The sequence below is a fragment of the Manacus vitellinus genome, unplaced genomic scaffold, assembly GCF_001715985.3.
Source record: "Manacus vitellinus isolate BGI_N305 unplaced genomic scaffold, ASM171598v3 scaffold_5_pilon, whole genome shotgun sequence".
NCBI lineage: Eukaryota > Metazoa > Chordata > Aves > Passeriformes > Pipridae > Manacus > Manacus vitellinus.
The window spans coordinates 20,205,055-20,277,143 of NW_021940682.1; the positions used below are offsets into that span (position 1 = coordinate 20,205,055).

Here is a 72,089-nt window from a genome sequence, read left to right on the forward strand (position 1 = left end):
CAAGTGACACATGCACCTGTAAGTCTGGTGGCTTTTTAAATTTCAGGAGCTCAATATTTCAACAAAAATGATAATATTATTTCAGGATTTTCTTTAATATGTTTTGTAAGAACAGGATTATGGAGCCAAATGCATAAGGAATTTCCTGCAATACAGAGACACTTTCACTTTTTACTCTGTTACTATTGGTTTCTGTTCTGCAATTGTCATAGTTCCTTGAAACTGCTGCCTGTTTGTCATCTTCAACAAAGCAGGTATTAGTGACAGGATTACAATCTATTGAAAGAAGGAATAGTGGAAAGAATTACCCTGTTACCTCAATTTACTTTAATTTTTAATGATTGTATTTCTCTTTATGTTTGAACAAAGACAAATCTAATATGTACTTCGAAGAACAAGTAGAAGATTAGAACTTGTTCCTTCAGTTACAGAGAAGTACTTTCATTTTATGCCACGAATCACAGACCAGTTGAGGTTGGAAGGGCTCTCTAGAGGTCTTGTCCAGCTCCCCCCAAAATCATCATTGATTTTGCAATGTTTGCCATGAAGATTGCTGCAATATCAGTTAATCACATGTTAGCAATTTGCAGCTTTTTTAAATATCTAGATACTGTATTTGCAAATTTAAAAGCATTGTGTCATTTAGTAGTGCAGTTTCCATTTAGCAGCTCACAGTGCTTTTAGATGAACTGATAATGGTCTCTGGTGTTGTGAAGGAGCCTTATCATTCTACATTTGTTAGCCAGGAAAAATTTTGCATAGGTATGAGTCTTTAGGATCTGAGAACAAGAAGAGGAAGACAACCCAAACTGCATTTTGAAACAGTTTTGATATCTAAATTACTTTTTATCTTTATAAAGGGTTTTACTTATTGCTATGTTACATCTTAAAAACAGTGAAGGTAATAAAGCTTGTTTTACTCAACTTGTAACAAACTTATGTCAGGATCTGGTGATGAGTTTTTTGCTTTCTCAACCTTTTAAAATTTTTTAAAATGTCCTCTATCTTTGACATGCACTGCTCTTTTCCGAGGCTGTGGTAGAAAATGAGAAGGAGGGAAGGGGTAGGAATAAAATACATGTTTTTTTGTTGCTCTTCGGATTACATGGTGCATGCTGTGGAATATGAAACTAAATGTAGCTGCTAAACTGTAGAGATGAGTTTGTCATTAGGAGGCTTGAATTTTCGTCAGCTCCATATTGTGTTAGGTGAGGTTTTGGTGAATGCGGATGATGGAGTGTCTTTGTTTCGTAATATATGTGCCCTAAAATGAAACACGTGTCTGGATAATGGCATCATCCTTTACAAAGGTAGGAAAGACACACTGTGCCTAAGAAAAGTCTTCTCTGTAGCGTTGGGATCATTACTCTGTGAAGAGTTCCCAGTGAACTGAAACTTGTGTTGAATCTTCATGTATGCTGTTACATATTTTCAATGGGTGAGAGATTTCAGCACCTTTTCTTGCAAGTTTTTCTGTTATGATGATATCATCTGTTATGCTGATAGCAGATATCCTTCGGCATTCCTTCTTTTTTCCTCAGTTAGACTTTGTGGACAACTGTATGAAACAATGGTGTTAAAGATTTCCAATAGGAATCTAGATTGCCCTACACAGGCTCACTGTGGTGTTACTATTATACTGTCTGTGGTTATAAGGGGATTATCTCTATGTTAGGGCTTTGAATCTTGAGTTGTGTGTATCCAGGATATAGACAGAGATCAGATGTTATTAGTACAGACTTGTATAAGGATATTTCCAAGTGTTTTTTGGTTTTGACTTTTAGTATCACTGAAATTTACTCTCTAGTTAATGAGCAGTCTGACTCTTCTGTGTATCTGCATTATCCATGTTGTCCATGCCTTTCTGTGAAAAACAGTTTTGTTTATCAAAATATGTCTAAGAACCATGGAGTTCAGCTTACAAACTTTGCCTCTATGTTAAATAGCCTCACTGAATATGACATTCTTCATCTCAATTAGATATTAACTCTTAAGTTTATCGATGATAGCACATAGTTCAACTTAAAATTACATTCTTTCTTTGTGTCTTATTTGCTATTTTCACAAAGAAAACAGTAAGACCTTTAAAACTCTTTGGTATGGCAGAAACCGAAATTGTTTTCAGTTGTGTCATTAGTTAATGTTCCGTGTGAACTTAGGCCTTTGCTTTTGCTCACCTGAAGCAAAGGATGTGAGCATACTAAGATTTCAATAGAAAAAAATTGCATGATTTTGTGACAATTGTTTTCACTTCATAGTCGGGAAATCATTGTAAAGCTCATATGAATGTTGGGTTTACAAAGAATAGCATACTAATTATGTGGATATCTGGATCATCTGATCCTGATATAAGCAGTGATATCCTACACGATTTGGTACAGCTCCACTGATACATGTCTTACCTAAATATTTGCCCTGCATATTTCCCTGCTTTTATACCAGTAAGACATGCCTGATTGGTGAGGGATGTTGCCATCTCAAGAGATCTGAGGTGACTCCTTTTAGAATATACCGGTGTAACACCTTTATTTGGCTAGAATGTAGAATGTATTTGGCTAGAATTCCTTCCTGGGAGTAAATTACCAAAATTGTTTGAATGAACTTTGAAGCTTCTGCTAGTAGCAAAATAAGAGGGTTTTTTGCTTATTTTCAGTTTTGTGTATTCTACCTCTATGTCACTTTAGTTTTGTGGAAGTTATCTACTTCGTTTAGCAGCCAAAGCACACAAAATGTGTACTTTGCCGCTTCTCTCTTTGCTTGTAGTGATTTTACAGAGTGTATTCTACGTGACTGACTTTACTGGCTTGTGTAGCATGTGGGAAAATTGCAGAACACAATGTAGGCATAACAACCTATGTTGTCCTGAATGAATCTGTATTGAGTCTGAATGCTTAGGGAGAGTGTTAGCATTAAACAAGTGCTGCGCTTAATGAAAGAACAAGCCTGAAAAACAACAGGTGGCAAAGCAGAACTGCTTGAGACAGCAGAAGAGAACGAGGAGGAAGAGCAATTTAAAGTTTCATTATTATCCTGTATCTCTTAAATTTCCATATGTTTGAAATTCAATGCTATTAGTATTTAAGTGGAGATTTCATACCAACAGTTTTGTCTGTGTGAATGTGTTGGTAATGTTTTGATGAGCGTAAAGGAATCAGTAAATGTTTTTTGGTTTTTTTTCAAGAGAAATAGAAAACTTTCACTTTGTTCTGTTTTTGTTGGTAGCTTCATGCATCATATTGCGTTTTGAACTTCTGTGACAGAATATCTTCCATAATCTAAACTGAAATTGCCATGGTGCTTTATGAAATTATGAAGGTATTTTGGAGATAAACAGGCAATAATGTATTTTCTGGTAGAATTCTTAATCATTACATTTATTAAGAGTTGATACTGAATCTTTTGTTACATCTCAGATAGATCTCAAGCTTTCAGTATTTGACAGAATTTGACTTCTACCTTTCAGTTTGTTTTAGATTATTTTTGCAAATGTATTATAAATCTGGATGCTGAGTCTACAGACATTGTACAACTAAAGTTCTGCTGAAGCTTTGTTGAAGTTGGACAACTCCTGTGTACACATAATACAAATTAGTGCATTTGCACAATCAGCAGCATTTTACATGTCTGTAATAATTTTTTTAAACAATTCTCAGAATAGTTTTAGTGGGAAATAAGTTTCACATCAAAAATAATGTTGAAGATCACTGTATTCAAGTAGCTGACATGGTAGTATGAAGCATTCTCAGGGGAAAAAAAAGATATTTGAATAAGCCTGTGAAGGAATAAAATTGTCTCTTAAGTTCAAGTGATTATTGAGTATGTAAGAATCAAAGCAAAGGCCACAGTTACATTTTTTTGAAATGTGTTATTTCTCCTGCCAAAGCCTTGGTGTGTTTGTCTTTTGGTTTGTTTTTTTTTTAATATCAAAGGAAGATAAAATTATGTACTAAACTTCCAGAGTGAGATGTGCTTGTTAAAGTGTCTTGTTTTATTTTTTGCTTTTTTTTTTTCCTACAAGCAGGTTGGATAGAGGAGATTAGATAATTTCTGGTGAAACATTAATGGAATTATAAAGGCCTACACAAAGTGATTTACTTCACAGATTTTTTGCAAATCATGAGAATAACTGCTAACAAGTAACTGCTTAACATATCTCAGGTTTGGCTTCTTGCGAGGCAACCCAGGTTTCTCAGTCCAGGAACTTATGTGGGAGTTCTGTATACCTTTGTGGAGCTGGTGCTAACCAGGATTCAGATCTTTTCATTGTCCCTTTTTTTCATGAGAAAAAACAGGAGAGGAAAGAGCTCCAGCTCAGGCTGTGGCTTTTGGTACTTCCAGCCTCCCCTGGGTGGATGTATGAGCCTTGCTGTAGGAAGCATGTCCCCAGCATGGATTTCATGGCAGGTCTGCCATGCAGCTTTACCATATAGCTTGAGATTACCGGAGCTTTTTTTTCCTCAGAGTTGTTTGCTGCTTCTGTTAAGAAGCAACCTTGGGATACAGCTACTCAGGAATGTGAAAGTTATGTGGTTGCTTACTTCTAGGGCAGTTTTCATGTTGTAGTTTCTCCCACTGCTGGAGATCTGGAAACCTGAGAAAAATAATAATTTGTAGCTAAGTGTCTGTAATTCACTTTAGTGATAAATCTCTTAAATGCTGTTCAAGTATCCCAGCAAACTGCCTACCAAGGGCACTGTCCAAATGCTTGGATTTTATTGCACCCAGAAGTGTTGGAATTAATTATATTTAGGCTGAGACATCTCTTCAAAGTGAAGACAGTTAACAGAAAACTTTTTTTTTTTGAGAAACATATTTGCTAAAATTTCATAACCTGCAAAATCAGAATGTCAGATGTGTGCAGGTTTTTGTAGCGCCACCCCAAATACAAAACCAAATCCAGAAGTCCCTGTAAGATGAGGTTTCTTAGTGTGAATTTTGAATAGCTGAGGTTGAGACACTGTGAATAGGAACAAATAATATGGGATGAGAAATCTTAGGATAGGCAAAACAAAACTGAAAAGTTGCATCCCATTTAAAAATAAAATAAAACCCTCTTATGCTGCATCTCTGGGCTATCTTCCTTCTCATCTTCCAAATATACTTACTGAAAATATATCTCTGAAACCACTTGGTTATATTATATAGCTCTTTTCTACATAGTTACAATTTTCTCCATAAGCTATTCATTCAATGGGGCTGCAGTATTGCAGTATCAAACAGCAAGGGATATTCTTATGGGAATTTAGTATTTTACATAGGTCTGTTTCCTTTTGAGTTCTGTAATATCATGATGTGTAACAAAGTGTTGTAACTGTAGTTATCTTCAGCTAAAACTCTCTTACATTATTGTATCACTCCTTTTTCCCTTTGAACTTGATCCCTTGTGTGTTCCCTGTGTCCCATTCCCTGCAGCGATCCCAGCTGGCTCTGGTGGAGATTGGTTTGCTGTGAATATCCTTACTACCAAAATGAGTACCAGAAGCTTCTCAGAAGCCATGGCAACTGACCACTTACTTTCACCAGGAGTAGGGGCCTTATGTCTGAATACCTTGCCCTCAGGTAACTTCCCCTCTCCCACCTTTGTAGAGTAAATGTAAGAGGTGGTATGCATTTATATAAATTTGGGAGTGAAATGAGCTCTGTAAAATATTACTTGGATTTTCTCTTCTTTTTGTAACTTACACTTCTGCAAAAAGTAATTGTTTGCCATGCAGCTATGTATTCTGATTTCTTTGGGGTTTTTATAAGTCCTAAACTAAATTTGCAAAACTGATTTATGAAGTAAATCAGCCATCCCATTATAAAAATATCTTAATGTGTATTTTCTAATGTGTAATCTAGGTGTTTCTCAGTATCTTTAGGCTATTTGACATTTGCTGTTTATCATTTGTATCTACTTAATTCCTTTTCATAACTCAATGTTTATTACCTCTGTAATGATATATTTGAAGGATCGGTCAGCTTTTTACCTAGTTTACAAAAGAAAACAGCTGATTTTATTTCATTTTTTAAAATTAAAATAGTTCTTATAGCTATTGTCTTATCAAAAGATCTTATTTTTGTGTGAGATCTGATCAGTTAGCATTAAAAAAGATACCTCCTAATGTCACATAAATAAAGGATGCAGTTTCCAAAAGGCAGATGTTGTCATGCTTTTACTCTGTATCATTATTTCTTGATTTTAAATTTCTAAAATTATTTTTTATCAAATGGCTTTTCTTTGCATTAGGTACAGAATGTTGTATTTTAAGTGGAATTTAATAGTTTTCAAGTATTAGCAAATTCTCAAAATGTGTTTTTTTTCCTGCCTGCAGTGTGCAAGTTGCATATACGTTGCCACATGCGGTTTAATATATTAAGGATTTTATGTTTTCTTGTCCTCAGCATATCATTAAGGCCTGACACGTGTAGGATTGACACATTTGAAAAAAGTTCTTTGGGTTTGGTCATATTGACCATTTCTACGCTGGATGTGAAAAGACTCATGGAATACAAAAGCTCATACTAGTCTGTGTGAGGATATATCATAAATGAAAGATAAATTGCTTGAGCAATATTTTGCTTGCAAGATGATTATCATTCATGCAGTGCAAGCTCTTCATTTATGCACAGGGCTTGGCCGCGTCTGTGCAGATCTGCTGCATGACACATAATTAGATAATAATCATTGATGACAGCAGCTGTCTCAGTTCTGCCTGTACCCAAAAGGCAAGCAATACAGTTTTTCCAAATAGGAAGAAAATAATTTCCTATATGTGTTATTACAAGATTAACTAGGGGAAGCTTTATATACTGTCAAGAGACTTGGTAGGGATGTCAGTATTTGAGAAAGTAGGAGTGTATAAAGATGCCTTTAGGAAGTCACCTGGAGTAGAAGCCCATGCTGAAGTCCTTCTGTGTTGTGATGAAATGGAAGCAATTACTTGGAAAGTGTCAGCAAACAGATGTACTATGCAGTGCTCCACCTCCTAGGATGGGAGAGATAAGGAGGGGTGTGTGTGAAACTGCACCAGAGGTGTTACACAAGTATGGGTTGGTTGTTGAGCCAGGGTCCTAATAAGTAATTTTCCTGGAAAGGAAGATCTATCTTTAGACGATGATAACTCAAAAAGCCTGATGAGTGTTAGATGGTTTAGGTCCTGTATAGTAGCCTTAAAAGTCCCACCTGAATCTGTAGGGATGTAGGTAGTGTTTTGTACTTGTTTGTTGTGCAATAACTCGTGGCCAGATGAGAGTAGTAGGTCCAGGCTGGGTGTGTGAACAGGGGAATGCCCTGTCCTGCTACAGAGGGTTGGGCTGTGAGCACCTTCACAAGATGCTTTGTAGCAAATGATGCAGATCCTCTCCATGCTGGGCATCCAACAGGCCAAGGAGGGTTCTCCATCTTGCCCTCAGCCACCAAATACACACCTGACAGTGCTGCAGAAGTTCAAGGTGTGATTAAACAGAGCATACATGCATTTGTGTGCATTTGGGTAAAGGGGTGATACCCTTCTCTTGTACAAACTGATGTTGGAGGTTATAAGAGGGTGCCAGTTGGGTATCATAGATGGTGAGGGGTGTACCTGAAAGGTCTGGTGGAGGTGCGGTTTCCGCAGTTGGTATTGTCACTTAGGAGTCCCCTGCGACTCCCTATAGCTTGCAGAATGAGGGAAGGGTAGTCCTTGCAGTTCATCTTCTGACAGGGGCTTCTTGGGAGAAAATGGCATGGTGTTTGGGAATCCATGCAGGACACAACATGGCTGATACACACGACTTCTGGATACGGACTGGAGGATGGCCTCTCACACCACTCTTGCCTTGCGTACTGCTCACTCACTGGCTCACACTGTGGTGAGATTTTACAGTGCTGCTGTGGCAGTGCTCTCTTCCTGGTGCAGAAAGTGAGAGTGCCACTGTTTGTGGGAGGACTTTTTGTCCAAAAATAATAAAATTTATCCTCACAAGTGTTTATTTTCAACTTAATGTAAATAAAGAACTTAAGCGTTTATGTGTCAGAGTGTGTCTAATTAATCCTACTATATTGTAAACATAAAAGGTGATGCCTCTCCCCACAAACCCTACCACAAGTGCCTTAAGTTTTGATTTTTTTTAAAATTCTTTTGAGCTTTTGATTTTGGTACTGTATTCTGTCCTGATGTTTTCATGGGCATTACAATGTTCTGCAATTAGTTTCTTTTTGCTTGCGTTCAAAGTGTTCTCATTAGTTTCATGTGTTCTTATATTAAAGTAAATGAGCATCCAATTAACTCTTTGTGCTAAAAAAACCCCATCAATTGCTAATTTTTATAGTAAAAATTGTAATTTTTATTTCTAAATATTAATATTTTAAGAAACAGAAATAGTGTCCAAGATGAGGATGTGCCATCATATTTTGTGGTGATATTTAGTACTACTTACCATTCAGTTTTTTATACATAGAAGTACTCAGATACTTTATGTATCTCAGGCAGTTTTTCATCAATTGTCTCTTGTCTTCCAGCTTTATTGCCTAAAAATGTACCTTTCACTTGCAACCCAGTAGTTTCCATGAATTATATCTTCAGATGTTCAGTATCTTGCATCAGCGATGAGTCAACTGTTGCTGCAAAGCCATTTGCTGCTCTCTGTGTTCCTCAGAAGGACAGTTTTCTGGGGACTTGATGAATGTAACTTTTATGCTACCTGTCAACTTTTACACATTTTAACTCAGCCTGTGGAGCTAAAAGTTTTTTATTCCAAAACTTATATACAGCACAGCTAATGGTTTTTTGCTGGGGGAAATACTACTTTAATGCACTTCATAAAAATTAGAACATCCCTAGGACAGCCAGGATTCACTCAAAGGTTTCTGGTACTTCACCAGCTTTTTCTAGGGCATTACTAAATATATTCAGAGCCTTTGGCTTTCTGCATATCCTTTGGACTATGAGGTGTGAGATAATGTTGCTCTTGCAGTCTTCGGACACATACTAACGTTAAGCCTTTACTGTTTTGTTATTTTTTATAGCATCTTTTATGATGCTTTTTGGTTGAAGTTTTTTGAAATACCAAGAGAAAATATCAGTTGCCTGATTCTAATCTTATTTCTTCTGTCTTAAGAATTAAAATAGACATCTTTTACAGAAGTTTGGTTTTTTAAATTTGCGGGTTTTTTTTCCCCTGGTCTATCATGTCCTTGAAAAATTTTCATTAGTGCCTTACGTTTTAAATACAGGTCAAGCATATGTTGCATCTGTAAAGACTGTCTAGCTAGTCTGCCATTTATTTAGTGGCAGCCAAATCTTTAATCCTGCATGACTGTAGTGGATCTCGCCCTTTCTGTCCTGTCATACTTGGATCAAGAAGGGATGCTACCAAGAACTCTTCTGAATGTCATTGTATGTAATGTTACTGGTACATAGAGTTGTATTTTAATCTGGGGAGTCTGTCTTTTTCTCATATAAAACTTGCTGCCTTCTAAATAGGTCTAAGGATCTTGGTACTTGGGACTTGAATGATGAAGTGCTACCATGGGAAAAAGTATAGCAATACTCCTGAACTCACAATGTGCAGGTGGTATTTTTTTCCCTGAGACACTGATATTTCTTTTGGCTGCAGGAGAGAAACTATGAGAGAGGAGATTGTTATGTTGCCTGCAGCATGCTATTTGCTGTAACTTTTCTTTTTCTTACTTAAAGGTGGGAGGGATTTAGATTTATTGAAAATCAGCTTTGGTTTGTGGTGTTACACTGGATGAGAGGAACTTGCTTATAACAGTACACACTGTTGGTCCCAATGCTTTGTTTCTGTGGCAAATTTGACAAAGACTTAGTTTTGTTCCTCTTCTACTTAAACTTGAAATCTTAAAATTTGAAGTGGTGCAGCGAGCAGAGTGATCGTAGGCCTCCTTCTCTCTGTTACCTGGAGTCATGGGAAGCAAATATCTTCCTGAGAAACTAGGTTGAAAAAGACCATTTTTCTTGCTTCAGAAATCATATACTGTTCCTTAGTGATCTAATAGCATGATTCATCCAGGTGAGACAGTAAAATAAATGAAGCCAGTTTTCTTTGTGTGTTCCATTTCTGTTGTTTTGTTATTGATACAGTTGCCAGTGCTTGGTAGGTCATGTTTCCCTTTTTCAGAGCCTGTTGTTTTCAATCATACATTTTTTAAGCAGTTTGATTTGTAACAAGGAGATGAGCAAAACATGTGGCATATTATGATTTAATAGTCTGTCATGATTAGAGCACACATGTAGGATCATATAGTTGAGGGAATTTTATTTAAAAAGCAGGGGAGGCACATGGTAGAGCTGGGGTAAGCAATTGCATGTTCGGGAGATTTGCAAAATAGCTGAGATTCCTGTGTCCAAATGTGATCCAAACTTGTCTTATTTTTCTATTAAATCCAGAGGTTGGAGTTTCTGTTGTTAAACTTGACAAGGCATCTGGTATTCACTCCATACCTTTATGGAGCGCTGCTGTAAGCTTCATGTGGTCTGTGGCTGCCATTATACAACCCATAAGCTTGTGACTTCAGGGAATTGTTTCCCCCTGTCTTCTCTACTCATTCTTCATTGATTTTTGTTTCTGTTTTCACTTCTTGGCTGTCTTCTCTGCAGGCATGGTGGAGTGCTCTGTTCAGAGCTCTAAGCCTGTAGTGTCACAAACAAGTCTTTAGAAAATAAATACTTCAGGCAAAAAAATGAATCCACTATGTAGATTTTTAGTTATTTTAGAAGGAAAAGAATTAAAAGAACTGTTGTGGTCTTGACAAAATATAATGATTGTAACGTTTTGCTCTATGATTCTTAATACTCTGCTCTTACTGTGCAGTCTTTTACACTTTTCACTAAACTCTTAGTCTGTACTTTGTAAATTGAAGTTGAACCATCTATCTATAACTGCATAGCAATAATTAGTGCATGTGTGTGTATGTACTCAAGGGAGCTATGTCAGGCTGCTGGTTATATTTGTAACTTCCTATTTCTGGGTTGTTGCATTTAGAGTAAAATATCTGCAGCACTATTCTACTTACAGAATGCAGTATGAAAACGGTATTTGAAGTTCATGCTATCCCACAGTAATTCAAACCTCAAATATGTTTTGAGAAAGGAAGGGTGGTTTGTGAAATTGAAACTCTATTTATGAAAACAGTTTTGCTAAGGATATTTTGTGGTGTTAGCAAACCAAGTGGGTATTGCCTCAGTAACAGCTTACTGACACAGCAAAACAGAGTGACAGAAAGCTTTGGTGAACTCAACCATGACCTTTATTTCCTTTTCTCTTCCCCTTGCCTTTTACTTTTCTCCGTTCTACTTTATTCACTTTTTGTACTGAGTAGTGGATATTAACACTTAGTCTGTTCCCTAGAAAAGAAGCATCAGTGACAAGTTCATGGGATGTTGTGCAGGGAAATAAATGGCTGTGTTGTCAAGGCCTCTGCTCCCAGCTTGACCCAGTTTTTGAGGAGTAATTAACTCATTCTAAGGAATGAACACTAGGGTAAAAAACAAATGGCAAGCTGTGTGGAAGCTGTTTGGTTGTGCCTGGTCAGAGAGAAGAGTGTGTGCATGTCATGAAGTTGGTGACATTTTTAGTTCTGAGTAGTTACATGAAAAGCTTGTAAAAATTTTTTAAATGGTTTTGCCCAATCAAGGACTTCTAATTGTGAAACATCATGACACAACCAAAGATTTCTAATTACTTCATATTCAGAATTACATGATTCTACACTAACTTTGTGGGAATCACCTCTCTGCTTTACATAAAAATTGTATGGTAAATATGATAGCCTAATAAGTTCTCTAAGTTTAAGCAGTTAAGCATTGTAGGTTACAGTAGTTCTTTAGATACAGAGATAGCTTGCCAACCTCCAAAGCCTCCTCCTTAGATTTTGCTTAGTAATAAATATTAGAAAAAGTCTCCAACACCATAATATTTAGAATAATATTAAAATTTAATTTAATAAAAAAATTAGGAGTTAATAGTATTAAAATATTAAATTGCAGATTTTATCTGAGTAACAATTTCAATGGGTAACAGTGATGATTATTCCAGCTCATGGCAAGTTCATTGGAACTTGCAGTTGACACCCAGCAGTGTGTCTGTGGTACATCTCCCTGAGTCTGTTAGCTGAATGTGAAGCACACCAGAAGAAAAAGTCAAAGCACATTGGCTCAGTGGGGCATGTCCTGATCTGGTGTACCATGGGATCCTGGAGCAATACCATTTGAAGACTAGTGGTTGCCCTAAGGACTTTTTAAATTTTTAATTCAAAACACTGTTGTACTTGTCATCTGGCTGTGCTTTCAATTTTGTGCACAAAGATCAGAATTCTTACAAAGTCTAACAGGTATGGTTGCCTTGTGTTTGCAACAGACCAACTTCTGTTTTGTTTGGGTTTTTTTTCTGTCAAAGGCCACTGTATAAAAGTAAAAGGTTTTCCTACTATATCAAGCAGTATGAAACAATTCTAAAGAGCTGAAATTATCCAACAGACAAACAAGAGTATATTCTGTGGAACAGATGAATTTAGAAGGAGCAGAGAATTGGCACAGATGAGTAAAGTGTTGGCATCCTCAGTGGAAAATTGGCTCTGGACAAAGCAGATGGATAAAGCAGATGTGGTTGTCATGTATTATGAAGTTACTATGGGTTTTGGGGAAACACCACAGTCTCCTCAGCATCCGCTCATCAGTAGCATTCCAGCTGTGGAAGTGGAATGAAGAGACCTACTAGAGGTGCCTGTGCCTGAAATGGCTTCTCACAGCTCACCTGTCGAGAGTTTGTTTCTGCGACTCTTGACATGAAGGGTACAGTCTTCATAGGTGGAGATCCTCTTATGTCCGTCTGTTCTGAATGAAGCAGCACTTTGAGCATTTTTACTTTTGCTGACTGCAGGAGACAAAATAAATTCAAAGCAACCCTCTTGGAAGAATTTTTTAAAAAATATATATAGAAAAGCGTTGGTCCTTTTTGAAATTTCTTTCCCTGTTCTTCTGTTCCCTGTTGGGAGAGACTGGCTCATATTTTGTCTGATTGAAGGATATTGGAAGTAGCTCAGAACTGGCTTTGCACTTTCTTCCTTAATGGTATTTTGATGTCTTTCTTGCTGTGAAGTTTGAAAACCTGTTCCTGTAGATCCTCTGTGTTTCACTGTGCTGTGTCTGCAGTTGGGACCAAGGTAACGCTTAGATCTCTCTCCATGTTGAGTGGCATTTCTGATATGGCAGAGCAGCAGGGAACTCTGAGGGGGACTTCTTTCACAGAACATGAGTCTTAGCAGACTTGTATGTATATGTGTGTATGTAATGGCAGAATGTTTTGGCATTTGCTCTATAAATGTGACTATAAAATAACACCAATTTGTAATTCTTATGTTGACTCTCATCTAGAAAGTCAAGAATGAGAGATACTATCATGCAACTGTGAACACACAATGGCTACTTTTTTCTTCTAGAAATTTGAATGAGCTGAGTCATATGAGACTTCTCAATGATTTCTGAGATAGGAAGCTTTATATTTTGTGGTTACTAATGGGACATTCTAATGTCTCTGACTGCAGAATGGCAGCACCAGAAGATTTTGGTGGGAAAAGTCACAAAGCATAATGCCAATCATAGTATTTTCTGTTACCTGATCTTGTAAAATTAGACTCAATTCGTGAGCAGAAACAATTTTTCATGGCAGATTAAAAGTGTGGTTAGGTATATCCTGTTCTTACCCTGTGGTAGATAAAATGCTGCAGCTGTTGGTTTTAGGGTAGAGTACCCATGGATTCTGTCACATGGTCTCACAAAGATGTGAACCATTTGAAACAGTCACATAGATTGTTCTATTGTATCAGCAAATCATACTGCCTTTGAGGTATAATGAAATTTTTTTGCATATGTACTCCTTTAAATAGTTACATTTTTCAGCCCATGGATATCATTGAACTTTCAGGTTTTCACCCAATATTTTATATACCTCATGCTGCTATGTATGTGTATGTGTACTTCTAATTTATGTCATTAAAATCTATGAGTAAACTTAATATTGTAAATAAAACTTTTCATTTCAAGATTTTAACTAAATGTATGTAGAAAGGTACTGTTTATGACAGTGAGTTGCAGAGGTTTTGGATTTTTTTCTCCTTTTGAAAAATGAAAGAAGACTGAAATAGATGCAATTTTACCTTATATAGCTTAAAATAAGTAGTTCAATAATTTGAATCAAGGATTTGTTATTGTGGATGATGCAAAAATTAGAAGATATCTCGTAATATATTTTTGCTTATGTATTTGTAAATTGAGGTAATGAGATGAAAAAATTTAGAGGAACAAATCATTTCCATCATACCATTTTCTTTTTAGGATGAAATTGTATATATGAACACTTGCATCTAAGATGATTTCCTCAACCCCAGACCACTGCTTTAAGTTGTCACTGACAGATAGGACAGCTTTGATTGCTTTATATGTGTTTACTTAAGGTGTGTGTTTGTTTTTAGGTTCACCAAAAATCTGTCCCCTGACAAGATCAACTTGAGCACATTAAAGGGGGAAGGTCAGCTGACCAATTTAGAGCTGGATCAAGAGGTACTTCAGAATATGCTGGATCTTCCAACATGGCTGGCTATAAACAAGGTGTTTTGCAATAAAGCATCCATTAGGGTGAGTATTTTATTTTGCTGGAATGGTATTTCACCAAATGTTTCTTTTCCTTCTGCCTCTGTAAACTTTCAAGCAACTTTGTATTAATAGAAAATTGTGAGAAGTGCTTGATAAAATTTTAAAGACAAAGATGTTACCAGCAATAATTTGGTACTACTTTTTGTTTCTCACGTGATGACATGAAATACATATGGAAATGATGAAAATAAGCAGCATTTTTTTAATTATTATTTTTTCTTTCTGAGTAGAATTTATTCTTGCATGTTCTGAAAACCAGGTAGAGGTAAAAGCTTGTATTTGTCCTTGGTAATTAATGTATCATATTTACTGCTCTCTTTTTTCTGTGTTCTTTCTTTGCTCCTCTCCGTTTATTGCTTTCTTTCCCTTGTGTTGTGTTCTCATTTCCAAAAATACCTTTCTGAGGGATTCTGGTCTTTGGGAAATGTGGAAACACTCTAAAGCTAGTAGACGTTGCTTTTTGGTCGGTGTGGCTGCTAATAATTGAAACAATGTATATCATCCCTCCCACATTACACTGATGTGGGAGTAAGAAACTAAGCGGTGGCTTGTTCTTGACAGAAGTTACAGTGTGGTCAAACATTGGCACCTCCTCAGTCTTTTGGAGAAGTTTGTTTGTGGCTTTTTTGTAGTGTGGGGGTTTTTTTGTGTGTTTTGTTTTAGTTGGGTTTGTTTTGTTGTTATTGTGGGGTTTTTTTGTTTACCCCTGGTGGGACATTGTCCTGATTTCTCTCAAGGTAGTGAACTTGGTACCTTGTTGCAGGCACCCAATCAGCTGAAGGTCAATAAAGGGAATGTGGAATTTCTTTCCTTTGAAAGAACAGAATGAGTAACAAAGTGCTGCTTTTTATGATACTTGACAACCAGTATTAAAGAGACAGATTCTGTTTTGTTCCTCTGTTTTTCTGATCAGTGATAAGTAGATTTGGAAGTTCTGGGTTTTTTAAGACCTAGCAAATGTGTAGAGTTACTATATGGTATTTTCAGATAAACTTGATATTTTGAAAGTAATATTATTCCAAGTTCAAAAGTTAGAAATATAATTTTTATACATAAAATGCATTCTAAACAAATGCTTAATTTTACTGTATTTTAAATATTTACTTTGCTTTAGAATACTGTTTTCTCTTGCAGATACCATGGACAAAATTGAAAACACATCCCATCTCTTTGGTGAGTTCTGAAATAACTCCTAAATATATCGTGTGTAGCAGAATCTTAAATATTTATATAGTTCTCTTGACTTGATGCTAGAAATAATTAAAACATCAGTAGGCCTTTACTTAATGTCCTCTGGGTAGCAGCAGATCAAGACAAAATGCCTTTATGTTTTCTTGGTATGTTTGTTTTCTTAATCTGTGGCTTGGATGCCATCACTATAATATTTGACTCTTAGCTGCTTCTGTCAAGTTTTCAGTCATTACATATTAATTTGGGTTCACCTGAAGGGTAGTTATTTGTCCAATTAAGCCCTTTTAAAAGTTCCTGCCTATCTATTGGAGCTATCTTTTCTAAGGACTTCTCTATTCTACATCTCTACCTGATGTTCTCAACCTCAGCAGGTTTGATACAGATAGCATTTACAGGGCTTCTGTAACACCTTAGGATTCAGCCTGGATATAAATAGGATGAAAATGTGTAAATAGAACTCAACAACAATTATAAGTAATGGTAATTATTGCATTTGTTTAATTTTGTTCTTTATTTTTAAGTACACTTAAAAATTGTAGCACAGTAATGCTACAATTTTGTAGCATTTGAAGTACTTTACTTGATGATGACTAAACTTCCTTAGCTGTATTTGCTTAAGAGTGAATATTCCCCTAACTGTCATGCTTCCCAGTCTTGCAGTGGATTTCTGAATGTGCTTGTAATTCCTTAGTTCTGAATCAGATTTAGAAAAGACATGTTGCTTTAAATATTTGCGGCATTTGCTGGTGACCCAGTTGTAATGTACTAGTGTCTGTACTGCTTCTTCTTGACACCCAGAACTTAATCTGGTAATGCCAGGGTGGGATGATTCAACCTCTTGGCTCTATGATGCAACTGCCAAATTAGGAAATCGGTTTAAGCTGTGCTATTCTTAAAGATTACACACTTTGATCTGTGGTAGCAAGGCATCGTTTCCTTTGTTCCTGTTGAATTTAAATTAGAAATCTTGGAGGCTAACATAATTTTCAAGGTAACCTTTTTTACATAAAGGTTTCCTTGAACAAGTTCATTAATTTGGTAACAAAAGTTCATTTCATTCTTCAGTGGTAGAATATACAACACCTCTTTTGATTTCTAAAGGAAAGTGAATTCAGTGGCCTAAGTGTCAAACTTCAGCCCTTCATTACATCACTGAACATCCACTAATTTGTGGGGCCATGGGGGCATATTTTTGCTACTGGGAGTTTAATTAAGTTGGAATAGCATCCTCTGTTTGCATAGCTTAGGAGGTGACTAGAACCCACGTGTTTAGCCAAAGGTCCTTTCATTCAGCTGAGTTGCCCTTTGTGAGAATCTGTCTGTTAACATAGTGGCACATACTGTTATCTTTGTAATAATCAATTTCTGGTTTTATATGATGAACAAGATACTTTTGAGGAGTGATCTGGGCTCTGAGGATGCTATGCAGAAGTTTTTGCTCTATCAAAGTACAGTAGTTACCAGTGAGAAAAGACATATATCTGCATCTTCGTTACCTCTTATTTATTGTATGCGAACTCCTTGAATCACTGTCCTTCCTACTGCTCTTTACACTAGTCATGTAGTGAAGAAAATTCTTAAAACCTTAAAAAGAATGGTCAAACACCCAACAATGTTAGGATAACAGGAGAAATCTTGGTTTCCCCCCCATCCTCAAACTATGGGATTAGGTTTTTCTTGTTTTTTCCTCTGTTATTGTTTTGTGAGGCAAGATAATCATTGAGACAGCTGAGAAAATAATTTTAAAATGTCCACATTTACTGTTAACAGCTAATGCTTCCCTTTAACCATCAAAATATAGTGAAGTATAAATAAATCCAGATCAGACAGTTTAGGATTTTTAATTGTAGTTAGGTTTTCATGGATAAGAATAGTACAGGAAAATGTTTGTGAAGCAAGCAGTTTATGAAGACAGGCACAATTAACCCAATATAATAATAAAGTCTAGTAGCTAGGGCAGATTGAATTATGAAAAATCTAAAACTGAGGACAAAGGTTTTTATTATGTTTTGTCTGACCTAAGAGCATAAATGCAAGAATTCAGAAGGGGTAGTAGAAAGTAGAATTAGACAGGGACATAATCTTAACTGCTGTGTTTTGAATGGGCATCCAATGGGACAAAATTTCAGGACTATAAGCTTTAACCTAAGAGCCTTCCCAGGTTGTAATGATAAATTTAGGTCACAAATATTGCAATATAAGTTTGGAGATTCTTGTATTAATTCAATTGCTAGGAATATGGTTTTGCATTTGGTTTGTTCCCATTCTGTTCAACCTCTGTTAATATGCACGTTATGGTTCTACTACTTAAATAGGGCCTTTAGTTGAAGCAGGATTTAGATGTCTCATTCCCTTAATTGTCAGCTCCATTTGTAACAGCTACTCTTCAAGTACAAAGAATGCAAAAATATAATACAATTTTACTACAATATAATGTGTTGCAAATTATACTACAATATATCTGTTTAGAAATTACTTGTTTTACTAGATGTACTGAAGATTCATATATATATATATACGTGAGTGTGTATTCTATTCAGGTTTTATTTCAGAGATGCAGCACAAAACTTTGTGGACTATCATGAATTTCAGTGGACTAGTTTCAAATATTTTCCATTAAAATTCTCTGAACTTACTGAACCATTCAGGAAACTCAGGAAGTATAAGTATCTCACTATAAACACAGCCATATAGAAAGAAAACTCAGATGACTACATTAAAGTCCATTTTGAAATGCAAATTTTTGAAAATGAGTGTGATGGATAAATAATACTCAGGGATCAAGAATTTTGTGATACACTATTTGTCTGGGGATGTCTGCTAGAACTCACAAAATTAAAAAACATGAAAAAAGTTTAAAAAGATAATTCTGGTACATTACAAAAGTTTATGGAAAAAACAACATGGTAAGAAATGTTTTATGTATATTTCAGAAAAAATTCTCAAGTTTTTTTTTTTCGTTTCAATTTCTATTCTTCATATGTTGTCTATTTACTTTGTTACCTCTTAGATGTCCAATTTGTTTTGTTTTGTTTTGTTTTTCAAGTCCTTGGATAAAGTTGTAATGGAAATGAGCACATGTGAAGAGCCACGTGCCCCTAATGGACCCTCTCCTATAGCAACTGCATCTGGACAGAGGTCAGTGATGATACTTACATGTGATCGGTCAAAAAAAAATGGATTACTATAAAACAGTTTGATCAACTGCAAATTTGCAGAAGTATATAGGGTTCCAGCTTGCCATGTCCATCTCTGCAAAATTTTATTTTATTGCTTGTGCATGAAGTGGTTTAGTGATAATGGAACTATCCAGACCCAAGCCTAGAGAATGTGTGAACTAGGTATGGAGCTTCCTAGACATGTTTCATGTGGGGGCAACTGCTATATCAGATATTTATCAACTGTAATTGTTAAGTTTTTTTAAAATTAACGATATCTTGCCTTCAGCCTTTTTAGAAAACATATATAATGTTGATGTGGCTTTTAAAATTTTTTATTTTTTATTTATTTTATCTAAAAAGCAGTTTTAAGGGTTATTTGTTAGTGTGGTGTTTTCAAGTTCTCTTTCCTTTATTGTATTGGCCAAATCTTACTGACAGATTTCATGCACACTGTATATCCCAAAACTCAAGTAATTTGCTAGGACAATATAGCATTACATCAGTGATTTCCATCTCACCACACCCCCAGTCATTTCCTTTATATGGACACAAAACATTTTTCAGTGGTCACAGTGACCCATATACAGGGAAATGAATGTGGTGATACAATTGCTTTTCTTGTTTTAACTTCTGTGTAATGTGTAGAAGTAGTCCATGGACCTCTGTGTCTCCTGGGGTATAGCTTGAAAACCATTGCCGTAGAGATTCTGTGTAGAATACAAGTTATGAAAAGGAGAAGGAATGACAAACCACACAAACTGTACTTTTAAAACAAGCGGAAAAGAACCCAAAACAACAAAAGGCGAAAAATTTTAGATGTTAAAATAATATTTAAAATATAATTTTCCATTCACTAATCTAAAACACTCAGAACATATAAGATTTTCTTTAAAAAAGTAATTGCAACTGTAGATTTGCCGTAGAAGCGTAACCACTACTGTTTTATAGAATGAAACAAAGCAAATGCTTTATACTATTTTGAATATATGAAAGGTATTATTTTTAATGGATGGAATAACTTGACTTATAGAGATAAATACTAACCAGACTGGAATTGTCAAGTAATTAATTTGCTGTCAGTTACTCCTTATGTATACATAAAGAGTAAAATTTCTACATAATGCTGTAGACTGCTGTTCTTATATATGTATTATATATATTTTTATACATTTATATGTATGTATAAAACATTTAACATAGAAGGATCGCATTAACTGTTATACTTCATGTGGATTGATCTTAGTCAAATATATGTTCTTTAATCACTATGTAGAGATTAGGATCATAGGGTGGAAATTATTATAAACTAGATCAAGTATATTGAGTAAAAATTGCTCACTGGAGAATACACTAGGAACTTAATTTATTTTAACACCTGTTTCATTATTTATTTCACATGTTTAATATGCTTAATTTTGGTCCCTTTCCCTGGGTATGTATTTAATATGTTGGCATTTCACTTTTTAGTGAATATGGCTTTGCTGAAAAAGTGGTAGAAGGCATTTCAGTTTCTGTGAACTCCATTATAATAAGGATTGGTGCAAAAGCCTTTAATGCCTCATTTGAACTTTCCCAGCTGAGAATATATAGTGTAAATGCAAACTGGGAACATGCTGACCTCAGATTTACCAGAATACAAGAAACTCAGCGCGGAGAGGTAAAGAACACCTTTTACTAACTTTTTTCCCTTGTTTTTGTCATAAAGGAGTAAGTTGAATTGCAGCCTTATGCAGTATAGGAAACATGCCATTACTAGAAATGGAGGCATTCTGTGCTCAGTAGTTTCAGCTGTCCTCTAGGAAGCCAAAGATGTAAAAATGGTGGATGTGAGTCAGATCAAATGTCATGTTTCTAGCAGTGGCTGAAGTGGATGCTTAGGGAAGAACAAAGGCCGAGGAAAGCAGGTGTAATGTTGTTTCGCTCTTACGTTCCCCAGGTTTGTGACTATTTTAAAATTCAAACTGGGCCAGACTTGAAAAGTACTGAAAGAAAAAAGAATACTATATTAAATGTGGAGGGATAAGGCGTTGTGCTGGGTTTTATTATTATTATTATTATTATTGGTATTGGTATTATTTTATTACTATTTTTAAAAACTCAACTGGTTATTTGCTTGTGAAGGTTTGCCTGGTGAGGATTTTGTTTCCTAAAGCAGTTTTAAATGAATTTTGGTAAGTTCTTGTGCAAGAATTAAATAATTTTGTTGGAATAGCTAAATCATATGTGTGCAAAAAAGTAATAGCAGTAAAGTGCATACATTTCTACTGTCTGGGAGAATTTCATGTGGAAGTCTGAGAGTGATGTACACCATTGGTTACCTGGCTTTCTCCCAGGTAACCAAAGTAAAATATATGCTGAGTGCAAGGTTGATTCTAAATACTGTGTTTAGAGAGACTTATTTTAGCATCATACATCTGGCCTTGGATAAAAGGGTGTTTTAAGTTTTGCCCATGATTGCCTATTTAGAGATGATTATTCCAGAAGAAATAGAGTTTACTTAGAGTCAAGAAATCTGGTAGTTGCTTTTATATAGCAAAAGAAAGCCCAAGAGAATATCAGTTAAAAATATCACAAAAATAAGAAGTTGAAAACTGTTTTTCTAACAGTTTACCTTTCCTGTAGCTCAACTGTATGTGTTAATGAAGTCTAAAGAGGAAGAATTAAAGTTTGACCAGATGGAATTTTGAATTGGCATATTTCTTACTTTTTAGGAAGAATTTGGTTCCGAACAGTTGCCTCATACACAACAGAATTTTCCCTGGGGAATGTTCCTTTTAGGGCAATGAATTCTGTAAACATAAATTCTTAGAAATTACAGTGAATGATTTGTTAGCAGTAAATTACATGAGAAGGTGAAAAAACAAATGAAGTGCTGTACTATGAAGATAACTTGTGCTGTAGCTTTGCACTGTAGCTATACTCTTATTGTGAAAAGGAATTTCCTTAGAATTTTTCTAGAAGCTTTCAATCACACTGCATCTCCTGTATGAGAAGGGTAGGTACTCTGCTTTTCTTCAAATACTGTTTCAGTATTTGAAGTATTTGCACTGGGCCTTTCCATCTTGCTCACTTGATTGTGTGTGTCTCCTTCCCAGACATATTGGGAATGTTTTACTTAAGTCTCTGCTTATATTCTCAGGATGTATGCCATAAGATTTTCAAATTAACAAGAAAAGAATGGCTGATGAAAAATAAGATGCATACCAAACAAACTCTTCCTTCTTGTGCTTTTCTTATGGCTGATCTTTTTTTCTTCAGAGAGTTATCACAGAATCACTAAGGTTGGAAAAGACCGCCAAGACTGAGTCAAACTTTTGACCAAACACCCCCATGCCCACTAGACCATAGTATTAAATGCCATGTCCAGTCATTTCTTGAACTTCTCCAGGGATGGTGACTCCACCACTTCCCTGGGCAGCCTATTCCAATGCTTAACCACCCTTTTAGTGAAAAAATTCTTCCTGATGTCCAACCTGAACATCCCCTGGTGCAGCTGGAAGCTCTGTCCTCTCGTCCTGTCACTAGGTGCCTGGGAGAAGAGGCTGATTCCCACCTTGATACAACCTCCTTTCAGGTAGTTGTAAAGAGTGATAAGGTCTCCCCGAGCCTCCTTTTCTTCAGGTTAAACACTCTCAGCTCCCTCAGCTGCTCCTCATAAGACTTGTGCTCCAGACCCTTCACCAGCTCTGTTGCCCTTCTCTGGACCTGCTCCAGCACCTCAATGTCTGACTCGAAGTGAGGGGCCCCGAACTGGACAGTCACTCTTCCCCCAGCCTGTAGCGCTGCCTGGGTTGTTGTGACCCAAGTGCAGGACTGGCACTTGGCCTTTTTGAGCCTCATAAAGTTTTCCTTGGCCCATCAATCCAGCCTGTCCAAAACCCTCTTCAGAGCCTTCCTACCCTCCAGCAAATCAATACTCCGTACCAGCTTTGTGTTGTCTGTGAACTTACTGAGGGTAACCTCGATCCCCTCATCCAAACCATGTAGGAAGGACTAGAATTAGTTTCCTCCTATTGATGTCCTCCTGTTCATTTGATGTTCTCCGTCATGTTGCTGCTGGACAGTCACTGTTTTTTCCCTGTTTGATTTTCAGTGTCCAGCTGTACTTGCTGCTCTTGTATCATTATTCTTACATTTGTTTGCTGTGTCTTCTAGAAATCCATGTAGTAGATCCAAAGCTTGTGGGATCTACATGGCATGCAGTGTGCTCAATGTTTAAGTTTCTCTTTTAATTGAAATAAAACACTCCAAAAAACCCTCTCCCATCCTGTAGCTTTGCTTCCCTCCCTACTCTTTTTCTATATACTATGATTTAACATTTTGAAACTAAACTACACAATCTTTTCTTTCCTCTCCCAAAGGCAGCCTAGTATGCAATAGTTGTGACCTTTATTTTCTTCTGAATATTTTAAATGCTGCTTGTTACCTTGGCCTGCTTGGAAGTAGCTAAACATTTCTGTGACATTTTGGAGGTAGGCAAGAAGGGTCAGGGCTTTGCTTCCCAACACCTGTAAGTGGAATAACAAGTGACTTGTATTTATTCTGTTCATATAGCTCATGTGAGTTTGTGTGTATATATATACAGATATATACATACACATGGTTAGGTGCAAGTAAACCATCATATTGCATGAAGTTTGTTTCTTTCTCTTTTTCTCTCTCTAAAGGTTTTGACTTTTAAAGAAATCAACTGGCAGATGATCAGAATAGAAGCAGATGCAATCCAGAGTTCTAAGCATGAAATCATGAGTGCTCCAGTTCGACTCATTACTAACCAATCCAAAATTAGGGTCACGCTTAAAAGAAGGGTAAACTTGAAAAGTTTGAAATCTTTTATTATTTTATTAATTAATTTGTAACCAATGCCCTTAATGCATACACACACATTGTAAAGGTTTTAAATTTAGACTGTATAAAATGTAGAATTCCCTGAACTAAATTTTTAATAACATATGATTGGTAAGACTGTAGAGTTTATGAGAAATACTGCAGGCAGATTTTGAAAATGAAGACCTTGTACAGGTCCTACTAATGAAACTGTTTGCTCTGCAGAACTTTGTTTATGATGATACCTGTTGTTTTACCTCTCTAGATTCAGGTAATATTTACATTGCTTATATTTAGACAAATGCAGCAGTTTAATATCCAGTGCATGCCAAACACATAAAGTGAGGCATAAATATACTGTGTCTTGGGTAATTCTTAGTTAATGAGAGCAATACAATTTAAATTAAAAAATGTTATTGCTTTTTGCATTCTGCTTTTTTCCCCCCCATGTATATAAGAAACTTAAGTACTTACTGAGCCCATTCAACTTTAAATTTTTTTTCTACAGTTAAAAGATTGTAATGTAGTGGCATCCAAACTGGTTCTGATTCTGGATGATTTGCTGTGGGTTTTGACTGATTCCCAATTGAAAGCCATGGTGCAGTATGCCAAATCTCTTAGTGAAGCTATAGAGAAATCAACGGAACAGAGGAAAAGCTTGGCTTCTGAAACAGCCCAGGTATGAGAATTGAGCGTCTCACTATATCATTATCAAGTGGTAATTTATTTTAGAGAATGTTCAGTTACTAATTTTCATTCAGCTATACATCTTGAATTACCCTGGGAATGAATCGTAGTATAAAATAGACTTTATTTTACAGGATTTTGCATATTGATGTTAGTTGCAGAAAATAAAAAAATATTTTCTTTCTTTATTCATGTACAGAGTATTTAGATTTCTGTATTTACTTAACCCTTGATTAACTAATTAGTAAATTTGTTCTCTCAATATTTTCTGGTTATGAATTTAAATAATTAAGACACACTAAGGTAACCTTAATGTGTGGGTAGATATGCTTACTATAATGATTTAAATTTCTTGTCCAGTTTGTTCTCATGGTACTGAAAAATTAGCTTTTAGTAAGAGCTTACTCTCATGCAGCTCTCGTTGGAACATATAGCGAAAAATGATTCTACTTTAAACATATTTCTGCTGGCATATCCGTGCTACTGATGCTGCATATAAACCTTGGTGGTCTTCAGCAAATGCAGCAGACTAGACCAACTGGGCTTTGTGAGTGTTGAGGGGAGGCACTTCTTGTCTGGGAAGAAGCCGGACAAATACACTGGTAAAAGACACTGCTATAAAAATAAAACATGATTTATTACTAAGACTGATTACTGTCAGTTATGTACTGTAATGGAGAGTTCAGTTCTTGTGGTGGTCCTGATGCCTTACAATGTGGTTTGATGGTTTAGCCACAGCAATCTAATGGTTGGCTGTTCTTGAGCAGGGAGGTTCCAATGCTTCAGTGCCCTGTACTTGCCAGTTCTCTGGTACTGGCACCAACTTATGTTTGATCCTATTGTGATTTAGTTTGAGGAGCTTAAGTAGCAGAAGGGAGCCCACTCTTGGTTTAGTTCCCTGAACAGCTTGCAACAAAAGTTAGAAAAATACCAGTACTGCAAGTGACAGGCGTGTAAGGAAGTAGGGAGGACAGGGAGAATGGGGATGCACTGGCACTTCCTCTTTATGATGCACACCCATTAGTTCAACTTAGCTTTATTCTAAAACAGTACACTTAAACCTTAGTAATGATCCAAGGTGAATGTACATCCTGCAGATTTTTCCTTATTTCAAAGACTTGTTTTGTATAAGTAACTGGATACTTATGCTTGAAAGAAATTATAAGCATCATAAATTGATACAACTAAATATTTTTTCAGAGCTCTGCCCCTGCACCCAGCTCTCAGCAGGTGAAAATGCACCAGACAACAGCAGCGTCTGATCAAAACGATGCAATAGTAAAATTATTTAATGATTTTGATGTTAAGGAAACTTCTCATCACTTAGTAATTTCCCATTTGGACCTACATATATGTGATGATATCCATTCTAAAGAAAAAGGTAATTTTTTTTTTTAAGTAACATATCTGTGACTTATAATCATCTTTAGAAGACATTTTGAGGAATACAGTAATGTTAATCAAGAGTCTTTATTTTAGTGGAATAGTCAGAATTGTCTCCAGTGTCTGTGGACACGTGTAAAATTATCTAGATGGCTCTACCAGGACAATATGTCATTATTGAATGTAATTATTTTAGAATAAATGCAATAACTGTGCTAAGAGCGCTAGTAGCTTCTGTGTTTTTTCTGTCTTCTAGAAACTGATCCTCTCAGTCTGATTGTTACTGCTGGGGATTTTTCTTTTATAAGTTAACTGGGTTATGAAGAATGCAGTGGTAACGTTACCAAGGCTTGAAAGGGTCACTATGCAATCTGGTTCTGTAATACTCATATACAGACTAATAAAAGAGCAGTCCTCTTTGTGTTACTAATTTAGACAATTTAGTATGGTCTGCAGGACATGGAAAGAATAGAACAAGTGTCCCATGACCTTAAGATTTTGTCTGTAAATTTGATATGTTGTTTGTTTTTTTTTTTAACAAAAGGCTATTGCATGTAGCCATATTTAGAATCAGAAAAACTGAAGGCAAATGACACTTCTTTCATGTCTTTTAAAAGTCATCAGAAGAGAGTGACATACTGGTGTATATCCAAGGAACTGGCTAGTTACTGAAAAAATTATGGAACATACAAGGTCTGCTGAAGAAGAGTGTGAAAAACTGAAGTTTTAGCAAATGTGTTTCCTTGATTAGGGAAGGCACTGGCAGAGCAGCAGAGCATAGGGGTCACTGGCTAGAGACTTACTTCCTTACAAGCTGTGTATCCACTACAGTTGGAATTTATCATTCCTAGTGAGGTCTCTTTATTGGTCCTTTATTTCTGGCCATGATGCTTAAATTGAACAATGGAAAAAATCAGAACAGAAGACTCTCAGAAGATCTCTTCACTGCAATATTTGTCAAATAAAACATATTATATTTACAGTATTCTTTAATGTAAATGTTGACTTCAAATGACTGATCATAGTCGTATTCAGTGTAAAAAGTTTTGTTTCAGAAAAACCGCAGTGATACGTGTTGAACATGTTGTCTTTTTAATAACATTTAGAACAATACGCAATTTACCGGTAGTGCCTGAGCACAGAGTTCTCTGAGTTGACCTTTAGAAATCAGTGAAGACTACCTGAATGAAAGTTTTGAGGGAAGATAATGAGGTTGTAAGGACAGTAAAGGGGAGGAAGAAGTAGCTGTTGAGTGTTTAAAGGATTGCAGCAATTGAGAACTAGCATGCTAACTGCAACCTGCAGAGTCAGTCACTGCTTTATTTTACAGACCCAAATAGACGTGTTACAGGAGGGGCCATGCAGCTTTCCTTCAGCTATTTAACAGTGGACTATTATCCATTTCACAAAGCAGGTATGAAAGTGAACATTTTGTGAATTACCTCTGAATGTAACTATCTTGCTTGAATACTAAAAAAAATTGTGTTTGTATATATTCAGCTTGGATAATAATGCTTAAAGCATTTGAAATGCACACCTTTTTATTTCCTTCTGTATGCAAAAACAAACAACAAAAGCAACAACCTGGGAACCAATTTAATTTCTGTGAATGAGCTGTTTGAGGCCACACACTTTTCACTGTTCTGTTTGGTCAGCAAAATGGTGTTTACACATTTCTGACATGAAAAGAATTGTGTGTTGACAGAGGAAGGCAGTATGTCATATTGAGAATTCACTAACTGCATATTTGCAAGAGTCCATCTGCTAGATTTTTTCACATAAACAAGTCTATTATTTTACGTCCATATCTGAGCAGTGTTTTGCTTTTTATTTTGCTAAACAAGAATCCTAGTGTGGTAGAGGTTTTTGTCCTTTTGTTAAGAAATGTCATTAAGCAAATGTTAGCAATTTCCAAAGAAGCATTTCTTACAAATAATTTCTAGTATAAATCTAAAAAATTTAGAAGAGACAAGATACATGTTACAAAGCACTTAACAAGAAAGTGGAGAAAGTCTTGCTAAAGCTGAGGTAAACAATGCTCTACCCTATCTATCCATCAAGCCACTTGTCTCATAGTAGAAGGCTGTAAAGTTCCCCAGGGATGACTCCTTTATAAAGCCATGCACATGTACTTCCAATTACCTGCCTGTCACTAGTGTATTTTGAAATGGTTTCCAGGATTATTTGGTCTGTTGCCCTCTTTTACCTTCTTCCATTACCTTCTTTGAGGTGAGGCTGACGGTCTGTTGTTCTTTTTATCCTCCTTCTTGAAGATAGCAATAACATTCGCTTTCTTCCAGTCCTCAGAAACCTTTCCTTTCAAAGATAAATCAGACTGGCCTCCTCATGACATTGGCCAGCACTTGACATCTCTCAGCACTTGTTTCTATGGACTGGTGGATGTCTGATCAACAGATCAAATGTTTCCTAAGTTAATGCTCTTCTGCTGAGGGGAAGACTGCCAAAGTTTTCAAGGCCTGGGAATCTTGAAGGCAAGTGTCACCAAAGACGGCATTGACTGTCTCAGCCTTCCCCACGCTGTTTTTCACCAGGTCCCCCGTCCATTCAGCAGCAAGTCCAAGCTTTCACTGCTCTTCCTTTTGCTTGTGATACACCTGTAATGCGTCTTATTAGACTGAACTCCAGGTAGGCTTTCCTAACCACCATCCACCATATTCTTTTTGGGTAACCTGATACCACTTCCACGTGTTGTACAGCTCCTAGTTCATCCACATGGGCCCCCTTGAACATTTTCTAGATTCCTGCTTTTCCATTCTTTGGCTTGGAGGCAATTCTTCACCCAACTCTCCTGAACTCTGCTTCTGTCCATGTTTATATCCCATATTCTTTCAGGAGATCAGAGGCTGCTCTCTTGAAGGTCTGGGCTGTCATTTGTCTTTGTCTCATTCCTTCACCTCAGAATCCTGAACTCCACCATGTCATGGTAACTGCAGCCAAGGCTGCCCCTGACCTTCTTATCCCTGACCAGTTCTTCCTTTTTTTGTGCTCTCTGGCTCCTTGATTACCTGTGTTAGGAGGTGGTCATCAATGCACTTTCAGAAATCGCATGGATTGCTTGTCTTGGTGTGTTGTCCCTGCAGTAGATGGTGGTGTGCCTGAAGTTCCTAACGAAGACCAGAGTCTGTGAACATCATACTTCTTTCAGTTGTGTGAAAAGGGCCTCATCATCTTTCTAATCAGATGGTCTGGAGCAGAAATCCATCAAATCATCATCCTTGTTGGTCTGTCCTTTAATCCCAACCTGTAAGCACTCAGCTGGCTGATAAGCCATCCCAAGGTTGAGCTCAGTTTCCACTGATCTTGCCCTCCTTTCTCTCTTGACTTGTGCTTCCCAAAAGCCTTTATTCATCATTTGCAGCACTTCAGTTGTGTGTGTGCTGTCTTGCCACATGTCTGTGACCCCAGTGAGATCACAGCCCTGCAACTGCATACAGATTTGTAATTCCCCCTGCTCCCACACTAGTGTGCAAGCACTTCAAAGAGGCAGCTGCCCAAACTGACTTCCGAGAAGCGGTATGAGAGCTTCAGTACCTGTGGTGTTGCTGTACTGAAGTCCTGTAGGTACTTCAGAGTTTGTGTGCATAAACTTGGGGTGACCCCACTTTAGTCCTGTTTTGGAGAATCCCAGCTTCATGGGCTTCAGTTCAATGCATCTTCGCCCTTTTGTTCTTTCTGGTTTCTTCCCTGTTCCTTTCTCTTCTTCCTTAGCTATAAAGATGTGAATAACCACCAAAGATATCTGTGAGGTAGTAGGGTGGGGAAAAATATCATGTCTTGTGATAGGCCCCTCCCTAAAGGTTTCTTCCATGCTGAAATACTTGCATTTAGACTTGATGTCACATTTTTTTCTGAAAACATTTTCCTGTTTTAATAGCAACCATATCTACTCATCCTCAGTGTAAGTATCCAAAGGCTCATTAAGTCCCAAATAAAGTAAATTTTCACATGGTGGTATTTAAAGAGTGATGTACCAGCTGGTACAAGTTATTTGTATTGCATCCTTATTGAACAGGTTAGTAGAATGTCTTTACAGAGACTGAAGATATCTCAATTTCTTTCAGAGGTTTGAATGCTTGACCAACAGACATGCTGGAATTGGAACAGGAATTGGAAAAAGGAATAAAAAAATTTCCGTTTGACTTGATTTTTAAGGCTGTGTGTGCTGCAGCACTGCTTGAACTTACCTTCTTGTTTGTGTGCCATAAAGGTGCTACAGAACTAAGACAAAAAGAATACATTTCTGGAAAGGGACCAGGAACTTCTTAGGACATAGTTCTGGCAGGAAAGATAAGCTTGGAAAAAGTGACCGTGATTACTTGCTCTCATTTTTTTTTTTGATTAAACATTTTTTGCATGTTCTCACATATGACATTAGTGTGTCATCAAATTTCTCTGAACTGCAAATATTTGATGATGTTTTGAGTGTTAGTGGTGTTAAAAGGCAGGTGGTAATATTATATTCTGAGTGATTTTGTGAAGTACTGAGACTTGTGTTTATGTAATATTTAACTTCTGTTTTAAAGTCTGTTATGACTTCTGTTGTTCTATAATTACAGCATGCAATGAGCTTATATTTTGAAGAATTGTGAAATAGTGCAAACTTGTTATCCTGTTAGAAGCAAACTTTCAAATGAGTTAATATTTTCACCATTCCTCTTATTTGCAGGAGACAGCTGTGACCACTGGATGCATTATAGTGATGCCACTAAAACCAGAAGTGGATGGGCTGAAGAATTATTAAATGAATTCAAAAGCAATGTTGAATTGCTTAAGCAGGCTGTGAAGGATCAGGTTGTAGATTCTCCTCCCAAATCACCACCCGATGTATCTCCCCAGAACCTACAAACAGGTACTTTGTTTGCATCACTAATGCTCTAATTCCATGAAATGTTAAAACTATTAAAAAAAAAAAAAAAGTGTTCTTTTCAATGATTCCATCACTATTCTTTCCTACAGGCAAAGAACAGATACCGAAAGGAGCATCTAGGGCTTCCTCTGTATCTTCCCAACATCCAAAGGGCAAACTGATGTCTAGTCCTATTGTGGTTAGACTTGCAGATTTCAATATATATCAGGTACATTTCTTAAAGTTAGTAAAACTGGGGCTACTTCACCCTTCACTGTTATCTGTGTTTTTTAAGGGACAATTATGAAGCCCATTGAAATTAATGAGACTATGCATTCATTATTGGATTAGACCTTTATGGACCTGTTTCTGCTTTGTTAAAATTGGTGGATATTTTCTCATTGACTTTATACTGTGGCACTATCACAGTTATGTGTTGGATCCTAGTTCTACTATTCCCCAAATTATGAATTTGAAATTTAAAAATGGATCTTTTCATTGTACTATGTTAGGTACCCGATATTTTAATATGCAGTTTTGTATACCAGGCTTTATTGTTATATTTTTCAAAGTAAATTAAAAAATGTTGAGGGTTTTTAAATTTTTAAAATTTTTCTTCAGTCCCTCCCTCCTCTGTGATATCTTGAGTAGACACTTTAACCATTTCCATCCCCCTCCCCTTTGTTAGAGGGGGTAGTTTGAGTTGCTGGTTGTGGTCCAGATTCACTCTTTTGAGGCGAGTGGAGTAGAGAAGGACTATATTTGTTAGGCAGAATGGTAGGGATATGGGAGGATCTACTCTAAGTCTCAGGTCCTAACAAAAATGCTTAGTGTGTGCCCTTTGTCATTGTGATTTCTACTTGCTCTTGTTCCAGTTTTCAACACATTTTTTCCATATCACTTCTGGTATTGTGAAGGGTTGCAGCTTGCTACTAGGAGCCTTCATCTGAGTTTGAAGTGGTTTTATAATATTGTTTTGTACTGTTGGTGTTTCCATTTGCCTTCTGCTCTTCAGATGCTTATCTCCTCCTCTATAGAAACACATTTTCAATTTTTTTAATCGTCATTATTTCTATGCAATTTCCGGCATCATCATATATTCCATATTAATACACTGGGTAATTTCAAACTAGCAGTTTGACCTACTAACTGTTGAATGAAAGAGCTTTGTTTTGACAACATTCTTTTTAAACTGGGATGCAGTCAAAGAAATTTAATACATATAAAATCGTGATTTTTTTCCATGTTCCATAATTTACATTGTAAGGAGACAGGAATGGAGGATTACTGTTCCATGGTGTTTTGATTCTCCTGTGAAGTAGCCCTTCAGGCATATCGAAGCACACATATCTCTGCCAGGTGCATGCTGAACACCTTGCCTACCATGTATTTGAGAGTTGGCCTGTGTACTGGAATCTGTCCTTACAACAGTACAAGGACTTCCTAATATGTGTGTAATAAACTTCTCTAGCTTATCTATCCCTTATCTAGTTATGGGATCCTTTGGGACAGACTGTATGCAAACACACTAAATCCGAGCGTAACTGCTTAAACAGGAGCTGTAGTGTTTGCAGTAAAGATTATCAGATCATTCTAGGCTTCTACTGAACACCTTTGAAAGTGACCTGCTACCTCCTGCCTCCTATGAAGGAAGGGGATCTGATACCTTTAAAACTATATAGTTTTCTTGTGAAAGTGTTCTGTATGGATTGCTTCTGCTACAAGGCAACTAGGTGTATCGCATTGTGTGTTGTAGTTGAGGATCTACAGCTGAGAGCAGTGGAATATGACCCTGTTAGGGACAGTACCTTGCAACTACAATTGCCTAATGATTCATAAAAATGTAATATATTAATGAAATTAATCTTTTATCTTTTACAGGTTTCGACAGCAGACCAGTGTCGTTCTTCCCCTAAAGCTCTGATCTCTTGCAATAAAAAGTCACTTTATCTTCCACCAGAAATGCCAGCTATTCATATTGAATTTACTGAATATTACTATCCAGATGGAAAGGACTTTCCTAGTAAGACTTCTCTTTTTTTTGTACTGAAGCATAAATTTTGTGTGTTGCTTTCACCTTTTTGAAGCTTAAAGCTTGGAAATAAGTAGTAGCTTTCTAAAATGGAAAAAAACCCACAACACTGTTCCATTTCCTCAGTGCTTGCTCCTGGCAGACTCCTAGTAATACTCTTTTTTATAAACATGGTTTGTAAGTCTGGAAACACAGCATTTTTACTGGCACATTAATTATTCATTCTCCAACATCCACATACTGTTTCTGCAGTTTCACTGTCTGCCTACATAAAATAACTCAAACTATTGCAGTAGTATCTAAGATGCAACAAAGATCTGCTGGAGTTATTTGTAGGAATGTGTTCTGGGGCTGGCCCTGTTTTATATACAGAAATGTCAGTGGATTTCCTGGGAATGGGACTTGAGGACAACGAATCTCTGTGGTTTTGCCCTTCCTCTGTAATGAGGACATTCTCTCCCTCTCCTCAGACTTGATTCTATTCTAATATTAGTTTTTACATTCAAAAATTCAGTCCCTTGCTTAAAGTGAGAGAAAGAAGCATCACTTCAGGTATCCCCTAACAATTTATTCTTCTGTGAGACTAAAGGAGTGGGTTTGTGTTCTTTCTCTGATGAAAAATACTGGTGAAAATGTAAGTCCGCACCCATTTAAAAAGCAAACAAAACCTGACCTATAAACATTTTACTTATTCTTATAGTTTTGTTTTCTCTTTTCTTTTAGTTCCATGTCCGAATTTGTATGGCCAGCTGAATGCTTTACAGTTCACCCTGGATGAGAGAAGTATTCTTTGGCTGAATCAGTTTGTGTTGGATTTGAAACAGAGTCTTATTCAGTTCATGGCCATGTACAAGCTAAATGACAATTCAAAATCAGATGAACATGTTGATGTTAGAGTGGATGGACTAATGTTGAAGGTATGCTGTCATTGAGGAAGGTTTTGTGGTTTCTTGGAAAAATGTTTTTTCTCTTATTCTAAAAAGCTACTAGCAAGCAACTTAAGGAATAAATACACCAATGAATGAACAAACAGCCCATGCAATAAGCCACGCTGCTCTCAAAAACTATGCAGAATATGATGGTTTGAAGACAGACATCTGTCTTCTGTACTACTTCATCTATGTCCTAGGGGTATTTTGGTTTTGTATTTGAAGACCTGAATGGGAGTACTAACAAAATATTTCCCTGTGTTTGGTGAACCTGACATAGCAGAAGAAAAAAATATTGAGCACTGAAGTAAAAGTAACTGGTGAAAAAAGTCATATTTTTACTCCATATTAATGCAAGGGCCCTCTCTTGTTCCTCTGCTTGTAGTATATCTCTTTCATCTTGTTAGTGAACAAGAGTAAAGAGTAAAAGAACAAGAGCCTGGAGCAAAGAAAGCAATTCATCTGAAGGTTTATTTCCTTCTCCAAAACCCATTCTCACTGTTTTCTGTTTCATGCTGGCTGTTGGCTGTAGTTCAGGTACACAAGTTCTCTATATTCCAGAGGAGTGATGCTTGTTAATGCAACTGAACATCAAATTTTTGCTTCCCTTGTATTTTCCTTCTTTGTAGAAAAAGAATCATTGAGCAGATAAACTTCCCACCCTCCCTCATCCCCTGTTTGCATTGGGCATTTCACTGCATGGTTTCCAAGGTTCAGAGGTGAACAAAACGAGTTTTTTCAATGGTGTTCACAGGAGAGGTTTCAAAGGTTCTAAAAAGTCAGTTTATGGAGAGATCTTTATCTTCCTAAGGCTCTTGGTACATACTTAATGGAACTTTAAAAGGACATGGTTTGTACTGAATAAAAGTAGTTATTAAGAGTTAACAGCTGGACAACTGCAAATATAGATTGATCTGATATTGAATTATTAGTTATGAATAACCTACTAAACTAAGAGAAGTTAAAGTATTCTTAAATACCTCACCCCTTGACTAAAATTATTTATATCATCCTTGTATTAAGAGCATTATTTTTAATCTAGCAAATGATTACTATTTTAATGGTGTGCTCGATGTTTATATATCATATAGTAATTATTTCATTTTTTTATTTTGTTCTGAGTCCTTGTATGGACTTGAAGAAGCTTCATTACTCCCATCTTTAAGTGTCATTAAGATGACTTTTTTTTTACTCCTACTTTCTAGATTCAGCATGGAGATGTGACAGAAGGTAGTATCACTGATAGTACCAAAACTAGTGTGGCCAAGGTCCATGTTAACAACATCAGATACAGGATTTGGCATAAAATGTGTTACCGTTAAAACTGGCACTAAAAATACTCAAGTTAAATAAAATACAGTTTACCGAACTCTTTTGATGGTTTTTAGGAATTGGAGCATATTGTTATTTTTATGATGAAAAAATGTATTATTATTATCAGATAATTGTCAGAAATACCTATTCTGTATTCTGCAATATTAGGAACATTAGCTGCATTAGCACATTTAAGTGTTTGCTTTTACCTTAATATAGAAATAAAATATTGTAGTACTCAGTGTAGTGAAAAACCTTATTTGACAAATCAAATTGAACTCCAGATTATAATTCTCTGTTTTTCAAAGTTATAAATTTTTGAAACACTTGAAGAAACTTTTTACCAAGCTGTTTCTCAGTTGAAGAAATGAGACACTTCAGCCTAATGTAGCTGAACTAAATTTAAGACCTTCAGATAAGAAAAGCCTGAGACCCTTACATTCTGTACAAACATTGAGGTTTAGATGCCACAGCATCCTTCTTGAAAATTAGAGGAAACATAAATCATAGACTGTGAGCCTGACTTATCCCTGCTCTCATAAAATTATATTACTTTGTTTTAGCTGTCGTGGCTATTATTTTGTTTCTTTAATTGTATACCTTCTTAAGCTACATATTTCTAACTAGACAAATATATTTCTCCCTTGCAGATCATCATCCCATTTGAAAACAAATCTGAAATTCATAAAGATCAACCTCGTGCACTTTCCATTCAAAGTTCAGAGATGATTGCTACGAACACCAGATGCTCACCAAACTGCAGACACTCTGATCTAGAAGCTTTGTTTCAGAACTTCAAAGACTCTGAATTTTTTAGTAGAACTTTCACCAGTTTTCCTAAGTCCCAGAAAAATTTTAATCTTTTGCATCCAATCTTCCAGAGACATGCTCATGAACAAGACACTAAAATGCATGATGTTTATAAAGGTTATATCATCCCAAAATTGAATAAATATGCATTAAAGACATCTGCAGCTACTGATGTTTGGGCTTTGCATTTTTCCCAGTTTTGGATAGATTATGAAGGAACGAAAAGTGGGAAAGGCCGACCAATAAGCTTTGTGGACTCATTCCCGCTTTCACTTTGGATTTGCCAGCCTGTAAGATTTGCAAAGTCACAAAAAGAGCTTTTATCGCATAATCAGACAGCTTTGAACATTCCAAGAAGTGAATCTAGTGATCTTGCTAATAGATTGCAACGTAAAAAACTTCTAAAGGAATATTACAGCACTGAGACAGAGCCCTTGACCAATGGCATTCAAATGTCTGAGACTTCAGGAGTGCTTTCTGAAAGCTCTTCCTCTGATGCAGATGTACATGTTCTTGTCCATGTTCAGAAACATGTAAGCGTGCAGATCAATCACTACCAGTATCTTTTTTTGCTGTTTCTCCATGAATCTCTTGTATTGCTCCTGGAAAACTTAAGGAATGACGTAGAAGCAGTGACAGGAAAACCTGCAAAGCAAACAGATGTCTGCATTGGGATCCTACTGAAAAGTGCAGAAATAGCCTTACTACTCCATCCAGTGACTCAGGGAAACCCTTGTAAGTCTCCTGTTGTGGAAGAAGGAAGTCCCGTGGCATCAGAACTCTCCCCTGTGGGAAATGGGGAAGCTCTTACTTCAGAGAGTAAATTAGTTGGTAGTAAGATAGTGGAAGCTGGTATTACTAATTTTAATTATGTAAATGACTGCAAGCCTCTGAATGCTGAAGTTAATAAAGGAATTTTAATAGATCCTCTTTTGTTTAAATCAGACAGTAATACAGATTTTCAGAAAGGAATGTCATTTTCAGATGATGCATCAGATAAAGGTTTGGGAGATACAAGTGAAGGAGGAAGCAGTGGACTCTTTAGTAGAAGTGATTCAGAGGAGGTCTGTGGACCTCTCAGTGAGAAAAGTAGCTTGAATCCTAGGGATTCAGTGTCCATTCTGAATAAGAGAGAAGATTCTACTGAATTTTTCATTGATAAAGAGGATGACAGAAATATATTCTCAAATAAGTTAAATGAACAGGAAGGCACAACTGAAGGCTGTCCTAACCAAGTCAATGACTTGGAAACAGAAACTGCCTTAGAATCTGAAGAGCTTGAAATCAACAAAGACCAAGTGACTTCAGTTAAAATGTTTGCATCCCAGTCTTCATCAAGGTATAGAAGATTTAATACTAAATCAGTTTTCCTACTCTTTGAAAATATTTAGCAATCTTGTTGGCCACATACTTCTAGTATTTTTAGCAGTCTGGAAGTGAACATCTAGTAGATGAAAATTTTTAAAGTATGTAGAAAGATATGCAGTATCCAGGATTCAGTGAAAACTAAAAGGAAGTGTTAGTTAATTGATTTAAACTATTTGCTTTCAGTTCAAATGTTATAAAATATGTATTGAGAAAAGTGTTGACACAAATACCCAGAGGAATGCATGTCGTTTCTACATTTATTTCTTTTACTTGTCAAAGGATTAATCATTTGAATAATCAGAGGGGTTTTTTTATATCTTGCCTAGTTTAGAGCAAGTTTTTTAAGTAACTTCTATGTCTTTCCTTTAATTTGAAATAATAATTTCCTAATATCTTTAATTTTAAAGTGCTAAGCCTAAGGAACGCTGCTCATCCAACCTCCCTGCATTCTCTGTTTCTTACAAAAATATGAAGAGAAGTCCATCACAAGTCTCTCTGGATACCATCTCTATTGATAGTATGATGCTAGAGGATCATTTGATAGAGAGTGATGGAAGTGACAGTCAAAGCTTTCTGGAGAAAGGTAAGTAGGTTTAACAAAATATTTTTAAGCAATACACGAAAATGTTGTTTATAACTAAAATAATACTCAAAAGGATTCTAGTCCAGCAAAACCTGGATACTTTACGAGACTATTTCTCTTGCCTTCACCAGTCAGTAATACTCAGTATATTCACCAAACATCATTTCAAGGGAAAATAAGGTGTGCTACTTAAGCAGTGGTACTTAACACTACTTACTTTTTTCCTCTCTTGAGGAAAGTAAGAGCATTGAAGTGCTGTGTTGCAACTTTGAATCAAGCAGAACTTGTTCCCTGCTTTACTTAAAACCTGTTGCTTTGGCTGCAAGTATTTACAGGTTGTACCCTGAGTCAGTATTATGCTTGAAGTGGTAAAGAAACTTTCAGTTTAAAAGTAGATGAAAAAGAAATGGATTTTCACTAATACTCACCATGCTAGTTACCAGGCAGATAGATTTGGTAGTCTCCTTGCAGTTTGTTCCTTAAGGAGCAGTTCCTAGCTGTTGACTGTCTAACAGCATCTGTTTGTCCAATTTTTGCTCGTCTGTGCATATACTGATTAAATAATTTTCTAATGTCAGGAAATAGAGTAAGAAGACCTTATTGGTACCTGTTTTCTGATAAATTCTACTTTGAATAAATAATGACTACTTTTTTTCTGTAGGATTTCTCTTCAGTCTAGAGCAATAATGAGAAGACTGCTTCACTTGCAAACCTGTTATATATTTGAATTGTAGGAGTATTCCTGTATGTGCTTATGTGGGAGTATGCCATAAAATATATTTTTCATTTTAAATAACTTTATATGTCTTTTTGGCTTGTTAAACAGTATTTAACTGCAGGTTAAGTCTCTATGCTTTCTAGTTGTCAAGGAAACAATACCATGATTACTCTAATGAAAATATATGTAGCTTATTTCTCTAAACATAAAACCACAAACATTTGCTCTAAAGGCACTGTGCTGTATTTTAGATACACAACTTGGAATCTGTAACCTTTTTTTTTCTACTTGATCAGGTTTATATTTGATTTGGAAGATTCAGAATTTTTTAACAATGCATGTAGACTGCTGTTTTGGTTTTGTCACTATATTCTGCTTTACTTGCATAGCATCTAGAACTTTGAACTCTGTAAGAGGAATGGATTTGGCAGTTCAATCACAAATATTTGTTTAATAAGCCATTCAACTCATCTTAAAAAATGAATTAATGTATGCATACAGTAACAAACACTGACTTTATTCTTAATGTAGGAGTGCAAATGCTAACTTTGCATTTTTTCTGATGTATATATGGAAGGTATTACAGCCACAAACTATCAAAGTCCATCAGAAAATGCCCATGAAGGAGGCACAGTGATTGAAAATTGTGATGGGTCATCTCCAGATGCCATGAGCGCTGCTTCAGAGAATGCCCATGAGACCAGTGAAGAAATGGTAATATTGTATTCCATGAGAATACATGCTTCAGTAAATTAAACCTTAAAATAGAACTAAAATGATTGTTTTTAGAGGTGATTTTTCAACTAATTTTGGCAGCTTTTGTTAGTGCATTATATAAGCTTACAGATCTAGTGCACTTGTGTTAAGTACAAATGATTACAATCCAAGTTCCACTGAGCATTCTCTTTGTTATCTTCTCTATAGCCACTGTTGAGAAATGACAGCAGCCACTTAAAAATGTCAGAAAATATTTATGCTTTAGTATATAACAATATTTTTTTAATACTATCACATTCTTTTATACTCTGTTGAATCTGATATTTAAAATGAGCTTTTCATTATCATTATCACATATAGCTAAGAGAAAGCACCATAACTCTGACATCTCTAATATGAAGATATTTCCTAAGCACTGGTAGCATTTTGTAGAATTTTCAAATACACTGTATTAAGTGTGCTGCAGGGTCAGATCAGAGATGCCTCTTGTCCAGGATTATGTCAGGACAATGCTCAGTGTTTAGAGAAGGTTATAAGACTAGCACATGTAGAAAGAGATTCCTTGCCTGAGACACCATGCAGGGTCCAGTTTTTTCATCTGCCTGTGTACTTACTCCATGCTGATCCTGGTCCTAATCAATGCTTCTCAAATTGTGTTCTATCAGTCAAGGTCATGAACTGGAAACCTAGGACAATATGGGCCCAAAGGAAGACAGTGAATTTACTGAAATATCTTGTGTGCTTGCTGATGTATTTTTCCTTTTCAGTAATGTTAGTCATGTAATCCTGCCTTTGCTTTAAAATATTTGTGGATCGCCTTCATTTTTTAAAAAATAAAAAAAAACAGCTCACTTGAATTATTGATTCCTTTTAAGTAAATTCTCAATCACCTATGCATATAGGTAATATGGAAAAAACATAATTAATTCGGATTTTTATGCAAATACATTTTAGCATATTTATCTACTTGTAGACTGTAACTAAAAGTCATTAGAAAAATGAGCCGAAAACAGCACAGCAGTAATGATGATGGACACACACCTTCTGATACCAAAGCTGATTTAAAACTGGCTTCTACTTCTTTTAAAAAAAATACTGCAACCCAATAAATAGAGAAAAAGGGCTGACTACTATGCAGATAGCTAAAGTTTAGTACCCTCTCCTGGCTCTTTAACCTGGTCTGATTCAGCACCACAAATGCTTGGTTGTGCTTATGATATGGGTAAAGTTGAATGCAGCCTTAGGAAATTTCAGGTGTCACATAGATCATGTGCTTCTCTGTCAGAGTGGAAAAAGTCTGTCTCACTTTCATGGCTTTTCTAGCCAATTCTGAATTGGTGTCAGTGGGTTATAAATACAAGTGTCTGTCTTTGGACAGTTGAGCATTATGAAGCCAAAAAGAAAAGCAGAAATGAGAAAACTTTGTGCTTTTCTGTGAGTTAGGGTTTTGGATACAAAGGGGTTTGTGATGGAAAAGGTTTAAACAGATCCTAGAAACAATAATCACTATAAATTCATCTTATAATCTTATATTGTTTTATCTTGTTTTTATTGACAGATGTCTGTTGTGGTTTTTCAAGTATTTGGTGTTAATGGTGAAATCGACATCAGGGGTGAGGACACAGAAATTTGCCTGCAGGTCAACCGAGTGATACCACATCAGTTGGGAAACATTAGTGTTCGACACTATCTGTGCAACAGAACTGTTGGTAAGAACTACCAATTCAGTGTTGGGAAACTGAAGCTGGAAATATTTGTTCTAAGTAAATAAAGATGCAAACACAGTTTTATATTAGTTCAATAGCATCCGTTTTTATGCTGGTTTAGAACTCTGATTTCTTTCCTGCTTACGATACATTAAAAGGGAAGATAACAAATAAATGGGACCATTTATGCTTGTGTGGGTAAAAAAATGCATTATATTGAATTCTGGTCATTAGTTTGCTTTTTAAAAAATGAAGTTAGTTGCATTATGTGCTGGTTTTGGCTGGGGTGGACTTAATTGTCTTCGTAGTTGCTGGTATGGGACTATGTTTTGGATTTTGCTTTCCCTATTCAACTGTCTTTATCTCAACCCATGAGTTTTCTAGCTTTTACCCTTCCAGTTCTCTCTGCAGTCCTGCAGTGGGGGAGTGAGTGAGCGGCTGTGTGGTGCTTGGCTGCTGGCTGGGGTGAAACCACAACGCGTTACACTGGTTATTGTTTTGTGAAGATGGAACTCCCTTATGTCCCTAATAACACTTTGCTTAATGTACCTTTGTTTGAAGGGCTGTTCTTTTTTTTCAAGATCTGTTTTTCTAGATTAAATTACACCCACAGTTTAAACAGACTTATAATATTTGGTTTAAGAAAACTTTAAAAATTATTCTCTATTAAGAAAGATTAGCTGTGAGGACAGACCACCTTTTTTGGGGGGGTGGGGGTGTTTGTTTTTTAAAGCTTGATAGAAACAGAGTGTAGTTTCATGCCAGACATCTGCACAACTAGATCAACCAGTGTATTGTCAGAGCTTTTCTTGGGCATGAGTGCCACACATACATTCACCAAGTTCTCATACAGTGAGGTTCTTTCCTTGGCATGAAGTATTGGTATGCCACTTCATGTCACATTTCTTTGCTCCCCTCTGCCAGCCTTCCACATGGATTGCTGGATGCCAGCTCTGCTGTGCCATAGGGTTTTTGGGCAGATCCCTGATGCACCTGCTTCCTGTTTCTGGTTCATCTCCTTTCCTGGGAAATAGCTATAACAGCTGTTGGCTGCTATGTTTTATTTCAACCTTCTAGCAGCATGAGTTTTGTTCAGGAGGTTGTGCTTCAGCTTCAGAGGTGCCACAGCCTCTGATGCCCAGGCTAAAGAACCCCTTTACTGGTCAGCTGAGCCATTGCCAGCAGCTGCTGCCTGGAGCAGCTGTTCTACCATATTGTATTCAAGTATCAAGGCAAGTAGGAGGTCTAGCAGGGAAGACTCATGGCTGACCTTCAGTTCTTACAGCAGGCAAATTGATTTCTGGGTATCTGCCATATCCTTTGTAAAAGCCAGAGGGAGTAAACAGTATGAACATATCACCTTCCTGCTCTCACATGTGTTCTACAACTAGAACCTGCTTCCTCTGGTTTAGCTGATTATGAGAGATTTATGTACTGGTTGATTATTTTGTGGACAAAAGGTTAAAACATGATTGGGATCTTCAAAGACTTCCTTCCTCTTTCTGGTGGGTACCTGAATGGGTGGGCCAATACCACTTTTTTTGTACATTGCTAGTCACTCTGATTCTATAATGTACATCTCTCCACTGCAGGGCTATGCTTTCTGTACTGAGTCAGGAAATCTTCTGCAGCCACTGCTGCTTCCCATCTCCTACATTTATTCTATTAGAAGAACAAAGGGGGAAAAGCTTGAGAATCGGATCAAAAAATACCATTTAAATGAGTTAACAGTAACAAAATACCACTAAAAGAACAAGTGAGCAAACGTGTACAATAATATCCCACTAGAGGCAACTCTTTCTCCATGACCTTTAATAAAACTTTAGGTGCTACATTAACAGCTGTAACCAGTAAACTGAAGAACTATGCAAAGCAGCGAATACTCAAGTTATAATTACAGTCTATGAAGGTGTTCTGGGTGAAAATAACCATTTAAAACGTATTATACTGTTAATGCAGTAGATGTAGAAAGGGAAAAATGTACCTAAAATCTAGAGTAAGTTGAGGGCAATGTGGCAACTGTGCAATTCCCTGCAGGCCTGGATGCAGGACTATGCCTTTATCAGATCTTGTCTGGCAGCAGTAACAAAAGAAGGGGGATGGAATATGGCAGAGGTTCTGTGGGAAGGACAGTGATTTTACTGAGAACTTATCATGCTTGACATGCTTGTGAGAAGGAAACAGCAGTTCATAACAGCTTCCAAATTGTTTAATGCAATTTTTACTCCATCTTCCCTTGATTCTGCCTCTTTCAAATATCTGCAAGATAACTAAAATTGACTTAATGGCTGAGACTGAATAGTTGGTTTTCCATTGTCAAGGCACCAAGGAAACACAAATTTTTTTGTGGGTGGTGATACTTCTGCATTGTCCTTTCTGTTGTCACAGTGAGGTACTAGTCCTTGTATGTATTCTTAGTTTATTTTTTGTACTTTGAAGTGATATGCTTGGAAATTTGCTCTGAAGTTGTGTATTTGTAATGCTGCCTATTGTGGATAATACTTTTAAGGTACTTTTTGGACAATCAGTTGGACAATAGAGACAAATAATTACATCATAATTGTTTTTTTGTATGGTGCTAAATTTTAATGCAAATTTGTTTTCCTTTTGCAACAGGTTCTGACTGTAAATCTGTGACTGGATCTCTTAATTCATCACCTGAGATTAGTCTGAGATGGGAAAATGGTCCTAGTGCTGTTGTACATTCACTGCTAGCTGTGAAAAATGGTTTTCTTCAGTGTCATGTGGAGAACTTCAGTGCTGAATTTCTAACATCTTCCCTCACAAACATTCAGCATTTTCTAGAAGATGAAACTGTTGCAGAAGTGATGCCTATGAAGATAAAAGTTTCTAATGCAAGGATTAATTTAAAAGTATGTTAACAATGAGATATTTGGCTGCTTTAAAAGAAATTGTGTTCTTGTTTCTTTGATGATAAACTACTAATCTGGATACAGTTAACTTCAAAGAAATTGCTATCGTACTCTGGAAGGTCTTTAGATAACACTAAAACAATTTAAAAATCCATAGATTTGGTTAGCTCTGTGGTATGCCTAGAGGGGAATTATCTGCATGACCAAGCTACTTGTATGAATTAACATTTTATACCTTTTCCTCCTCTCCTAAGTCTCTCTTGTAGAGTGACAGTGTCTGGTAATTTTAAATGCAAGGTATACCAAGCTTCTAGAGGCACAATGTGGGTTTTCCTGGTTGGGCTTTTTTGCTTAGCAAAGTAATGGTTTTCTAATTACAAACCACGGATTTTAACGGTTATTTCTCTCTCCTCCTTGGAGGATAATTGAAATTATCCTTAGCACTTGCCAAGCAATGAAAGTTCAGTACAAAAGAAGGGAAAAGGTTATAGAATTCCAGTTCAAATCACTTATACACTGTTTCTTACAACCCAGATTTCATGTTCTGCTCTACCTAGAAACAGATACTAAATAATGCAAGCTTTTCTCACCACCGTAGTTTAAAATAGTAACATTAAGAGGACACTCCTGCTAAACTCTCCTTGGGGATTTTCTTTCAGCCATGTAAAGGAGATAATGAGTCCTGTACTGCACAACCATTGAATATAAAGATAAGGACACTTTTTTGGGGGGTGTGGAGCAGTAGTAACACAAAGAAACTTAACAATAATTGTACCATTGCTTTGGAAAGCATTAATCACCCATATAAACTCTGAAAAGAGTGAGGACTGGAAGAGCAGCTTCAGTTCTACATCTGAGGCTAAGGCCTTGATTCTACTAAGATCATTCTTGAGAAAGCAGCTGCTTGAGGTGGGGAATGTACATTAATAAACTGGCAAGAGTCTCCTTGGCAGCAAAAGCACTGAAGTGCTCGCTCAGCAGTGCACACAAGTCATGGTGAAGTTAGTCATGATGGTTGACAAACTGCAAATTTGACATACAAATGATTCATTTCTATAGAGTTGTTGGGTAATAAGGAGCAAGAGGATATGGTTTAAATGTTTGCTGCATTGCCTATTTGATGTAGTGTGTTCTTCTATTGTTTCTGCATGATACGATGCAGTGTGTTTTATGGCAGGGGAAGAATTTAAGAAAGATTATTTTCTTGTTTGCATTTTTTACTGCAATCTTGATGCTGTTTCAAGAAACTTTGGAAGTTATATCTCAATATCTTTGTTGGTATGTGTTTAATGCTGATATGTATAGTTTGTGATTATACTGGCTGCATTACTCTGCTTGACAGGGGTAATGAACTATAAAGACTTCCTGGGGAGTCCCCAAAGAACTAATTTGTGAAGTTCCTCTTCTGTTGAGTACAGTAATCTAACTAAAATGCAGCTGGTGGCATCCCAAGCTAAATTCTAAAAAGACAAAATCTGCTCAAGAATGATAGCTGTACCCATTCAATCCTTAAAACAGTTCAAGGGAAAATCAGATACTATGTAGTGCAGGCTTCTTATCTCTGACTTGGAAGGTTCCTGAGCTAAAGAATGTCTTGAGTTGGGATATAATCTTATTGAGATGCCTGTGAAAACACTTTGAAGTATTTTAGTCAGACTATATATTGAGTTCAGCAGACTTATTCCACAGATAAATTTGAGCCTTTAATACTATCCCTGGGGGAAAAAATGGAGGCAAAGTTTAGTGAAGATCCTGTTAGAAAATTCTACTTTGAAATGTTCCCTTTCAAGTTTCATTAAATCCACTTATGTTTAAACGAACATCCTAATTAGCTATTTTGATTTCCTGGTAAACTCATTTTCAAATACGTGTATTTTTTAGGATGATAGTCCACGTGAAAATCTCAAGGCATCTGAGGTGGTACCCATAAAACTGCATATTGACATACTCTGGATAGAAAGAAATGATGATGGCACTTTTGTCATTAGAGGTTTGTATAATCCTGCACCTTGATATCTCAGTTTTATAATCTTACTGTTATTTCCTTTGTGCGTACATGTGGCTAATAATGAAAAGATAACTGATGATAATTTGTGGAAGCTGTTGTTGCCATATGCCTTAATTCTAAGTGTTGTCACATAGAGGAAAATTACCTTTTTGAATAGTATACTGGCTGTGATAACCCACGGCTGAATCGGCCTGAAAGAAATAAAAATATGCATACAACATCATCAGGAAATGTTTCATCAGTGCATATCACTTCATCATGGTAATTTTAAGGTTCCTTTGAGTACAAACCAAACAAAAAAAATGCTTTTCTTTACAGATTACCAGGATGGTTACCATCTTTGTGGTCTTGTGTAATATTTATTTTGTAAATAAAAGACTATTTAAGAAGTGCAAGTAGCAATTTCCAATTCTGTGTATCGCAGTGCAGTCCTGGCAGCAGGTTGCACTGAGATTTGCATTTAGAATAGTGATTTAACATTCTACTTTTCATGAAGCATGTATGTGCTTACAGGATTGGGGTTTTTTTACATGCATGGGCAAATACTAAATACTCACAACAAGGCAATACATATAGAGCTGGAACTTTACTGTTGTCTTTCACAGATATGTCAAAGAATCATAATCTAGGTTGGAAGGAGCCTCTAGAGGTCATCTGGTCCTACTCCTAGCTCAAAGCAGGGGCAGATTAGATCAAGTTGCTCAATGCCCTGTCCAGGCAAGTTTTGAGCATCAAAAAAGGATACCACAACCTACCATAAGTAATCTGTCCCAGTGTTTGCCACTCATGGTTATTTTTTTTGGTGTTGTGTAATTGGAATTTCCTTTGTTGCAGCTTGTGTCTATTGCCTCCTGTCTACCCTCTCAGACAGAGGTGCTTGAGCACTTGCCAAGCACCTCAGGGACATCTGGTCCATCTTCTCTATACCCTTTCACTAGGCAGGCAAAGGTGGCATTAAGATCACTCCACAGTCTTCTCTTCAGATTTCACGAGTGCATGTTGCTGGGCCCCTCATTTGTACATCATGTGCTCCTGGCCACAATTCTCTTGGTGGTCCTCTGCTGTCAGTATCTATACTTTCTCACACTAGGGAATCCAAAACTGGATCCAGTATTCCAGATGTGGTCTCACCGGTGTGAGTATTGGGGAATAATAACTTCCCTCATCTTGCTATCTATACCCTTGCTAGTACAGCCTGCAATGTCCCTGGTTTCTGCTGTCAGAGCTCACTGCTGACTCATGATAAAGCTTGTTGACCAATGCCTACAGGTCATTTTGTGCAATTTTGCTTTCTGTTCAGTTGGTTCCCAACCTATAGCAGAGCAAGAGGTTATTGACTCTCAACTGCAGGACTTCACACTAGCTTCAGCTCAACTTCATGAGGCTCCAGTTAGTCCATCTCTCCAGCCTGTCCAGGTTCCTCTGCAGAACAGCTTTGCCCATCAGTGTGTCAGTCACCTACCCTTCAGTTTGGTGGAGTTCACAAAATGCAGAGTGCACCCACCCTTTCATCCAGGTCCCGAATATGTTAATCCAGCAATATGCAATGTATTGCATGACTTGAGGAAGGCTGAGATTGGATGACTTGAGAGGCTGCAGGGTGATTTTAATGCCCCCTTCATCCACCTGATGGGAAGGTATATCAGGGATGGACCAGACTTCTCAGAGGTGTGCTGTGGCATGATTTGCTTGTATTTTAATTTTTGCACGTTATCTAATGCATTGTGTGAGTTCTTAAAGATGTACAATGTATTTTGGTCATCTTTTTATACTAAACATTGAAAGTTTAGTAATATAGTTAGAAAATAGTTTTAAGGTTTCTTTCAGCTTGTATTTTTTTCCCTTTTTGCTGAAGTGCTTTGATCCCTATACATGTCTTGGACTGCTCAGGCACAGTGACTTCAAAGGCATAGGTTAAATGCCATCTGCACATCAGCAATACATGTCTGTAGTGCTACATTTTTTGAGTCCTCAGTGTCTGGTGAGAGGAGGGGGTAATGAACAGAAAACTCTTGTTTAGAAGGAAATGTTTAAAAAACAAAACAGTCACAGAGTATTTTTTAGACTACTGAGAACCATGACTCTCACTTTTCCTCTTGGTGTACAACAGTATATTTTAACAGATATTATAGTGCACTTCAGTTACAAATGCTAGAAAGCTTCTTTAATGCCAAGTAATTAAAGGTATTATCTAATTTAAAAACTTGATCCAGCAGGTTTATCTCACTGTGTCTTCAAATGTAAATGCAGTCTTCAGAGAGACCTGTAGACAGTATATTAATAGCAATATTAATGGTTCTCAAACTTCTCATTATTCAGAGTGCATATTCTGTGGTGATGCTATTGGTCAGTATAAAAATGTGTTTATTTCCTTCAGGCTGGAAGTTACATATTGCTCCTTCCCTCCTTTTCTCTAAAAGGTTATGAGTTTTAATTTTTTTTTTATTCTTAAATTTGATTTTGAGATGCTAGTATAAAAGTACTTAATATCATAAGTATATTTGTTTGAGGTGCTTTTAATTTTGTACTGATAAGAACCAACCTTTAAAAAATTTTGACAAAACCCCTATGCACTATTTCTGTGATACAGATAATCAAAAAATAAGTGATGTGTCAAAGATGAATTCAAGTAGTGCATTGCAGCAAACAGTGGAACCTGTTGAATGTAAAACAAAGGACCAAGCCACACAGATTACTTGTGAAATTCCCAGACCTTCTAAATCAAGCAGAGATTCAGCTGACTTCCTTAAAAATGAGGTATTTAGAATTGATTTTTACTTCCCTCTGCCCCCTCAAAATTATGTTACAATCCTTAATCATCATAATTGTTAGGTTATCTGGGGGTGGGATATACTTCTGTTTAGAAATCTGTTTGAGATGGAAAATACGGATCACGGATATTATAGTATGGCTCAGCAATTTAATACTGCTTTCTAAATAGGGTAGTAATACGCTGCACACTGATTCTTTTCCTTTACATCAGAGGGAGTTTTATAAGTTTTTTTCTTCTCCCCATCTCCCTCATCCTTGTACAACACAACACATCTCTGTACAAACACAAGGGACCAGGCTGTTTAGTCAGACCCTTACTAATCTATCAATCATACCTGGGTTTTGAATCGATGAGGACAGAACACATCCACACATCATTTGGTTGTTTTTTCTACTGCGTAAGAATCCGTTCCTGGAGCTCAGAACCTGGGGTCGTTTCCACTCCACTCCAGAATAGAAATGGCATAGCTGAAACACTGGCTATCCTGCCTTTTGAGCTAATTGCATCAGCTCTCTCTGTGTTCTGCACTCATTAACTGGGAATCAGTTGCAATTGACTCAGTCCCAGCAAGCTTCCGCCCAGGAATGAATGTGAGCATACAGTATTTTAAAGTTACTGCAATGGAAAAAGTTGTCAGTATGCAGGAATACTAATAGCTTTGTCTTCTCAACCGACCATTTTAGCTTATTGAAGAAAATGAATGTCTCAAACGGGAACTAGCCAAAGCCAAACTGGCTCTTGCTGAGGTCCAAATGGAAAAAGATGCCCTGCTTCATCACATGAAGAAGATGAATGTTGATCATCAGTAGGACAGTGTTCTGGCAGTGCAAGAACATCAGAACTTCAGGTGATGGTGGCATCTAAAATACTGTCTGTAAATCACTTGAAGGTGTGGTTATTTTTTGGTCACAGACAAAGTTTTCTCATTACAAAAAAATGTATGTGAACTAGGTACTATTCTGAATTTTTCATTAAACATTGTAACTTTTTTCAGCTCATTTTAAACTGAATTGACTTGGGAAAAATCAGTTTGTACTGTACTTTATTAATTTACAAACGAAAAAGTCATATCATCTACTTTTAATATTATCAAAGGAAATGTTATTTTTAAAATGTTTTCTGAAAAGTGGATGGCTCAGCTGTGAAAAAAGGTGTACCACATGTACCACACCCTCACTAACAAACTGTACCTCTGTTTGTTAAAGATATGTTGTTTGATTGTTACCAGAAGGTATCCATACAAGATGTTACATTTGCACTATGATGATATGGGCTAGATCCTCTAGAATAGTATAGCTACTGAAAATTAAAATACCAGCCCCTAAACTGGCCCTAAATTCAGTGTAATTTGCCCAGAGAGGATTTTAAGAATAATCCTCTGGTGCTATAGACTTCCCTATACCGTTTCCATATGTGCTCCTAAAATACCACAGTAAATGCTGGAGAATTAAAGTAAGAGGGCATACTACTGGGCTTTCCTTCTGCATGAAGGTCCACTGTGTCTGTATAGCTGATGTAACTTAGACATTCACACTTTATTTTCCTCTCTCTGTGATGAGGATATAGCCCTGGACTAGGATCCAGCCCTTTGTGACAGGTGAGCTTGGAGCCATTTTGCATGCATGTCTGATTTCTGCACAACTCATCAGACATGCCCGAGGATTCGGTTCAGTGTATTTAAATATGTAGTGTCAGTGCTCGTGAGGGGGGAAAATCCTACAGGGATTTATTAATTGTATATTGCTTTTTTTGATAAAAAAGTTGTAGAGAATCACTTAATTACCCAATGAAATTGTGAGATTACATGAAATGTAATTATACAGTTTAAATTATGGGTGATTTGTACAAATTGAACAATAACTTTCAGCTAAAAACTGGTACAGATGGATAAGTAAAAAAGCACAACACTGTAAAATAGAGAATATAAGAGTGTGCTTTTAAACAATTTAGGAAACAACATATAAAACTATAGATGCCTGTAAGAGATCGTCTTTGCTAGAAGTAAAAATGACTGAATAATTTAACTGGTGACCTTGAATCTGACAACTTAAAATCTTTTAATTGCTACCACAATTGTTTCTGCTCCATTGGATGTTGGAGGGAAGTTTTATTTGTAGATATGCAGGCAAATTTCCTAAAGTATTTAGTATCCTGTGGTTTGACTTTGCATATGCAGGCTGTCAAACTAGTTTTAATTAAAATGGTTTTCATTAAAACTTTTTGGAGGACACATAATTTGCACTGCCGAAAATAGTTATTGAAACTGTGTAGATTTTAATGAAGAACTCTGTGGAAGAACTGGTTCAGGCACTATTTTAAAGCCTGCCTTATGAACCCTCATTGAAACTCCCCTTAATGCCCATGGAAATTTTTATTTTATTATTCTGAATAAGAGGAAAAAATATACATACAATGTTTCTAATAGAGAAATTAAATATTTGTATTTCAACAGTTATTTAAGACAATACAGCAATTTCACATAAATGCAATGTCAGATTCAGGGGAGTATTTCTCCACTGGTTTAATTCTGGTTGGTACTATTAAAGTAATTCTTACTTGGTTTATCCTTGCCAAGATCTAGTTAGAATTATTCTGAAGAAAGGAATGTACAGAGCGCTTAGTAGCATGTTGCTAGAATATTACATTGAGAATTGTCTAATTTTTCAAGAGAAATAAATAGCAATATCAAATGCCTGTCTTTATTACTGCATAAGCTAGTACCTGCTTCTTTTGAGAAAAGCCAAACACAAATCAAACTCAAAACAACAGCCCAAACCAGCCCTTCTCAGATGTTGAAATTCAGGGTATCACTTCCTAGCATTTTGTTATAACTGAATACATTTCTACTTCATGGCAGTTTTGCAGTAATGAGCATCATATGTGCACAGTTCAGAAGAGGTAGGTGTGTTTGGTTGTGAGCTTGACAACACTGAGTGTGATAGTACTGTGTCACTCTGAAATGAGTTTTGCTATTGAAAAAAATGCAGAGGGAAAGTCCATTTATTAACTTTTGAAAGTGCATTTAAACATAGCTATGAAAAGACTCAGATTAAAAACAAAAAAAAGGCTTAATTCATCCTCAGGCTCTGCCAGTGTACACAACCTCCTTAAATCCTAGATAGGAAATGTTATGCAATCAGTAGAGCTTCTTGAATGAATCACTGCTTTTATTCTGCAAAGAACTTGGAGAACCTCAGTGTATACTGAAAACTGACTCCAGAAGTCCTGCAGGCAAACTGTCAGCAAGTTTTATTTTTATTTTCTATGGAAATTTAAACTGGTCTACAGTTGAACACTTGTTAGCTTGTTTAGAAATCCTGTTTTTATGCCTAACGAAGCTTTCATGTTAGCTCACCCTGAAGAGGCTGTGCCCTTTCCCAGGCTCGGTCATTGAATCATTCTGGCACACACTGCTCCAGTTCTCACTAACTCTTACCATTGTTGGTAAGCACCGGTTTTAAATCAAAATTATGTGGCCTTACAGTATTACTTATAAAAGGCCTGTTGGAGAGGCAGCTTCATGGAGATCGTGCCTGTTCTCTGATGTCCCTGCTCCCTGGATTAAGCCCACCATGGCTGTTGGTGCAAGGGACCATGGCACTGGCTAGAAGGGAACTGCCTTTTTTTTCCCCCTCCTGCCTAAGTCCTTTATTTCCCAGTCCCATTAGCAATGTCTGTTTGGACACTGTCTTGATTAGGAATTTACTTGGGTGTCTTAAACTGAGATCACAATTGATCTCTAAAGGATAACTGCTAGCTAGAGAATACTTCCTACAATCTGACATGCTAATGGTTACCTTTATTCAAAATAATTTTACAACAAATGTAAGGGGAATGTGATAATAAAGGTAAAGACTTTATCAAGCATCTACAATTCCAAGAGTACAAAATGTATGTAAGGTATTGCAGAAGCAAACTCTCCACAATGACCAGATTTCACGTAAGTAATGATGAGGAAAATGGTTTCTGTATGAAAAAAAAAGTGTTTGTCTAGTTCTTAAAACATTCATCACAAAATGCTTGAAGTAGATTTTCAGCTCACTGTTGCCATCTGCAAATTTTAAAGAGTACTTCAGATTCCAATTCAGCTGTTGATACAATTCAATGTCTTTTTATCTGTTGTAGGGACAGAACATGACCTTGCTAATATGTTAAGTAGCAATGAAATTGTGGGTACTCACTGTGAAATCCACTAATTCATCCCTCCCAGTAGGGAAATGAATTTTTGACAGCCCTGCAATACAACTTTATCTTTTTTTAATTCCAACCCATGCCACTTCACTTTTGCTGACTAGCTTTTGAATAGCAGCCCCATTTCCTCTGCCTCGGTGAAGATACCTGTCAGTGTGAACCTAGTGGCAGGCTCTGTAGTGCTGAAGCACATCTCTCATGGCCTGAGGCTAACACGTGGTTTCCAGTGGTGCAGGCACTGTGTTCAGCTGTACTCTGTTTAGTTCTGTGGCAGTGCCTCTCCTCATCTTGTATTGCTTAGTATGGAACCTGAAAGCAAGAACAGCACAAAGATCATGCTAATCAGTATTAAGGGATGCAAAACTTGTATAGGAATAGTGGTCTTTGCTGAAGGAACAAAGCTCTATTTCTCGATAAAATTAAGAAAAAGTGTTAATCATAAGATTGATAGTAAATAGAAGCTGTGTAGTTACAGTTCTAGGTATTTTTAGCATGCTTATATAAAAACTTAAAAATCAGGAACAATTTTAATTATGAAATATATTTTTTAACACTTTAAAATTAATATTTAAAAAATACTTTTGCAACTGACAGCTTTTAAATATTACAGAATGTCTCGCAACTATGTGTCACACTACTTCCTAGCTGAAACAAGTTGCAGGAATTGAATTTTCAAAAATCAACCTAAACTCTTGATAGCCTGTGTTCTCTCCCAAAATAAGGGGTAAATTTTGCATCCCAAAGAGATGAATCTTTCATATTGCCACTACTTAAATGGGTAAATATTAACTTTTTTAAAAGGTCATTTTGGTTTTGTCTACCATTGCCCAAGCCATCCCTAAACAGTTACATTAAAGTATCTGTATTTTGTTATTTTTTCACTATCTCTTGCCTTCCCTTTAGTTGCCATCACCCATTTTCATATGAGTGGAAGTGGAATATATGTATTTCCTAAAGCTTTCAATCATGTAATGTCAGTATGAAATCTTGCATTGTCCAATTTCTGAGAGCATTGGTTTGGAAGTAAAAATAAGATGCACTTATGCCTTATCTTCTGTGAGAGTAAAGCTGGTAGTGAGTGTGTGGAGCATAATGCTCGAACTGGTTAATGCAGTTCTCCTAGGACAGAGTATGTCCTACCATTAAACCACCATGATTTAATTTAAGATAATTGGTAAGTAATTTAAACATTTGACAGAGACATGAACAAATGAGCACTTCAGAAGTGGTAGTCTGAGCCAGCAAGCACTGAATAAAGAAGCAGCCTCTAAGCAGCTTATCTGTGGAACAAATCCGGATATCTTCATATTGTCTGCAAACCTCAGTACACCATTACCACGGAAGGTGCAACTGTCCTAAATACTTCTAGCAGTGTAATTATATTGTTCCAGTAACTTGAAGTTTTTCAACACTGGAAAAATACTTTTGCAGTGAGAATTACCATACTGCAGTCTGTGATGGTTAATGTTTTACTAGTAAGAAAACCCGTGCTTAACCAGTTCTCAGAATGCGAATTTTTCAGTAGTTTTTCGTTCAAAACCGCGGCTGGTGCCGAGCGCTCCTCCCGCCGCCGCCGCTTGGTGGCAGTGCGGGAGCCACTTGCGGGCTCCCGTCCCCGTGGTTCCCAGCGCCTGGCGCCTTCGCCCATCGACAGCCGCACCGCGCTGGAACATGGCAGGGGAGAATCTCCAGTTCTTATACATTTTTGATGCTTCATCTCATAACATGATTTTAAACCAGGCTTTTTTTTTTTCACTTTTAATTTGGATGGCTTATAGCTGTTTCTACTGCCTTCCTCTTTAAATAAATCACATGAACTGCCTGAACGGTGTTAGTGTTTCTTCCCCCCTTTAGCTTTAAATAAATTCTAAAAGCCTATTTTTGTACATATTGTCCCTTTTATAGTAAAATGTTTACCAGATTTGTTGTTCTTTGTCATTATCTGTCAAAAGTTTGGATTATTTTGTCTGGTTTTCCTGTCACTGTACAGATGAGCAACTCCACCGTGATATCAACAATTTATTTGTTCAATTTTCTTGCTAACTAGGAACCCCCCCCATTTTTAATAAACTGAGCATATAGAGAGGTTTTCTGTATTTCTTTGGGAATAAACAAATGTAGTGCTTTACAAATGCTTACCTTCACCAGATGGTAATCTAACAAGATACTTTATATTAACACTATAGTGTGTGGTAAGTGATCTGGAGTTACTTCTTTTTATATCCCGTTTGGTTATTCAAAAACTTACAGGCAGAATGACTAAGCAGAGAGAAAAGCATTCTATATAAAATTTACTGTAGGAATGGGGTCGCTTTATTTTTGTCAAATAGAGAAAATAGCACAGAAAGCAGCTGTCTCTTCATTCCTCTGGAATCTTGATGTGGTTTGTTCCTTCCACTTACTTTTTAATTATATTTCTAACAAGAGAGTGCAACTCAGGATAGGTATGATGGAGAGTTTTTTAAGGTCTCATCTTGCAATGCCACATACCAAAATGTTGCAGAATATGACAATATACTGGACACCAACACAATCACAGCCACTTACCTGAACGGACTTTGATGCAGAAATGAGGCTTCTCTGCTCAAACTTAGCAGGAAGATAGCAGGAAGACTCCAGAAGAATCATTTCCTTCTAAAACATGAGATTTGATATTTCTGCAATATTCACAAAAAAAAAATAATCTATTCAGATTTTTGAGTATATACATACTTGAAAATATTTAAACAACAGCTTTTTAAAAAACTTATAAAAAATATATCACTTCCAGCATTTCATTTCCTATCCAGAAGTAATGTAAGAAATACGGTAAGTTGCAAACAGTCACTGAGAAATTCTTTAAAGCAGTATCAGAGCTATTTGCTTTAACTGGATCCTAAATCCTTTCAAGTCACTGACAGTTGGCAATGTAACTCATGGAAAACTACAAGTTAAATTTCCAACTCATACTCATCTGAAGATATATCTGGGAGTGGTCATGACCTGAACGCTGTTCTTAAACCTTCCTTTGCAATTATCAGAAGCATTTTCAGCTTATGCAACAGGAAAGTATTCCTTCAAAGTCATAACGTTAAGAAGATTTAAAAACTCCTTGAAATGGGACTTGGCAAAATATTTCAGCAGGCAAAGACAACCTAGAGTTAATCTCTTTTGCCTTCTCATTATGCAAAACATGTCCCTTATTTAGCTACTGTAAGTCACCGCTGTCAAAAAGGAGGAAAAAAGGAAAGTATTTGAAATAAGCATAGGGAAAACGATACACTAGAACAAATTCTGGGCACCTTATTCATGAAAACGTGTTCCTGTGTGGCTGAATAGCTGTTATCCTTAATGTCATTGTGGCTGCCTTTAAATCTGCAGCTGCTGGAGTCAAAAGCAATGTTTTTACCTAGCAGCAGTATAGGCAGTAACAGATTTATTTTTTTCTTCTCCATCTGGTGATAAAACTTGTATGCGGAGCAGTGTCTTACTGTATGTAGTAGCTGGCTATTAACTGACAAACACCATCATAATCTCCACTTTGCTGATGTTCCTTCACTTTAAGGACACTTGGACACTTCTTATGCCAATCAAGAGAACCTAGATAAAGTGGGATTTATGAATAACAGGAGACATAGTTATATTAGTTACCATGAGATCTCACCCACTGTATCATCCCTGATATCCACTGGAAATGGGCCTGCTAGAAGAGTCTGAGACTGAAGCACTGGAGGTGAACTTACTGTCAAAACTTAACTGAAGCTGCACATACTTAAAAAAGGATGAGGCAGAGCTCTAACACAAACATGTCCTAGGCATGATGTATGTTTTCACTACAACCAGCCTAACAGGGTAATCTTCCCTGTGAGAAAGATGGTATTATATTGTAGAAGGAAGTAGAAAAGAGAGACTAAGAATTTCCGTGAAAAGAAGTTTAAAAATTGTGGCAAGAGAGAAATGTGCAATAAACAAAGAGAAGCTGAATACTAACTAAATCAGGTGCTATGAATGTTTAGGTACTGTATACACACTGTGCATTAGATCAGGTGCATTACAAAATGTATCAAAACATTCAAAATAACTGTAAATGTCATTTGATGTGAACACAATCCTACTTGAAACAAAAGAAATTGACCTGGCTTGTACAGCAAATCTGAATTTTTTCCTTGCTCAAATGGTAGTGGTGGGGAAATGTCTCTTCTCCCAAGAAACAAGTGATAGGAGAAGAGGAAACAGTCTCAAGTTGCACTAGGGGAGGTTTAGATTGTATATTAGGAAAAATATTTGCACCAAAAGGGTTGTCAGACACTGGAACAGACTGCCCAGGAAAGTGGTGGAGTCACCATCCCTGAAGGTATTTAAAAGATGTGTAGATCTGACACAGTCCAGTGGTGGACTTGGCAGTGCTGGGCTAAAGGTTGGGCTTGATGATCTTAAAGGTCTTCTCCAACCTGAATGTTTCTATGAAAAGGGATTAGGCTTATGCAGGGTAGTGTCTTCACTGGGGTATTGCTCAGAGAAGCATTAGTTTGATAAAATGCTTACATCAAAATAAAACTGGGCAGTTCCATATTTTGATTTTTCAATTTTAAAAATGTTATATGGTATCTTCAACATAAAAAGGAATATGTGATAAAACTGTAGTGTCACAGAAGCTCACTGATTTGCCATCACAAAATCTATTTTGAAGAAACTACAGTGTGCAGCAGGTCCAGAAGTGTGAAAAGAGAAACAAATGGAAGAAAACAGCAGTTATCAGATTTATGAAACTTCAGGATTTTCCTACTTGAATTATTCATCCTACCTTAGTTATTCAACCTTCTTTAATACACTCCCCTTATCCTGCACCTCTTTACTGGAGGTGGATCTTTTTAGCTCCAATTTGTGCTATACTTAATTATTTGATTAAAGATTACTTTACATTAATTATTGCATATTTGTCTAGGATGATGCCAGCCTATTTGCATATCCACAGCAGAGGGTGTCTCTGTACTCTATTTTCTTAATACAATATGGAAATAGAACATCTATCATGAATAGCCATAGCTGTTTTCTTCCAATGTAAAAGAATCCAGATTAATGTCTAAATGTGTTTTGCTGAATCAATTCCAGTTAGAAGAGTGTCACAGATAGGCTGATCTTCCTGTAATCCTCTCTGCTACCTTTGCTACTGATGCTCTGGGGTAGGTCAATATGCTATTGTGTTCTTAAAACATAAATCTTACATGTAATATTTTTTTGTGCATGGTTCTGCCTCTGAGATATTAGCTTTAACTTAGCTGCTGAATTAAAATTAGTAGGGCTTTTTGCCTGGGGTTGATAGTCACCTTCGGTTCAGATAAATAATAAGCATAAGTTAAATGAATTGGCTGGTTTAGCCATAGACTTTACCAATTATTATTTTGGACCAAAATCTATTGTATTGTTAGAAGGCTCAAAATGAGGGAGTTGCATATTAGGAAGCAAATTACTCATGCTAATATTTTCCTCTGTAATCCAGTTACACAAGAGGTAAATGAGATTTAGAATTTCACTGCATAACCACATCCTCAAGCAAAAAAAAAAAAAAAAGCAATAACTTTCCTCCCTAGGCAGTGCAGGAGTAGCTTTCAAATTTTAATAAACACTCTAGAATGTTGTTTTGTGGGGCTTGAAGAAGTAATTAAGAATGAAGAACCTTTTTACTGTTGGGCTAACGGAATAAAATATAAAATAAGGACCCTAATCTTGTACTAGGAGCAAAGTATCAGCTTCACAAAATCACCATCTCTGACAAATTTGATATTAATTGTTCCTTTTGGCAGATAGCAGCAGTCCTCTTAACATCAGAGTCACTGTGCGGTTGTACATGTACTGCACAAAACCACAGTAAACAATGTGCTGTGTATTTTAACTTACATATGAAGACTACATTCTTATACAAGGCAGTAACCCGAGATAAGACAGATTAGCAAGACTATAAGCAAAGCTTACAAACCTATTATTTGTGCTGTGTTGCTATCAGTGTGCACACATATGTAACAGTCTCTATGCTAAAATATCATTTATCAAAATAAGAGCACACGCTTCCAAGTGGAATACAAAGCAACCCTAAGCCTATTCTAAATTAAAATATTTCAGTGAAAACAGTACATTAATGTGGTTTAAGTCTGTCTCCTCACCATTGTGATTTCTTAGTTCTTGTTTAGGAAAAATAATGGATAATTGTTTTATATTTAACTTTTTCGTATCACTTATTTTATATACTTCTATCTTCCTATGGTTATAATTTTTGTAAACCTGAAGTGGCACAGTCTATTTAGGCTTTATGAAGGCTGTACATACTATACATCTGATTATACCTCTTCTCCTTTACTGTACCTTGCCTAGTACTGATGTAATGTTTTTGATACAGGACAAACTCAGTGGTTTTATACATGCTCATGTCCTTTCCTAGCAATTCCCAGTAATTTTATTTGCCATTTTGATTACCATATAGCATTAAATGGACATCGTTATAGAACTGTCCCAAATAATTCAAGATGACGGAGATGTAACAGCAGTTCTGGAACTGAAAAAGGGGAATCCAAAATCTCCCTCCACTAGAGAATTATTCCTCTTTTGTCAATATTGAATTCCACCTTCTGTTTTACTATCTACTATAACAATGTACTCTTCCATACTCAGTTTTAGTCCAAACTATTCTGAAACCTGCTGTTTTGCTAGCAAATTGTTATTATGAGCCTGCTGGACAGTGCAGGTCCTAGGAGAGACCTCTCCATGGCTGTCCTGACAACCTCTCACCATTGTGAAAATTGGCTATTCTTCCTTTTTACTTTCCCTCCTTTAACCAATTGTCCATTCACAAGAGAATTGTCCCTCTTAATAACAATTTGGTTTCTTTAAAAGTATTCTGTAAGGACCTTGTCAAAAGCTTTTTGGAAAGCTAAATACAATCTATTGATTGAATTGCAGTTTTCCATATGCTCTTTGACTCCATGAAAGAACTCTAACAGAAACATGAGACATGACTTGATTCTCCAAAAGCTGTACTGAATCTTCACTATTGTGAAGATGTCTACCAATTTGCCAGGCATGGAAATCAGACTCAGTAGTTCTCCAACTCCCCCTTCAAGTTCCTTAAGAGGCATTAGCATCACATTTGCTACCTTCCACTCATCTAGTGCCAAGGCCAATTGAAGCAATAGCTTGCACCTCACCATTTTAATTTCATGAATATTAGATCTGAGGTTTTGCAGAGTATTTGGCGATCTGAATTTGGTCCAGGCAAGTTATTTTTCTTTAGTTAGTTGCTTCAACAAACCCTTTTCTTATGGGATGGTAACTTCAGTTAACACCTTGGACTTGGCCTGGTAGTTGAAATGTCCACCACAAATAGTTATGTTGACTGAAAAAAACCTGGCCAGACCCAAGAATCCAGTGCAAAGTTAGCTGTGTTAAGAATAAGCATCAAAGCTAGAATTTGCAAGGATTTGGTAAATAAAAGCTAGTAAGAGAATCAGTGGAAGACTGGTTTTCCTCATATATCTGACAATGCTATATCCACTGGATATTGAGAAAAAAGAGTGCTGTGTCCATTTGATTCCATTTTAATTCCCACTGCGATATTGATCATCTGTCATATATTTCTCCTTTCAAACATCTTCCCATTCGTCCTAGTTGTACACCTCTTACTGCCCAGCTCTCAGTCTGACAGTTACATCTTTTAAGTATATAAAGACAGTTATGAGCCTTCCCAGATCGTTACCTATATATACTCTATTTTTTTCTGCATGCACCATGCATTTCCACTCACCACGCTCTCTTCTGGACCCAGTGAGGTCTGAAGCTATGTGTTGCACAGTAGCATGGTTAAAGTTTCAAATACATCCTGCCTTATTGGTCATCACAATGTGTATCCACAAGCACAAACACCTGAAGAATGTATGATGTATGAGTGTTTGCTCAACCGTTTATATTAATTATGAGAAGTGATTTACCACTATATATTAATACATAATGGCTATTAGAAGAGACAAAACCAGAATGGAACCCCCTGGCAGAATACCTCCAGCTATGCTACTGCCTTACAGTGCACCAGTCCCCTGGTGGTGCTTTCCTGGATGCTGACAGAGAGCAAGGATAACACTTGTGCACAATTCTAACAGCTGTCTGTACTTGCAGTTGTGGTCCCTCATCACTTGCATGTTGCAGCCGAGACTTCTCTATGATCCTTCTTTCAGGCAGTCAAAATCTGATGTGTAGGCAATGTTGTACACATCACAAAGGGAAGATAAGAAGGGGAAAATATTTTAAAGTCCGAAAGGGGTTGCAATGCATCAAAGGTAGAAACAAGTTATTTTTTTATGCAATAAGCTGTGCATTAAGCAGCACAGGCAAAGCTTTAATACTGTACTATATCTGTCAGCACACACTGGATTGGGGCATCTAATCAGCATGCTGCTCTTCTCAACTTGTATTCACATTCGATTGTGCATTTCTCTCTAATGCATGAAAGATAGTCTCAGGCATATTTTGATAGCAAACTGGTGTAAACCTAGCACAGAGCAGAAGGATTGGATGAATAATCATACTGCTAATCCCACCTGCTGTCACACAAGAAATACATGTAAAGATATGTATAGATATACGAGTTAACCTTTGCATCTGCCATCAGAGCAAAATTGCAATTGCACTGGAAATGGCACGGCAGATGAATCTGCCTTACTGTCAGTACTATCTCATCACACATCCTGGAGGTTCGGCTCTCCAGTGCTGACCCAACCTGCAGTCTGTGTGTACTTGTGACTTTCCAGCAGTGGGATATTTCAGCCCTCGGGAATGCAGCACGCTTCCCATGGTATATTCAGATGACTCTATAGGTCAGTGGCTGCATGACAAAATAACAGTTTAATTTCTTGCCCTTTTTTAGTGTGTTCAGAGCCCCACAAGAATGATGTTGTGGGGTCAGCACACATGCTGAGACAGCATCCTGCTGTTGTCATTAAGGGATCATTTCCTGGCATATTCTTTTCCATTGCAAATTTACAACATGCCTGAAAGGAAGTAAGTGTTTAGAGAAAATGTGATCTAGTCAGAATTGTATGGTCAGAGACAGGATTGTTGAGGGTAAGCCATCAAAAATGGCTTTTTCTTTACACGCTACTTTAGCTTCTACTTAATGAGTCCAAGAATCCACGTGCTCTTTTGAGACCATAGCACCCTTGATGTTTTTATATCCCTCATGAGTTAGGCTTAGTACCTTCAGTTTCTATAATTTTCTTTTACAGTGGGGGAGGATGCAAGTCCTTTTGCATATTTCAGTGGTGAGAGCTAAACAAAGCATCATGTGAGTATTATGGTGTGTCCCAGTTATCTAAACCGAAGATATGTCCACTGTGCCATCTCCCTTCTGAGCCTATCCCTGATGTGTGTCTGGGTTTCACCTTGGCAGGGAACCAGGACATGGTGGGCAATCACGCCTGGCCTCAAGAGCTCAGATGTGCTCCTGGGACCTCCATTTTGGGCTTAGCCTCTGAGCCTGATGTTTAGACATCTCCTAGATAAGCAGTGCAAACACAAATACAGTCATGGCTGTTTGAAGTTCACAGCTTCTTTTTTACACTATATATATATACCATAAAGAGCAAAAGGCAATATCAAGACTGAAAAATTCTTGCCATCTAGGTGCATGAAAAATAGTACTTCCTCTTGGGCACTTTGCAGCCTTTGTCCCTGACTTACCATGGGTGTACAAAAATTAGAATAATAATCAGGCCTATTTAATGCTAATTTACTTTATACCGTCAAACAGAACTGATGGTATTCCAGCATTTTGAGCTCTCTTGCAGAATATCCCTCAGAACTTGTAATAGGAATCTTAGACCTTCCTTAATCTTTACAAGTGTGAATTGATAATAGATAGTCCTGAAAGAAGATGTTAGTATATTTGCTATTCTACACAACTATTTTTTAATATCACAGATTTAGGGTTTTTTTTCAATACTTACAACTCAATTTTTCATACTCCTCCTATGCTTCTGCTTGAAAATAGAGGGGAAAGTCACAGACTGTCAGAAAGCCTTTAAGTCTGGGAGTTAATTTGCCTTTATGTCTGGGAGACTGCAGGAGGAAGAAATGAAGAAGTTGTCACCCCCGTATGAGAACAAAGCTAAGTGATAGTTGCACTGTAAAACATTAAGGAAACTCCCTGCTTATTACAGTCACTTCCAGTCCTTTCAAATGACAAACCAGTTAAAGAATTTCTAGGTAGGCTAACTACTCTCTCTGGAATTTTAGAAAATGGAAGAAAACAGAAGGTAAAGCATATGTTGTGTTAAGAGGAATTTTAAGATTGAAAGTGTGATGCCACTTAGACACTGACAGCTGCAGTGGTCATAACTTAAAACGTCTTCAAAAATACTAAAATCATAGAATCAAAATTCTGCTGTGGTATGGAACAGCACTGTTCAAAAAGCACACAATGTTTTGAAAGATCTCTTGGCTGTTTTACAAATTATTTCTCTCATCTGTAACTGCTGCAAATTGTAAAGCTATGTCTCCATTTTCTATGTCTAGTTCATATATTTATCATACAAAAAATTTTTAACTCTCCACAGTGTTGTCCTGATATTGCCAGGAACAAAGAATGTAAAACATTTAAAACACAAAGGAGCCTACTTAATCTAATGGGTTTGACCATTTACCTTCAACTCAGTCTTGATTTTTTTTTTACTTACTACAGTCCACTATCAATTTCATCTCTGGAAACAGACCAACTCATGTTCTGAATTCTTTGCTTTGGTAGCCCTTAGAATTTATCCATGTTTAATCCTTCCATTAAATAGTGCTGCCTACATTTCTTTTTCCTTTTCGCATTGATAGAATAATGCTGTTCTGCTCTATTTGCTAATGAAACTAAATCCTCTGTTTAGCCTTTGCAGTTTTTCATTGGACACTAGGCTGATGAGTTTACTGGGGTATGTTTTGAGCCTCACTACATTCATAAAAATCTTCCTCAATTTGCTGGCTACTGCATGCATCTGCTCCGTTGATATTTCTATCCCGATTCTCCATACTGTTCTTCAACAGCTTTCTGGATGATCTTTTCAGTTAGAGCACAGTCTTGAGATTTTGTTTTCCCCAAGAAGAATTATGCAACGTTTATAGTGAGTCATATTTGCCATCTGCTGATCCAACCACATCAACAATACAAATTCCTAAAGACCCGAGTCGTTCCTCAGTATCTGCTTCTAAGCTAATTTTTCATAAATGTGCAGGTTTATGCACATATGCCTGCCTTATGATTAGCTCTTCATGGAATACTGGCACCTCTTCAGAGGCTCTCAGCGAACTTGAAGAAATCGGTTCATGCAGAGCACGCATGTCAGAAGGTATTTATCAAGCAAGGCATGTGATTGCACACAAAATCAAAAGCAAGTGAGAAATACAGGGAAATTACAGCTACCTTAACAGAGGACATCAAGACGCTTCAGAATGCAGGGGGTTTCTTAGTTTAAGGCTAACTTTTTTGGAACTAGTTAAAGCTCAAGTGGCTGGTAACAAGATACAACCTTTTAGTCAAGTTTTAAATTACTGTTTTCCACTGTGACTCTGCTGTGACAAAGGACTTAAACTATAAATCCTAATTCCTGTGATTATACGTTTGTTTATTTAAACCATAATAAGACATTTGTGATCACAGAATCAGGCCTTAAAATTACTTATATCAAGTAATTTTATACTTATTTTTTAAGTATATAAATTCATACAATTTATATACTTAAAATTATTTATATCAAACTCTTTCAATCAGAAAGACTGTAGTTATAGAATCTCTCCACCTAATAACTTTATGCATGTGCTCAGTTCTGTGTCCTGCTGACAGTATCGGAGAAGACATAATTTCGTGTCCTGAAAATTCCAAACTATGTAAATTACATTTTGTAGCTAAAATATACTTCACTGTGGACAACTGTACTGGAATGATAGGTCTCCATAAGGATTATTTTTTTTATCCTTTGTAAGAGAAAAATCAGATCCCAGAAAGAAATTTCTACTTATACTAAAAATTTTTAATTAGCTACACAAAAACATCTGTACAAGTGTTACTGATAGGGATTAAAACAAATAATTTGTGAAATCAACAAGAATCTTTCCACTGCCTCAAATGTACTGTAGGTCTGTAGTAATAAACACTCTCTAAAAACATAACATTAAAATCCTTGTTATTTGCCATTGCTGGACTTTACCTCTTGTGAGCACAGTTCATGGGAGAATGCCACTGATGCCAGTGGGGGAACAGTTAGGGTTGATAATTTATTTGCCTGTTGTACCTATGGTCCTACCTACTCAAATCACTAAACTGAAACAGGAACCCGGGGCTGTAATTTGGGTTCCACATATGCACAGTGCCAAACGATGCATTTATCAAGGATGTGCCCATGGCTTGGCCAGCACCGAGTATTTTCAGCATATCTTGAAAAACCCCAGTATCCACAAGGAATGATTAATTTTGGTGCCTGGAAAAGTCATACAATTTAAAAGGTCTCTGTAACAGAACCAGAAACTCCAGAAGGGATGACTGGATGTGATACCTAACATACTCAGTTATACCTCCCGTCCGTGGAAATACTGAAAAGCCACGATCCTGGCTTGTGGCGGTGCCAGCAGTCCCGCCTGCCCGATTCGCTCCCGACCTCCGCGGGGCCCGGGTTTTCCTATTTGCCTACATCGTTTCGCTCAAGGAAGCGGGCCGGTGTGTCCGTGCGGAGCGTCCTGCCGCGTCCCCGGATGGGGAGGAATCCTCGCTCGAGCCATCTCCTCGCGCACACACACACACACACACACACACACGGACACATGGACACAGCGCCGTGACCCCACCAACCCTGCCCGCACCTGCCGCCAGTTCGGCCCGGGGCGGGTGTCCCTCAGCGCCCGCCCTCCGCCCCCGGGGCTCGTCGCCGAGGCCGCCCCCCATCCTCGCCCCCAGCCATCCTCGGCCCGGCGCCGGGTGCCTCCCGTCACCTTCCGCAGCGCGGGGAGGCGCCACCGCCGCAGCGCTGCCCCGCCGCCGCCAAGCGCTCGCTGCCGCCGCGGGGGGCGCGGCCGATGCACCTGGCGGGGCGGGCGGCGCTCCCGGCTCCGCAGTGGGGCGCGGGCCGGGCGGGGCCAGCAGGGCGGAGGAGCGGGGCCCGCGGAGCGCCGGGGCCGCCGGAGCGAGCGGAGGGGGCGCCGCGCCCGGGGCAGCCACTGGGAGCGCGCCGGGCGGTCTCCCAGCAACGGGCCTGGCAAGGCAGGGCTGCGCCTCCTCCCCTCCCTCCCCTCCGGCCCCTCTTCCGCTTCCGTGCGCCCGGCTGCTCGCCCGTCCGGGAGGGTCGTTATCCTCGTCAGCCCGACACGGCACGGCGGCTAACACTGCCCGCTTCCCCCGCCCCATCCTCCGGGCCGGGGCTGTGTGTGCATGGCAGTGTGGGGGAGGTTCTTTATTGGCCTCGTCCTCCTTCCCTCCCTCCCGCCGCCCCCCTTCACCTTCCACACTCCACCCAGAAATGATCCAGTGAAACCAGGAGGAGGTGATTCTCCTCCTCCCTCCTGCTGCTGCTCCTGCTGGTCTGGAAGGGACTGCAGGAATCTCTGCCGTGCTCTGCTCTGAGGCAGGGTCTGGGGAGGGGAGGTCGTTCTGTGGAGAGAGGGGGCCGCTGTGGCCCGGGGTACAGCTCTCTCGCGGGGGGCTGCTTGGCTTCCGACCATGGGGAAGGATCAGGAACTGCTGGAAGCTGCTCGCACTGGGAATGTGGCTCTGGTGGAGAAACTCCTCTCTGGGAGGAAAGGAGGGATCCTTGGCAGTGGATCTGGAGCTATCCCCTTATCCAGCTTACTGAGGTAGGGACATCGTTCCCCATCAGATGCTGGGGATATTAACCTCTTCTTCTGTATCATCATCATCGTTGCCCCTCTCATCTTCATTTCCATTCCCGCATCCTTCATAGTAACAATAAATCGTTCACTTTCTCGCCAAGTACAAGCGTGCCAGTGTTTAAAGTCACAGGCAGTCATTTTCTTAATATAGTGGTACTGAATTTCCTGCCTTCAATGCGTCTGTAAGGTCCATGTGTTCATTCTGTTACTAGCTGTGGTGCAGAACTTATATTTTGACTGCTGTGCTAATATGTACGATGTATTGATTACCCTTCCTTTGATATTTCTATCTTCACATTGCTCCTTGTAATCACAGATGAAAATGTTTATCACAGACAAGGCATTGCATTGTGGAAGTCTGTGTAAAAAGACGTAGCTTCACCCCATACCCTCACCCATAGTTGCAGCCCTCACTTACAGAAGAAATTAGGCATGCCATAGTAATGAACCTACAAAACAAAGGGGATCTCTTTTTTGTGGGAGATAAATCATTGAGGCCGAGGAGATGTAAAACTTATGGAGCAGGTTAGGTAAGAGCAGCATTACTTTCAAGGTACCTGGGTTTAGTGGAGTGAAACTGGGTTACTGGCCATATTGGGTGAAAGGGCTTAACTTTAGTCATTATTAGTCATATCTCAGGCGATCTACAGCATAGCTTTGATGTTGGGTTTCATCATGCTCTTAAGTCAGAGCATTGTCACAATCATTTATGGCATTTGACTGTATTCAAGCCAGAGAAGGTCTGCAGGACCCAGTCCAGTGCTAGTGTTCAACACTACATTAGGCATAGCAAAAGAAGACAAAATGAACCAAAACACTGTGGACCTAGAACTTGAATAAATTGGAGGTTTGGTTTGGTTGTTTATTTGGTAAAGAAAGAAAGGCCTAGTGCAATGGAAATGGATTTAAACAAAAATATATTTATGATTCTATTGCCAGTGCCTTCTTGTCAATGTTTTTATATTATTTCTGTGTCCCCTGTCAGGGAAAATTTAGTGTTAACTGTCCGAAGTGTACCTATTTAAACTCTGTTATAAAGTCTTGCTATTTTAAAGCTGGCTTTAGTGCTGTAAACAACAACAGTTCAGATATTCATAGTTTACCAAAGTTCTGTGGTGTCCCAGTTCAATTAGGTGTTGCACCATTGCTGAATTACTAACCCATTGACCAAAATCAAAACACACCATGTGATTGCTTTTTGTACTGTACTCAAATAGGCTGCTTAGCAAGGAGTATGCCAGATAGTTGGTTGAATTTAAAATATGAGTCTTCTTAAAATGTGATACCCATTTTTCTAAGTACAGAAGTAAGTTCACTTCAGTACAATGACTAGCCGTTTATAATCCAGTTCTACTGCATGATTTGTGTAGTGACTCTCTTCAGGGCTGGTGCTTGTGCTGTATTCTTGCTCTGTTACTTTCATGTTGTGTATAGTAACTTCTGTGTATCCAGAGGGAGCGTATTTGCTTGTGCTTTCCTTTCTTTATTAAACAACAGTGGTTTACATTGTGTATATGGAACACATGAGCCAGGTGTTTTGTATATACAGATGGGTCACCACAGTCATTGTTTGTTACTCAGAATTTAAGTATTTTAGGTTGTAAAGTCAACTGGCTTTCCCCCCCACCCCAAAGTGCACTTGGCTTAAAGAGAAGTAAAGCAAAATAAAACATATACTGTTACATTTATGATATTTCTTACAAATGTTGTAAAGAATGTCTATGGCTTCTGTTAATGTAACTTCAAAAATTAAAAGTGAACTTTTAGCTGTGCTGCATACAGCTGTATGCTAAAGTATTTCTAATTTAGAAAGAATTTAGAATTCAGTAATGGATTGATGCATAAATGTTCACAATCTAACACACTATTCAACATAACGCCTTTGAGAGGGTTCACCAGGAGTGCTCAAAGTAGAAACTACTATGCATTATAGTGTTTTCAAGAAAGAATTATATGTCCCAGGTATTTTAACATACCTTTTTATTTTGGAGATGTTCCCTCATCTAACTAATGCCATTAATGATGAATTAAGTCCAGAATGACATGCAAGATTAAGGTTGGGTCTGTCTTGGTACAGGACACATGGAAACAAAATGAGGTACTGAAAGAGAGTTATACTAACATCTTGATCTTTTTTAGGAAATCAACACTTGCTGAAAATAGTAAAGTTGTAGAAGAGCCATAAATGTAGAGTATAAAAGTTTGCATTTGAGGTTGGAGGGGATCTGAAGAAGAAGATTCTTCAATCTTCTATTGAAGAAGCTTACTAGTAGAGCTAACTGGTATTTTTGCATGCAGTTTATTAGAGTAAAAACTGATTTTGGAAGTTATAATAAGAAGAAAGCAATAGAAAAAAATATAGGAACATATTTTTCTTCATTTTATGTAATTTTTAGGAGTCATTGTGTTTGATAATATCTCCTGCTCTTTCAGTGGTTGTAATTAATGCTCAGTTTCTAAAATGGTTCCGCAGAACTTTATGTATCCCATCATGGTGAGAAGGGTCCATGTTGCTTTTTCTTTCTCCTTTTAGCAATGCTGTTTCTAGCATTAGGTTGGAAAAGTCCAACTTTTTCAGCATACAAATGGACTTATACTGTGCCTTATACATTGGTCTACATAGTAGTAGTACATTTTCCCTTTGGATTTCTTCAAAGTGCTAGAGACAACTCAGTTTGTGTGGCTGAACTCTCCATGGCAAGATGCCTTTTTTGGTGGAAACTGGCTTTGCAGTAATGATGTGCCTTGTGAATGAAATTTAATATTCATGAATTGGCAAATATACATTGATTGTTATCTGAACCAAGGAACAAACTACCTGAGCTCTGGTGACCTATTTACAATTTTATAACAATTTTTTTTTTGACTTAATGTATTTTATGGTCCTTGGGGGGAAAATAGGGCAAACCTTTGTATGGTTCTATAGTTGGACCTATTAATTGATGATAATTGCAGGGTAAATTATCTAATTTTTAAAGGGCTGGTTTCTAACTCCTAAGTCATTATATTAAACTATTACAACAGTTCAAGAAAACAGCTTTGTTCCAGAAGGCTATTTAAACACATGTATAAACATATGAATGAATTCCTGTGAGGATTTAAACACATGCTTAGAGTATGTGCTAAGAGCATCAAAATTACATATGCTTAATTAAGACATCATATGCACACAGATATCTGCAGTAGTCACTATATAATACCTCATGCCCAAATTGATTTATCTAAAACAATGACAACAAATCAATGATGTTTGACTGTGTGGACTCTATAACTTGTTTCAGTTCAGGAGAAGCACTGAAAGGCTCTGGGTCAGTTTGTGCTCCCCTACCTCCATACTTTGTTTTGTAGCATAAAGATTGTGGGTGAATATACTGAAGGTGAATTCCTCAGGTGCAAAAGTCAGCATAAGGCATTGCAACCTCTTAGAGCAAGAAACCTAAGTAAACACTTGGAATAGAGTAATTAAGTTGCTTAAACCTGGGTAATTATTGGTATTTTAGATGCCCATGAGTTTCTGAGGCATGTGATTGGACTGATGGAATTAAACAAAGAGCCACGAACTGTGGAGTTTCATCTAAGTTTCAGGTGTGATACACTAGGATGTCTAAAGCTCTGTTATGTCTGTGTTGCCTACAGTCCCCAACCCCAAACATCAGTGCAGGACTGGGATCTTTTACTATGAAACAAGAATATTTTGAGATGCCTCATAAAACATTCAGAGTTTAGAAGACTGAAATATAAGTTTATTTTCTCTGTTTCTTCTGGGATTCCACTGTCTGGAACTGTCATACGTTGGTATATTAAGTATGCTTCATATTAAAAAAAAAAGTTTTTTAAGTTTAGAATTAGGGGGGTTTTTTTAGATTGCAAAGAAAACTTTCACAGATTTTTACACAATTTCACTGGCTTTTATATTATTTCAATGTAAACACAAAAACTTGACAGTAAAATCCCACAATCCCTCTAACAGAATTTATCATTCAGTTCTTGTATCCCAAATTCTTAAATGCACATTAAAGGATTTAACACATGAAAAGAGTAAAATGTTTCTAACAAACCTGGTATTTTTGATTTACTTAATTTGATTACCTGTGTATACATAACATGTTTTTATTGACCAGCTAGTTTTTCATTGTTGGATAGAGACAGGTTTCATTTCTTTCAGTGTTATTAGGAAAAATAACTTTGAAGGTTTTAATGTCTCTCAGAGACCTCATCTCATTTTGCCACGTGTGGTCATGTACATACCTGTTTACCCTACTAATATGTTACAAGCTAAAGACTGGATAGTTCTTGACTAGATGCTAATTTTTAGTCTTTATAAACTGTACATGTTAAAAGAGCTTTGGATTTTTAACAGGACTGTGGGATTGAATATTAATTAATGTGCACTGGCACACATAGTAGGGGAGGTTGAATTGGCCCTTTTTTGCTCTTTGTTGGCTGCTGCCATTACACAGCATGGGAAGGCGGAGCACCCGGCCTGGAGCTGGTTTTTTCCTTTTCTACATTTGGCAGACTGTGGCAGGGAATGGCTCCATTCTTTGCTTAGCCTTACTTAGTGCAGCTACACTATGTGTAGGCCTGGCCCAAGTTATTTCTCCTCAAAGTATAAGAAATGCAGCAAGCAGATTGTCGGTCTGCGAGTTGCAATCTGTTTCCTCATCTGTTTCTCAGAGCAATGTCTTGCTTGTAGCAAAGCCACAGTTTAGCCTGATGGCCTCAGTGCATGCTGAAAAACACACAGATCCTCTTCAGTCCTTGTGCAGAGTCCTCTGATTCATTCAGCTTTCTTTTGAAAAGAGATCACTCTTGGATGTGGCTTGTAGAGCAAAAAGTATTTAAAATGTTGGAATACTTTATGAAGCTTTACTTAACAGTTTAAGAAGTTTTTTTCATGTTATAATTTAAATAGCAAACGGGTCACCTTATCAACAAAATTAAGGCAACTAGTTCTGTTCTTCATTACAAATAGCATTGTTTAAAGTAAGGGAAACTTTCTTGGGTTGATTTTATAAGGAGATTGTATTATGTGAGACTTGAAGTAGCAGGATTCTGGGCTCACATAATTCCGAGGTCACTTGTTTCTATATTAGAAGGTATTTATTTCAGGCAACCAGCACAGATAATAAAACAGAAAGTATTTGTTACATTGTTCAGTGGGGCATCTGGTTAGTCTATTTCAGGTAGTCTATTTCTAATTTTAGTTACACTGCTTTTACTTAATAGATTGAGAGGTTTGTAGTGATGTCCTAAGCAGAGACCAGCATTCCCAGATTCCCCAATTAACCTTCTTTAGAGTAGGAAACTTAAGTTTTTTGGAGACATGTTTAATTTTTCTTCCTTTTGTCTTTCAGTTTGGAATGCAAATTAATGGTCAGGACAACACTTAGTTTATGCTGTTTGGTATTAGTGATAGTTAATTGCTGCCTTT

At 37.3% G+C, this 72,089-nt stretch overlaps 2 protein-coding genes across 6 annotated transcripts in view; both read left to right on the plus strand.

Moving 5' to 3' along the window:
• Nucleotides 1–5,404: 5,404 nt before the first annotated feature.
• Nucleotides 5,405–51,285, plus strand: UHRF1BP1L (UHRF1 binding protein 1 like). Of its 4 annotated transcripts, XM_018080523.2 has the most exons (21): nucleotides 5,413–5,559; nucleotides 14,456–14,618; nucleotides 15,771–15,809; nucleotides 18,874–18,965; nucleotides 20,456–20,645; nucleotides 23,656–23,796; nucleotides 24,324–24,494; nucleotides 25,703–25,883; nucleotides 27,216–27,299; nucleotides 30,573–30,755; nucleotides 30,863–30,981; nucleotides 32,634–32,775; nucleotides 33,508–33,701; nucleotides 35,678–37,176; nucleotides 37,613–37,788; nucleotides 39,084–39,220; nucleotides 40,782–40,932; nucleotides 43,546–43,802; nucleotides 45,684–45,792; nucleotides 48,401–48,567; nucleotides 49,267–51,285. In XM_018080523.2, exons 1-21 carry the CDS (start codon nucleotides 5,537–5,539, stop codon nucleotides 49,390–49,392), a joined length of 4,344 nt encoding a protein of 1,447 aa, XP_017936012.1. In that variant the 5' UTR covers nucleotides 5,413–5,536; the 3' UTR covers nucleotides 49,393–51,285. The 4 variants fall into 4 exon arrangements, with proteins under 4 accessions (XP_017936015.1, XP_017936016.1, XP_017936012.1 ...); XM_018080524.2 differs by lacking the exons at nucleotides 5,413–5,559; nucleotides 14,456–14,618; nucleotides 15,771–15,809 and having other exon boundaries at nucleotides 20,565–20,645; XM_018080526.2 differs by lacking the exons at nucleotides 39,084–39,220; nucleotides 40,782–40,932; nucleotides 43,546–43,802; ... (1 more) ...; nucleotides 48,401–48,567; nucleotides 49,267–51,285 and having other exon boundaries at nucleotides 5,405–5,559; nucleotides 35,678–36,572; nucleotides 37,613–37,786.
• A 14,806-nt stretch (nucleotides 51,286–66,091) lies between these two features.
• ANKS1B (ankyrin repeat and sterile alpha motif domain containing 1B) overlaps nucleotides 66,092–72,089 on the plus strand; it is a 414,231-nt gene continuing 408,233 nt past the window's right edge. For both annotated transcript variants that reach the window (XM_018080496.2, XM_018080497.2), the window contains exon 1: nucleotides 66,092–66,619. In XM_018080496.2, the coding sequence (XP_017935985.1) occupies nucleotides 66,486–66,619 (134 nt within the window). In that variant the 5' untranslated portion in view covers nucleotides 66,092–66,485. The remainder of the gene's footprint in view (nucleotides 66,620–72,089) is intronic.

What these genes read in the sequence shown, in the direction of transcription:
- UHRF1BP1L (XM_018080523.2), top strand. Translation starts at nt 5,537, where the DNA reads ATGTCTGAATACCTTGCCCTCAG. An exon ending in TCAAAGCTTTCTGGAGAAAG is followed by an intron (nt 37,789 to 39,083) that starts GTAAGTAGGTTT and finishes TATATATGGAAG; the next exon opens with GTATTACAGCCACAAACTAT. An exon ending in TCTGTGCAACAGAACTGTTG is followed by an intron (nt 40,933 to 43,545) that starts GTAAGAACTACC and finishes CTTTTGCAACAG; the next exon opens with GTTCTGACTGTAAATCTGTG.